The following is a 72,089-nucleotide window of genomic DNA, read 5'->3' as shown; positions in this document are numbered from 1 at the left end:
AGACTTCTGGGAGTAGGACAGAAGTCCGTTGCTTCAAAGCGTCTTTATCCTGAAAGGAAATCTGTGAGGGGTCAGTATATTGGGATATACTGAGTGAGTTCATACATTTACTGATAAGTATTCAAATAAAACATAAAATCGTAATCAATCATATGCAGCCAAGTACAGGATCCGATGGAAACCTTAATCCTCAAACATACTAATAATCAATCGATCAACCCAATCATAAATATCAATTGCGAGTCCAACTCGCTGGTGGCCCAGCCACTAGATACGGGGACTTTCAGGCTACACCGTAGCCGAGTTCACTCTCGTATCGAAATCATAACCCAATCATAAGTTTCATATTCATCATCAGCTCCCAGCTGAGTTATATCAAAAACTGGTGATCACACAGTCCTATTGTCGCCCAATAGGTAGCACGTTCCATCAGATCAATACTGGTTTCAAATCAAGCATATGCAATTCGTATAAAAGTTTCACATATAAAACATGCGGTTCAATTAATAAGCAATATAAAATAATTGCTTAAATAAATACTTTAAAAGCAAATCATATAAACTCACTGAAAACGCTTATCCAAAAATACGTCGGGCTTTAGAAACGTCAAGCTTCCCGAACTCCTGGTCCAGCTCCTTCTTGCCTCGCTGGATCTAAAACAATTTTAAAACATTTGACTCATATCAGAATCCTATTCTATGATTGACTCTAGACTCTAGATTCGACACATTTCACTTTCATTAGTCGTCGTGCTTCTCACGCATATTCCGATAGACGATATCAAACTTGTTTACGGATCGTAAATTACTTCTAATTCAATCTTCTTATAACCTCATTAGGTTAACTACTATTCGATTTCCGATTCAATACGTGAATTCCATTAATTCAACCGAGGTACGAAGATTCGGGGTGGTGCACGTTCGTGCAGGGAGGTACACGTTCGTGTACCTTGGTACACGGTCGTGTACCACATATTGGTACACGTTCGTGTACCACATATTGGTACACGTTCGTGTACCTTGGTACACGTTCGTGTACCTTGGTACACGTTCGTGTACCATTGATGGTACACGTTCGTGTACCACAAGTACACGATCGTGTACTGTCGTGCACGATCCCCCGGAATCGATTTCCGGGGTTTCCGACCTGCTATATATGTAAAAACGCTACAAACTCAACCAAAACGCGTATTCTAAGCTCAAAACGTTATATATCAATCTTAAACTCGATAAAACGATAAAATCGTTTCGTGGCCTAAAACTTTGAATCGATATAACTTAAAATATATTCGACGAAATGGTAAAACGTCAAGCTTACCGTGATTCGCCTCGAGAATACGATCAATTGGAGTTATAAAACGTCGAAAACGGACGAGAAACGGAATCGAGCGACGGAAACGGCGATGAAACGAAGCGAGAGAGAAAGAATGAACTGAGGAAGAAGATTTGGATCCTTCTCTCTTTCAAATCTTATATATATATATATATTGGTTAATTTGCTATTTGATCCTTGAAACTTTTCAAAAGTTTCAATTTAGTCCAAAACCTATTCAATTAATCTTTCTATTAATTCAAATACGTATTATTTATCTCCGAATAAATAATACTAACTTAAAATATAGATTTTCATTGAAAATCCTCCAATTTCTATTTTCGGGGCTTAATTGGCTAATTTTCACTTTAGCCCCTAAACTTTTCAAAATTTACAATTTAGCCCCAAAATGTCTCCACATCCAAATTTTCAAAATTAATTCCTTAAATCCCGTTAATTGACTCATTAAATTTTTATCCTAAATTTCCGATATAATTAAGTTGAATTCTCCTTAATTTAATTTATCGGAAATCACGACACGTGGCACGACTTAATTACCTTAAAATATTTTGGGGTATTACATTCACCCCCCCTTAAAATAAATTCGTCCTCGAATTTAAAATTTAGCCACGTACCTTGAGTAAATAGATATGGATACTTCTGCCGCATATCCTCTTCTGTCTCCCACGTGCACTCTTCTACGGATTGACTTCTCCAAAGAACTTTCACCATTGGAATCCTCTTCGTTCGTAATTGTCGTATCTGCGTGTCGACAATCAGCACTGGCCGTTCTTCGTAAGTTAGTTCCTCGCTCACGTCCACCACTTGTGGTTGAATTATTCGAGAAGGGTCTGGTACATACTTTCGAAGCATGGAAATATGGAAGACCGAATGAACTTGCGACATCTCCTGTGGCAAGTCTAGCTTATAGGCAACTGAGCCTATACGCTCCACGATCTGATATGGTCCGACATATCTCGGAGCCAATTTACCCTTCTTTCCGAAACGAATCACTCCCTTCATCGGTGATACTTTGAGAAACACGTAGTCTCCGAGCTGAAATTCGATATCCTTCCTCTTGGGGTCCGCGTAACTCTTCTGTCGACTGGAAGCAGTATTCAGACGTTGCTTTATCAACGGTACTTTTTCTGACGTAATCTGGATGATCTCTGCTCCAGTGAGCTTTCGTTCACCGACTTCATCCCAACAGATAGGGGATCGACACTTGCGACCGTATAATGCTTCGTAAGGAGCCATCTCGATGCTTGAATGATAGCTGTTGTTGTAGGCAAACTCGACTAGAGGTAGGTACGTATCCCAACTACCTCAAAAGTCTAATACGCAAAGTCGAAGCATATCTTCTAATGTTCGAATCGTTCGCTCAGACTGTCCATCCGTCTGAGGGTGAAACGCAGTGCTAAAATTCAATCGTGTTCCTAACGCGTCTTGTAAGCTCTTCCAGAAATGAGAGGTGAATACGGAACCTCTATCTGAAACGATTGACACGGGAACTCCGTGTAGGCTCACGATCTTATCGATGTAGATCTCTGCTAACTTTGCTGCAGAATACGTCGTCTTGATAGGTATGAAGTGTGCTGACTTCGTCAAACGATCCACGATTACCCAAATAGAGTCAAACCCTTTCTGCGTCTTAGGTAATCCGATTACGAAATCCATCGTGATCTGCTCCCACTTCCACTCCGGGATGGGTAACGGCTGAAGAAATCCGTAAGGTCGCTGATGCTCCAATTTGACTTGCTGACAAGTTGGGCATTTCGCCACGAACTCTGCGATATCTTTCTTCATTCCGCTCCACCAATACGTTGATTTGATGTCGTGGTACATCTTCGTGGAACCAGGATGAACGCTATAGATCGTTCCATGAGTCTCCTCCATGATCTTTTGTCTCAAGTCTTCCACATCTGGAACGCACATTCGATTACCATACTTCAAGATTCTGTTGACGATATTGAAATCTTGACTCTTTCTTTGTTGAACTTCCTCAATTAGATGCTTCAATTGAGGGTCGTCTGCTTGCAACTCTTTGATCTGATCTATCAACGTCGATCATATCGTTAACTGCGCCATTAGGTTTCCGAGAGATGAGATCTCAAACTCAACCCCTTGGCTAAACATCGTATGAATCTCGTTGATTAATGGTCTCCGCCACGTCGTTGTAACGTGCGCGAGACTTCCTGCTGACTTCCTGCTTAAGGCATCTGCCACTACGTTGGCCTTGCCTGGATGGTATTGTATCGTGCAGTCGTAATCTTTTAGTAGCTCCATCCATCTCCGCTGTCTGAGGTTTAACTCTCGTTGGTCAAAAATGTACTTCAAGCTTTTATGATCTGTAAAGATCTCACACGTAGCGCCGTATAAATAATGTCTCCAAATCTTTAGCGCAAAAATTACCGCTGCTAACTCTAGATCATGCGTTGGATAATTTGTTTCGTGCTTCTTGAGCTGTCGCGAAGCGTACGCTATTACTCTACCGTGTTGCATAAGAACACATCCTAATCCGATTCTTGATGCATCACAGTAAACTGTTAATCCTTCCGTTCCTTCTGGTAGTGCTAAGACTGGTGCCGTCGTTAGGCACTCTTTCAGTTTCAGAAAACTGAGTTCACATTGGTCCGTCCAGTTGAATTTCGCGTTCTTTTGAGTTAGCTTTGTCAAAGGTACAGCGATCTTTGAAAAATCCTGTACAAATCGTCTGTAGTACCCTGCTAAACCAAGGAAACTTCTAACTTCCGTAACCGATTCAGGCCGCTTCCATTCTATTACAGATTCGATCTTCTTTGGGTCAACCTTAATGCCACTTTGTGAAACCACATGACCTAAGAAAGCCACTTCCGTTAGCCAAAATTCACATTTAGAGAATTTGGCGTAAAGTTGATGCTCTCTTAGTGTCTGTAGTACTATTCGCAAATGTTGAGCGTGCTCTTCTTCTGTACTCGAATAGATTAAAATATCGTCGATAAATACGATCACGAACTGATCCAAGTACGGTTTGAATATCCTATTCATCAAATCCATAAAGGCTGCTGGGGCATTCGTCAATCCGAATGACATAACGAGGAACTCATAATGTCCGTATCGAGTTCGGAAAGCAGTCTTTTGTATGTCATCGTTACGAATCTTCAATTGATGATAGCCTGATCTCAGGTCAATTTTGGAGAAAAACTTTGCTCCTTGTAACTGATCGAACAAATCGTCGATTCTGGGTAACAGATACTTATTCTTAATTGTCACCTTATTCAGCTGTCGATAATCGATACATAGTCGAAGCGATCCATCTTTCTTTTTCATGAACAACACTGGTGCACCCCACGGGGATACACTCGGTCTGATAAAACCACGATCAAACAATTCTTCTAACTGATCCTTAAGTTCTTTGAGCTCTGCTGGCGCCATTCAATAAGGAGGTATCGATATCGGCTTCGTGCCAGGAGCCAATTCGATACAAAATTCAATCTCGCGATCTGGGGGTAATCCAGGTAATTCCTCTGGAAAAACGTCTGGATATTCTGACACAACTGGCACGTCACTTAAATTCACGCTTTTCTTCTCCACGTCTCGTACTATCGCTAAGAATCCTTGACATCCCTTCTTCAACATATTACAAGCTTTAATAGCTGAAATGATACTCGTAGAAGATTCCATCTTATCGCCTTGAATTGAAACCGCTTCAATTCCCGGCGTGTTAAACGTCACCGTCTTCTTCCGGCAATCCATATTAGCGTAGTGCTGAGCTAGCCAATCCATTCCTAGTATAACGTCAAAAGCTAATACTTCGAGTAAAATCAAGTCAACTAACAAATCTCGTCCTTGAACTTTCACAGGACAAGACGGGTAAACGATACTAACTTCCACACTTTCTCCAACTGGAGTAGCTACGGAGAAGGGATTCCTAAGATACGCTGGTTGCACTTCTAACTTACTAGCAAAACTAGGCGAAACAAACGAATGCGTAGCGCCCGGATCAAATAAAATTAATGCGTCTTGAGAAGCGATAGGAAAGGTACCTTGCACCACTGCGTTGGAAGCCTGAGCCTCCTGAGGATTCAGTGCAAAGACCCTAGCCTGACTTCCGCCAGCCTGCGAAGTCTGACCAGTTCCACGTCCTCCGCCATTTCTTCCTCCACGATTTCCATAGCCACGGCCTCTCTGGCCAGTAAAGGTACTTCATGTCTGATCATATCCTGACGCTATCTGCTGCGCAGTCCTCTGCTGCTGATAAGAAGGCTGTACAACGGTAGTCATTGAGCCTTGGGGCATCTTCCTCGGACAGTCTCTAGCGAAATGGCCCCGTTGACCACAATTAAAACATGCTCCATTAGCAGTGTAACACGCGCCGTAGTGCCTCCTATTACAGTTCAGACATAAAGGAACTCCGCATCCCATGTCACTCATCGATCTGGCACTAAATCCGGTGCCTGAAGTACTGACTCTAGTTCCATACCGAGCTCTCTTATTTCTCTGTGTTGATGTGATGGAGGTCGAGAATAACTCCCATCATATGATCGGGTAGGTGCGCTCTGTACGCTGCGAAACGTATTATCTCTCACAGGTGCAACATTGGAAGGGTCTGGAATTCTTCCAAAACGGATCAGAGAAACTTCCATTTGCCTAGCACTATCAATCAGTTGCACTAAGGTTCTTCCGATATCGGACGTCAGACTCACAAATTCAGCTCCTAGACCCTCTACAAACCTCGAGTTCACTCTAACAGGGTCTGTAGTCAGGTCTGGTGCAAACCTACTCACTCTGGTAAACTCCGTTACATACTCTTGCACAGATCGATTGCCTCTACTCAGGGTCAACCACTGACTACGATAACTCTCCGTCACCGCATATGGTAAAAAGTATTCCCTAAAGTGGTTTGCAAATTCAGCCCAGGTCATAGTATCCATGGTTGGCTGAATATGCTGCTGAAACCAATCTTTCGCAGGTCCTTTCAACGACATTTCCACCATAATGATGGTCTGTCTCTCATTAGCTTGCAGGCGTCGAGCATTACGTTCTACTTCTTCGAGGAAATCGAGAGCATCGCCTGTACTGTCAAACTTAGTTGGCTTGAGGCGCATGTAAGCCAGAACGATATCTCGATCAGTGAAAGAAACATTGCGTAGCTGTTGCTGTTGAAGTTGTTCACGATGCATATTCTGCACCTCTGCCTGATTAGCTTGCATAGCCGCAATTCCCGTAAGGAACTGATTCAGATCAAAACCCACAACATTAGGTTGCTGGGCTTGCGCTTGCACTCCAGGTGCCTGCGCCTGAGCCTCTTGGACACCTCCTCCTCCTTGAACAGAAGACTCATCTTGAGCTTCTGGATGGACGTCATGCGCCCCTTCTATAACATTTCGTGCTGCAGCGGCAGCTCGCTCTACTTCTTGTCGTTGGTCAGACATCCTGACCAAGACAAACATCACATAATCATATATTATCGCAAACGCATACCGCATTAAACGCGCATCTCATCACAAACGAACAAACACGTATGACAGACTCACATCCTAAAGGGAAAGCTGAAAGTTTGAAAATCAAATGAATACGTAACAAAGACAAGACAAGACTCGAGTCCTATGCGCTGCAGTAGAATCCTATGAAAATCAATCACTCTTCTGACATAAGCAATGGTAACTGGACCATGCTCTGATACCAACATTGTCACGACCCAATCTCAGGGCCGAGACCGGCGCTAGGGAATGGAAGTGGTTGCTCCGAAACCCGTAGCAAGCCTAAAAACGTAAAATAATTTTTCGCGAAACGTAAACGTCATGCATGACATAAGCAAACACGTGTCCGCCTCCCATGTCACTCATCGATCTGGCACTAAATCTGGTGCCTGAAGTACTGACTCTAGTTCCATACCGAGCTCTCTTATTTCTCTCTTGACGTGATGGAGGTCGAGAATAACTCCCAGCATATGATCGGGTAGGTGCGCTCTGTACGCTGCGAAACGTATTATCTCTCACAGGTGCAACATTGGAAGGGTCTGGAATTCTTCCAAAACGGATCAGAGAAACTTCCATTTGCCTAGCACTATCAATCAGTTGCACTAAGGTTCTTCCGATATCGGACGTCAGACTCACAAATTCAGCTCCTAGACCCTCTACAAACCTCGAGTTCACTCTAACAGGGTCTGTAGTCAGGTCTGGTGCAAACCTACTCACTCTGGTAAACTCCGTTACATACTCTTGCACATATCGATTGCCTCTACTCAGGGTCAACCACTGACTACGATAACTCTCCGTCACCGCATATGGTAAAAAGTATTCCCTAAAGTGGTTTGCAAATTCAGCCCAGGTCATAGTATCCATGGTTGGCTGAATATGCTGCTGAAACCAATCTTTCGCAGGTCCTTTCAACGACATTTCCACCATAATGATGGTCTGTCTCTCATTAGCTTGCAGGCGTCGAGCATTACGTTCTACTTCTTCGAGGAAATCGAGAGCATCGCCTGTACTGTCAAACTTAGTTGGCTTGAGGCGCATGTAAGCCAGAACGATATCTCGATCAGTGAAAGAAATATTGCGTAGCTGTTGCTGTTGAAGTTGTTCATGATGCATATTCTGCACCTCTGCCTGATTAGCTTGCATAGCCGCAATTCCCGTAAGGAACTGATTCAGATCAAAACCCACAACATTAGGTTGCTGGGCTTGCGCTTGCACTCCAGGTGCCTGCGCCTGGGCCTCTTGGCCACCTCCTCCTCCTTGAACAGAAGACTCATCTTGAGCTTCTAGATGGACGTCATGCGCCCCTTCTATAACATTTCGTGCTGCAGCGGCAGCTCGCTCTACTTCTTGTCGTTGGTCAGACATCCTGACCAAGACAAACATCGTTACTTAGCCACATAATCACATATTATCGCAAACGCATACCGCATTAAACGCACATCTCATCACAAACGAACAAACACGTATGACAGACTCACATCCTAAAGGGAAAGCTGAAAGTTTGAAAATCAAATGAATACGTAACAAAGACAAGACAAGACTCGAGTCCTATGCGCTGCAGTAGAATCCTATGAAAATCAATCACTCTTCTGACATAAGCAATGGTAACTGGACCATGCTCTGATACCGACATTGTCACGACCCAATCTCAGGGCCGAGACCGGCGCTAGGGAATGGAAGTGGTTGCTCCGAAACCCGTAGCAAGCCTAAAAACGGAAAATAATTTTTCGCGAAACGTAAACGTCATGCATGACATAAGCAAACACGTGTCCGCCTCCCATGTCACTCATCGATCTGGCACTAAATCCGGTGCCTGAAGTACTGACTCTAGTTCCATACCGAGCTCTCTTATTTCTCTGTTGACGTGATGGAGGTCGAGAATAACTCCCAGCATATGATCGGGTAGGTGCGCTCTGTACGCTGCGAAACGTATTATCTCTCACAGGTGCAACATTGGAAGGGTCTGGAATTCTTCCAAAACGGATCAGAGAAACTTCCATTTGCCTAGCACTATCAATCAGTTGCACTAAGGTTCTTCCGATATCGGACGTCAGACTCACAAATTCAGCTCCTAGACCCTCTACAAACCTCGAGTTCACTCTAACAGGGTCTGTAGTCAGGTCTGGTGCAAACCTACTCACTCTGGTAAACTCCGTTACATACTCTTGCACATATCGATTGCCTCTACTCAGGGTCAACCACTGACTACGATAACTCTCCGTCACCGCATATGGTAAAAAGTATTCCCTAAAGTGGTTTGCAAATTCAGCCCAGGTCATAGTATCCATGGTTGGCTGAATATGCTGCTGAAACCAATCTTTCGCAGGTCCTTTCAACGACATTTCCACCATAATGATGGTCTGTCTCTCATTAGCTTGCAGGCGTCGAGCATTACGTTCTACTTCTTCGAGGAAATCGAGAGCATCGCCTGTACTGTCAAACTTAGTTGGCTTGAGGCGCATGTAAGCCAGAACGATATCTCGATCAGTGAAAGAAATATTGCGTAGCTGTTGCTGTTGAAGTTGTTCATGATGCATATTCTGCACCTCTGCCTGATTAGCTTGCATAGCCGCAATTCCCGTAAGGAACTGATTCAGATCAAAACCCACAACATTAGGTTGCTGGGCTTGCGCTTGCACTCCAGGTGCCTGCGCCTGGGCCTCTTGGCCACCTCCTCCTCCTTGAACAGAAGACTCATCTTGAGCTTCTAGATGGACGTCATGCGCCCCTTCTATAACATTTCGTGCTGCAGCGGCAGCTCGCTCTACTTCTTGTCGTTGGTCAGACATCCTGACCAAGACAAACATCGTTACTTAGCCACATAATCACATATTATCGCAAACGCATACCGCATTAAACGCACATCTCATCACAAACGAACAAACACGTATGACAGACTCACATCCTAAAGGGAAAGCTGAAAGTTTGAAAATCAAATGAATACGTAACAAAGACAAGACAAGACTCGAGTCCTATGCGCTGCAGTAGAATCCTATGAAAATCAATCACTCTTCTGACATAAGCAATGGTAACTGGACCATGCTCTGATACCGACATTGTCACGACCCAATCTCAGGGCCGAGACCGGCGCTAGGGAATGGAAGTGGTTGCTCCGAAACCCGTAGCAAGCCTAAAAACGGAAAATAATTTTTCGCGAAACGTAAACGTCATGCATGACATAAGCAAACACGTGTCCGCCTCCCATGTCACTCATCGATCTGGCACTAAATCCGGTGCCTGAAGTACTGACTCTAGTTCCATACCGAGCTCTCTTATTTCTCTGTTGACGTGATGGAGGTCGAGAATAACTCCCAGCATATGATCGGGTAGGTGCGCTCTGTACGCTGCGAAACGTATTATCTCTCACAGGTGCAACATTGGAAGGGTCTGGAATTCTTCCAAAACGGATCAGAGAAACTTCCATTTGCCTAGCACTATCAATCAGTTGCACTAAGGTTCTTCCGATATCAGACGTCAGACTCACAAATTCAGCTCCTAGACCCTCTACAAACCTCGAGTTCACTCTAACAGGGTCTGTAGTCAGGTCTGGTGCAAACCTACTCACTCTGGTAAACTCCGTTACATACTCTTGCACAGATCGATTGCCTCTACTCAGGGTCAACCACTGACTACGATAACTCTCCGTCACCGCATATGGTAAAAAGTATTCCCTAAAGTGGTTTGCAAATTCATCCCAGGTCATAGTATCCATGGTTGGCTGAATATGCTGCTGAAACCAATCTTTCGCAGGTCCTTTCAACGACATTTCCACCATAATGATGGTCTGTCTCTCATTAGCTTGCAGGCGTCGAGCATTACGTTCTACTTCTTCGAGGAAATCGAGAGCATCGCCTGTACTGTCAAACTTAGTTGGCTTGAGGCGCATGTAAGCCAGAACGATATCTCGATCAATGAAAGCAACATTGCGTAGCTGTTGCTGTTGAAGTTGTTCACGATGCATATTCTGCACCTCTGCCTGATTAGCTTGCATAGCCGCAATTCCCGTAAGGAACTGATTCAGATCAAAACCCACAACATTAGGTTGCTGGGCTTGCGCTTGCACTCCAGGTACCTGCGCCTGGGCCTCTTGGCCACCTCCTCCTCCCTGAACAGAAGACTCATCTTGAGCTTCTGGATGGACGTCATGCGCCCCTTCTATAACATTTCGTGCTGCAGCGGCAGCTCGCTCTACTTCTTGTCGTTGGTCAGACATCCTGACCAAGACAAACATCGTTACTTAGCCACATAATCACATATTATCGCAAACGCATACCGCATTAAACGCGCATCTCATCACAAACGAACAAACACGTATGACAGACTCACATCCTAAAGGGAAAGCTGAAAGTTTGAAAATCAAATGAATACGTAACAAAGACAAGACAAGACTCGAGTCCTATGCGCTGCAGTAGAATCCTATGAAAATCAATCACTCTTCTGACATAAGAAATGGTAACTGGACCATGCTCTGATACCAACATTGTCACGACCAAATCTCAGGGCCGAGACCGGCGCTAGGGAATGGAAGTGGTTGCTCCGAAACCCGTAGCAAGCCTAAAAACGTAAAATAATTTTTCGCGAAACGTAAACGTCATGTATGACATAAGCAAACACGTGTCATGCAGAAGCACACATGCCAGGCACACATATCCTCTGGCAGTCACCATATATATAACGCAGCAAGCGTAAAACGTTTAAAACTTTAAAACGTTAAAGTAATATTTACAGAAAACTTTATATACAAGCTGACTGACAAAATACTTATCTACTGCAGCTCTAAGAGTAAAGTAATGTTTCTTTACATACTCAAAAATACAGACTTCTGGGAGTAGGACAGAAGTCCGTTGCTTCAAAGCGTCTTTATCCTGAAAGGAAATCTGTGAGGGGTCAGTATATTGGGATATACTGAGTGAGTTCATACATTTACTGATAAGTATTCAAATAAAACATAAAATCGTAATCAATCATATGCAGCCAAGTACATGATCCGATTGAAACCTTAATCCTCAAACATACTAATAATCAATCGATCAACCCAATCATAAATATCAATTGCGAGTCCAACTCGCTGGTGGCCCAGCCACTAGATACGGGGACTTCCAGGCTACACCGTAGCCGAGTTCACTCTCGTATCGAAATCATAACCCAATCGTAAGTTTCATATTCATCATCAGCTCCCAGCTGAGTTATATCAAAAACTGGTGATCACACAGTCCTATTGTCGCCTAATAGGTAGCACGTTCCATCGGATCAATACTGGTTTCAAATCAAGCATATGCAATTCGTATAAAAGTTTCACATATAAAACATGCGGTTCAATTAATAAGCAATATAAAATAATTGCTTAAATAAATACTTTAAAAGAAAATCATATAAACTCACTGAAAACGCTTATCCAAAAATACGTCGGGCTTTAGAAACGTCAAGCTTCCCGAACTCCTGGTCCAGCTCCTTCTTGCCTCGCTGGATCTAAAACAATTTCAAACCATTTGACTCATATCAGAATCCTATTCTAAGATTGACTCTAGACTCTAGATTCGACACATTTCACTTTCATTAGTCGTCGTGCTTCTCACGCATATTCTGATAAACGATATCAAACTTGTTTACGGATCGTAAATTACTTCTAATTCAATCTTCTTATAACCTCATTAGGTTAACTACTATTCGATTTCCGATTCAATACGTGAATTCCATTAATTCAACCGAGGTACGAAGATTCGGGGTGGTGCACGTTCGTGCAGGGAGGTACACGTTCGTGTACCTTGGTACACAGTCGTGTACCACATATTGGTACACGTTCGTGTACCACAAGTACACGATCATGTACTGTCGTGCACGATCCCCCGGAATCGATTTCCGGGGTTTCCGACCTGCTATATACGTAAAAACGCTCCAAACTCAACCAAAACGCGTATTCTAAGCTCAAAACGTTATATATCAATCTTAAACTCGATAAAACGATAAAATCGTTTCGTGGCCTAAAACTTTGAATCGATATAACTTAAAATATATTCGACGAAATGGTAAAACGTCAAGCTTACCGTGATTCGCCTCGAGAATACGATCAATTGGAGTTATAAAACGTCGAAAACGGACGAGAAACGGAATCGAGCGACGGAAACGGCGATGAAACAAAACGAGAGAGAAAGAATGAACTGAGGAAGAAGATCTGGATCCTTCTCTCTTTCAAATCCTATATATATATATTGGTTAATTTGCTATTTGATCCTTGAAACTTTTCAAAAGTTTCAATTTAGTCCAAAACCTATTCAATTAATCTTTCTATTAATTCAAATACGTATTATTTATCTCCGAATAAATAATACTAACTTCATTGAAAATCCTCCAATTTCTATTTTCGGGGCTTAATTGGCTAATTTGCACTTTAGCCCCTAAACTTTTCAAAATTTACAATTTAGCCCCAAAATGTCTCCACATCCAAATTTTCAAAATTAATTCCTTAAATCCCGTTAATTGACTCATTAAATTTTTATCCTAAATTTCCGATATAATTAAGTTAAATTCTCCTTAATTTAATTTATCGGAAATCACGACACGTGGCACGACTTAATTACCTTAAAATATTTTGGGGTATTACAGAAACAAATCAAAACGTTTCACCATTTTAGCGATTTAAGCCGAACGTTTACAAATGTTACGAAACAAATCCAAACGTTGCGAAACAAAACCAAATGTTTAAAACATTACGAAACATATCCAGACATTTCACCTTTTTAGCGAATTAAGCCAAACGTTTATAAAGGTTATGAAACAAAACCAAACGTTTAAAACGTTACGAAATAAATCCATACGTTTTACCATTTTAGCGATTTAAGCCAAATGTTTACAAACGTTACAAAACAAAATTGAACGTTTCACCTTTTTAGCGATTTAATCCAAACATTTACAAACGTTACGAAAAAAATCCAAACGTTTCCTCATTTTAGCGATTTAGGCCAAACGTTTAAAACGTTATTAAACAAATGCAAACGTTTCCCCATTTTAGCGATATAAGCCAAACATTTAAAAACATTAAGAAGCAAATCAAAACGTAACCTTTTTAGCAATATAATAAAAACGTTTACTAACGCTACGAAAAAAATCCAAATGTTTTCTCTTTTTAGCAATTTAAGCCAAACGTTATCAAACATTACGAAACAAATCCAAGCATTTCACCTTTTTAGCGATTTAAGCCAAACGTTTACAAACACTGCGAAACAAAACCGAACGTTTCACCTTTTTAGCGATTTAATCCAAACATTTACAAATGTTACAAAACAAAACAAAACGTTTCGCCTTTTTAGAAATTTAAGCCAAACGTTTATAAACGTTACGAAACAAAACCAAACGTTCAAAACGTTACTAAACAAAAATCCAAATGTTTCACAGTTTTAGCGATTTAAGCCAAACGTTTACAAACATTATGAAACAAATCCAAACATTTCACCTTTTTAGCGATTTAAGCCAAACATTTACAAAGGTTACTAAATAAATCCAAATGTTTCGAAATGTTTAAATCCCTAAAAAGGTGAAACGTTTGGATTTGTTTCGTTACGTTTGTAAAAGTTTGGCTTATATCGCTAAAAAGGTGAAACATTTGGTTTTATTTCGAAGCATTTGTAAACGTTCGGCTTAAATCGCTAAAAAGGTGAAATGATTGGATTTGTTTCGTAATGTTTTAAACATTTCGATTTGTTTAGAAACGTTTGGATTTATTTCGTAACATTTGTAAACGTTTGGCTTCAATCGCTAAAAAGTTAAAATGTTTGGATTTGTTTCATTACGTTTGTAAACGTTTGGCTTGAATCCCTATAAAGGAGAAACATTTGGATTTGTTTCGTAATGTTTGTAAACGTTTGGTTTAAATTGCTAAAAAGGTGAATCGTTTTGATTTGTTTCGTAACGTTTGGCCTAAATCGCTAAAAAGGTGAAACGTTTGGTTTTGTTTCAAAACATTTGTAAACGTTTGGTTTAAATCGCTGAAAAGGTGAAACGTTTGGATTTGTTTCGTAACGTTCTAAACGTTTGGTTTTGTTTCGTAACGTTTACAAACCTTATGAAACAAATCCAAACGTTTCACCATTTTAGCGATTTAAGCCGAACGTTTACAAATGACACGAAACAAATCCAAACGTTACGAAACAAAACCAAACGTTTAAAACATTACGAAACATATCCAAACATTTCACCTTTTTAGCGAATTAAGCCAAACGTTTACAAAGGTTATGAAACAAAACCAAACGTTTAAAACTTTACGAAACAAATCCATAGGTTTTACCATTTTAGCGATTTAAGCCAAATGTTTACAAACGTTACAAAACAAAATTGAACGTTTCACCTTTTTAGCGATTTAATCCAAACATTTACAAATGTTACGAAACAAATCAAAACGTTTCCCCATTTTAGCGATTTAGGCCAAACGTTTAAAACGTTACCAAATGAATGCAAACGTTTCCCCATTTTAGCGATTTAAGCCAAACATGTACAAACGTTAAGAAGCAAATCAAAACATAACCTTTTTAGCAATATAAGCCAAACGTTTACTAACGTTACGAAAAAATCCAAACGTTTTCTCTTTTTAGCAATTTAAGCCAAACGTTATCAAACATTACGAAACAAATCCAAACATTTCCCTTTTGAAATTTAAGCCAAACGTTTACAAACACTACGAAAGAAAACCGAACGTTTCACCTTTTTAGCGATTTAAGCCAAACGTTTATAAATGTTACAAAACAAAACTACACGTTTCACCTTTTTAGCAATTTAAGCTAAACGTTTATAAATGTTACGAAACAAATCCAAACGTTTCCCAATTTTAGCGATTTAGGCCAAAAGTTTAAAACGTTACCAAACGAATGCAAATGTTTCCCCATTTTAGCGATTTAAGCCAAACATTTAGAAACGTTAAGAAGCAAATCTAAACGTAACCTTTTTAGAAATATAAGCCAAACGTTTACACACGTTACGAAAAAATCCAAACGTTTTCCCTTTTTAGCAATTTAAGCCAAACATTATCAAACATTACGAAACAAATCCAAGCATTTCACCTTTTTAGCCATTTAAGCCAAACGTTTACAAACATTACGAAATAAAACTGAACGTTTCACCTTTTTAGCCATTTAAGCCAAACATTTACAAACGTTACAAAACAAAGCAAACGTTTACAAACGTTACGAAACAAATCCAAGCGTTTCCCCTGTTTAGTGATTAAGCCAAACATTTATAAATGTTACGAAACAAAACCGAATGTTACGAAATAAATCCAAGCGTTTTGAAATTTTTAGCGGTTTAAGCCAAACGTTTACAAACTTTACGAAACAAAACCAATCATTTCACCTATTTAGCGATTTAAGCCAAACGATTACAAACATTACGAAAAAACCAAACGTTTTACCTTTTTAGCGATTTAAGCCAAACGTTTACAAACGTTGCCAAACATAACCAAACATTTCCCCTTTTTTGCGATTTAAGGAAAACGTTTACAAATGCTACGAAACAAAACCAAACGTTTCACCTTTTTAGCGATATAAGCCAAACGTTTACAAACGTTACGAAACAAATCCAAACAATTCACCTTTTTAGCGAATTAAGTCAAACGTTTACAAACATTACGAAACAAATCCAAACGTTTCACCTTTTTAGTGATTTAAGCCAAACGTTTACAAATGTTACGAAATAAATCCAAACGTTTCACCTTTTTAGCAATATAAGCCAAACATTTAAAAATGTAACGAAACAAATCCAAATGTTTCACATTTTTAGCAATTTAAGCCAAATGTTTACAAATGTTACGCAACAAATCCAAACGTTTCCCCTTCTTAGCCATTTAAGCCAAACTTTTACAAATGTTACTAAACAAATCCAAACGTTTCGAAACAAAACCAAACATTTCACCTTTTTAGCGATATAAGCCAAACGTTTACAAACGTTACAAAACAAATCCAAACGTTTCACCTTTTTAGCAATTTAAGTCAAATGTTTACAAACGTTTCGAAAAAAATCCAAACGTTTAACTTTTATAGCAATTTAAGCTAAACGTTTACAAAGATTACGAAACAAATCAAAACGTGTCACCTTTTCAGCGATTTAAGCCAAACGTTTACAAACGTTACGAAACAAATACAAACGTTTCACCTTTTTACCGATTGAAGACAAACGTTTACAACTTTACAGATTAAAACCAAACGCTTGGATGTTTTTAGCGATTAAAGCCTAACGTTTACAAACTTTATGGAAGAAATCCAAAAGTTTCACCTTTTTAGCAATTTAAGCCAAACGTTTACAAATGTTATGAAACAAATCCAAAAGTTTCACCTTTTTAGCAATTTATGTCAAACGTTTACAAACGTAAGCCAAACATTTACAAGCGTTACGAAACAAATCCAAACGTTTCACCTTTTTAGCAATTTAAGCCAAACGTTTACAAATTGTACGAAACAAATCCAAACGTTTACCTTTTAGCAATTTAAGCCAAACGTTTACAAACGTTACAAAACAAATCCAAACATTTCATCTTCTGAGCGATAAGCCAAATGATTGGTTTTGTTTCATAACCTTTGTAAACGTTACGAAACGTTTCGATTTGTTTCGTAACATTTTAAACGTCTGGCTTAAATCGCTTAAATGGGGAAACGTTTGGATTTGTTTTGCAACGTTTGTAAACGTTTGGCTTACATCTCTAAAAAGGTGAAACATTTGGATTTGTTTCGTAACGTTTGTAAATGTTGGTCTTAAATTGCTAAAAAGTTTAAACGTTTGGATTTGTGTCGTAATGTTTGTAAACGTTTGGCTTAAATCGCTAAAATGGTGAAACGTTTGGATTTGTTTCGAAACGTTTGTAAACGTTTGGCTTAAATCGCTAAAATGGGAAAACATTTAAATTGCTAAAAAGGTGAAATGTTTTCTTTTGTTTCGTAATGTTTGTAAACGTTCGGCTTAAATCGCTAAAAAGGTGAAACGTTTGGATTTGTTTCGTAACATTTGTAAACGTTTAGCTAAAATCGCTAAAAAGGAGAAACGTTTGATTTGTTTCGTTACGTTTGTAAATGTTAAGCTTAAATAGCTAAAAAGGTGAAACTCTTGGATTTAATTCGCAACAGTTGTAAACATTTGGCTTAAATTGCTAAAAAGGGGAAACTTTTGGATTTGTTTCGAAACGTTTGTTATCGTTTGGCTTAAATTGCTAAAAAGGGGAAACGTTTGGATTTTTTTCGTAACGTTTGTAAACGTTTAGCTTAAATCGCTAAAAAAGGGGAAACGTGTGGATTTATTTTGTAACGTTTGTAAACATTTGGCTTAAATCGCTAAAAAGGTGAAACGTTTGGTTTTGTTTCGTAACGTTTGTAAGATTAATTAATCGTTCGGATTTGTTTCGTAACGTTTGTACACGTTTGGCTTAAATTGCTAAAAAGGTGAAACGTTTGGATTTCTTTCGAAACGCTTGTAAACGTTTGGCTTAAATCTCTGAAAAGATGAAACTTTTTGATTTGTTTTGTAACTTTTGTAAACGTTCGTCTTAAATCGCTAAAAAGGTGAAATGTTTGGTTTTGTTTCGTAACATTTGTAAACGTTCGGCTAAAAACGCTAAAAATGGGAAACGTTTTTTTGTTCCGTAAAGTTTGTAAACGTTTGGCTTAAATCGCTAAAAAGGTGAAACGTTTAGTTTTGTTTTTTAACGTTTGTAAATGTGGCTCAAATCGCTAAAAAGGTGAAATGTCTGGTTTTGTGTCGTAATGTTTGTAAACGTTTGGCTTAAATCGCTAAAAAGGCAAAACGTTTTGATTTGTTTTGTAATGTTTTAAACGTTTGGCCTAAATCGCCATAAAGGTGAAACGTTTGGATTTGTTTCGTAACAATTTGAGCCGAACGTTAACAAATGTTATGAAACAAATCCAACCGTTTCACCTTTTTAGCAATTTAAGCCAACGTTTTAGCGATTTAAGCCAAACTTTTACAAATTTACGAAACAAATCCAAATGTTTCATCTTTTTAGCAATTTAAGCCAAACGTTTACAAACATTACGAAACTAATCCAAGCGTTTCACCTTTTTAGTAATTTAAGCCAAACGTTTACAAACGTTACGGAACAAAACAAAACGTTTAACATTTTTAGCTATTTAAGCCAAACTTTTACAAACGTTAGGAAACAAACCCAAACGTTTCACTTTTTTAGCGATTTAAGCCAAACGTTTACAAACGTTACGAAACAAAACAAAACGTTTATAAATGTTTGGCTTAAATCGCTAAAAAGGTGAAACGTTTGGATTTGTTTCGTAACGTTTATTAACGTTTGGCTTATATCGCTAAAAAGGTGATACGTTTGGTTTTGTTTCGTAATGATTGTAACATTTGGCTTAAATTGCTAAAAAGGTGAAACGATTGGATTTGTTTTGTAACGTTTGTAAACGTTAGGCTTAAATTGCTAAAAAGGTGAAACGTTTGGATTTGTTTCGTAACGTTTGGCTTAAATCGCTAAAAATATGAAACGTTTGGTTTTGTTCCGTAACATTTTTAAACGTTTGGCTTATATTGCTACAAAGGAGAAACTCTTGGATTTGTTTTGGTAACATTTGTAAACGTTTGGCTTAAATCGCTAAAAAGGGGAAACATTTCCCCTTTTTAGCGATTTTAACCAAACGTTTGTAAACGTTACGAAACAAATCCAAGCGTTTCACCTTTTTAGCAATTTAAGTCAAACGTTTACAAACGATACGAAACAAATCCAACTGTTTCACCTTTTTACCGATTTAATCCAATCGTTAAAAATGTTACGAAACAAATCCAAACGTTTCACTATTTTAGCGATTTAAGCCAAATGTTTAAAACGTTACGAAACAAATCCAAGCATTTAACCTTTTTAATAATTTAAGACAAACGTTTACAAACGTTATGAAACAAAACCAAACGTTTCCCCTTTTTAGCGATTTAAGTCAAACGTTTATAAACGTTATAAAACAAATCCAACAGTTTTCCCACTCTAGCGATTTAAGCCAAACGTTTACAAACGTTACGAAACAAATGCAAGTGTTTCACCTTTTTAGCAATTTAAGCCAAACGTTTACAAACGTTACGAAACAAATCCAAACATTTCACCTTTTTGGCAATTTAACCCAAACGTTTACAAACATTAAGAACAAGTCCAAACGTTTCGCCTTTTTAGCGATTTAAGCCAAACGTTTACAAACGTTACGAAACAAATTCAATCGTTTCCCCATATTAGCAATTTAAGCCAAACGTGTACAAACATTACCAAACAAATCCAAGCGTTTCACCTTTTTAGCAATTTAAGCCAAACGTTTCCAAACGTTACGAAACAAAACCAAACGTTTCACATTTTTAACGATTTATGTCAAACGTTTATAAACGTAATAAAACAAAACCAAACATTTCACCTTTTTAGTGATTTAAGCCAAACGTTTGTAAACGTTACGAAACAAATCCAAACATTTGACCTTTTTAGCGATTTAAGCCAAACGTTTACAAACGTTACAGAACAACACAAAACGTTTCACATTTTTAGCGATTTAAGCCAAACGTTTACATAAATTACGAAACAAATCCAAATGTTTTCCCATTTAAGCGATTTAAGCCAAACGTTTACAAACATTACGAAATAAATCCAAGCGTTTCCCCATTTTAGCGATTGAAGCCAAACGTTTACAAACGATACAAAACAAATCCAAACATTTCACCTATTTAGCTATTTAAGCCAAACGTTTACAAATGTTACGAAATAAATCCAAACTTTTTCCCATTTTAGCTATTTAAGCCAAACGTTTATAAACGTTACAAACAAATCCAAATGTTTCACCTTTTTAGCGATTTAAGCCAAAAGTTTGCAAAGGTTACAAAACAAATCCAAATGGTTCCCCTTTTTAGCGATTAAGCAAAACGTTTGCAAACTTTACGAATTAAATCCAAATGTTTCACATTACAAACTTTACTAAAAAAAATCCAAGTGTTTCACCTTTTTAACAATTTAAGCTGAACGTTTACAAATGTTATGAAACAGATCTACACGTTTCGCATTTTTAGTGATTACAGCCAAACGTTACGAAACAAATCAAAACGTTTCACCTTTTTAGCGATTTAAGCCAAACGTTTTCAAACGTTACAAAACAAATCCAAACGTTTCACCTTTTTAGCGAATTAAGCAAAATGTTTACAAACGTTACGAAACAAATACAAGCATTTCACCTTTTTAGCAATTTAAGCCGAATGTTTACAAATGTTATGAAACAAATCCAAACGTTTAAACATTTTAGAGATTGAAGCCAAACGTTTACAAGCGTTACGAAACAAATCCAAACGTTTCACCTTTTTAGCGATTTAAGCCAAACGTTTACAAGCTTTACGAAACAAATCCAAACGTTTCACCTTTTTAGCGATTTAAGCCAAACGTTTACAAATATTACGAAACAAATCCAAACGTTTCACCTTTTGAGCGAATTAAGCCAAATGTTTACAAACGTTACGAAACAAATCCAAGCATTTCACCTTTTTAACAATTTAAGCCGAACGTTTACAAACGTTATGAAACAAATCCAAATGTTTCACCTTTTTAGCGATTGAAGCCAAACGTTTACAAACATTACGAAAAAAATCCAAGCGTTTCAAACGTTTTAAATCCAAACGTTTGGCTTCCATCGCTTAATAAGGGAAACGTTTGGTTATGTTTCGTAACATTTGTAAATGTTTGGCTTAAATCGCTAAAAATATGAAATGTTTGGATTTGTTTCGTAACGTTTGTAAATGTTTGGTTTTGTTCCGTGACTTTTGTAAACGTTTGGTTAAAATCGCTAAAAATATGAAACGTTGGGATTTGTTTCATAACGTTGGTAAAAGTTTGGCTTAAATCGCTAAAAAGGTGAAACGTTTTAAACGTTTGGCTTAAATCGCTTAAAATGTAAGCCAAAAGTTTTCAAACGTTACGAAACAAAACCAAACGTTTCACCTTTTTAGCTAATTAAGCCAAACGTTTACAAACGTTACGAAACAAAACCAAACGTTTCACCTTTTTAGCTCTTTAAGCCAAACGTTTATAAACATTACGAAACAAATCCAACCGTTTCACCTTTTTAGCGATTAAAGCCAAATGTTTACAAACGATACGAAACAAATCCAAATGTTTCACCTATTTAGCGATTTAAGCCAAGCAATTACAAACGTTACAAAATAAAACCAAACGTTTACAACCGTTTCGAAACAAAACCAAACATTTAACCTTTTTAGCGATTTAAGCCAAACATTTACAAACGTGACAAAACAAATCCAAACATTTCACCTTATTAGCGATTTATGACAAGCGTTTACAAATGCTACGAAACAAAACCAAACGTTTAAAACATTACAAAACAAATCCAAACATTTCATCTTCATAGCAATTTAAGCCAAACGTTTACAAACGTTACGAAACAAATCCACACGTTTTACCTTTTTAGCAATTTAAGTCAAATACAAACGTGACAAAACAAATCCAAACATTTCACCTTATTAGCGATTTATGACAAACGTTTACAAATGCTACGAAACAAAACCAAACGTTTCAAACGTTACAAAACAAATCCAAACGTTTCACCTTTTTAGCGAATTAAGCAAAATGTTTACAAACGTTACGAAACAAATACAAGCATTTCACCTTTTTAGCAATTTAAGCCGAATGTTTACAAATGTTATGAAACAAATCCAAACGTTTAAACATTTTAGAGATTGAAGCCAAACGTTTACAAGCGTTACGAAACAAATCCAAACGTTTCACCTTTTTAGCGATTTAAGCCAAACGTTTACAAGCTTTACGAAACAAATCCAAACGTTTCACCTTTTTAGCGATTTAAGCCAAACGTTTACAAATATTACGAAACAAATCCAAACGTTTCACCTTTTGAGCGAATTAAGCCAAATGTTTACAAACGTTACGAAACAAATCCAAGCATTTCACCTTTTTAACAATTTAAGCCGAACGTTTACAAACGTTATGAAACAAATCCAAATGTTTCACCTTTTTAGCGATTGAAGCCAAACGTTTACAAACATTACGAAAAAAATCCAAGCGTTTCAAACGTTTTAAATCCAAACGTTTGGCTTCCATCGCTTAATAAGGGAAACGTTTGGTTATGTTTCGTAACATTTGTAAATGTTTGGCTTAAATCGCTAAAAATATGAAATGTTTGGATTTGTTTCGTAACGTTTGTAAATGTTTGGTTTTGTTCCGTGACTTTTGTAAACGTTTGGTTAAAATCGCTAAAAATATGAAACGTTGGGATTTGTTTCATAACGTTGGTAAAAGTTTGGCTTAAATCGCTAAAAAGGTGAAACGTTTTAAACGTTTGGCTTAAATCGCTTAAAATGTAAGCCAAAAGTTTTCAAACGTTACGAAACAAAACCAAACATTTCACCTTTTTAGCTAATTAAGCCAAACGTTTACAAACGTTACGAAACAAAACCAAACGTTTCACCTTTTTAGCGCTTTAAGCCAAACGTTTATAAACATTACGAAACAAATCCAACCGTTTCACCTTTTTAGCGATTAAAGCCAAATGTTTACAAACGATACGAAACAAATCCAAATGTTTCACCTATTTAGCGATTTAAGCCAAGCAATTACAAACGTTACAAAATAAAACCAAACGTTTACAACCGTTTCGAAACAAAACCAAACATTTAACCTTTTTAGCGATTTAAGCCAAACATTTACAAACGTGACAAAACAAATCCAAACATTTCACCTTATTAGCGATTTATGACAAACGTTTACAAATGCTACGAAACAAAACCAAACGTTTAAAACATTACAAAACAAATCCAAACATTTCATCTTCATAGCAATTTAAGCCAAACGTTTACAAACGTTACGAAACAAATCCACACGTTTTACCTTTTTAGCAATTTAAGTCAAACACAAACCTTACGAAACAAATCAAAGCATTTTACTTTTTTAGCAATTTCAGCCAAACGTTTAGAAACGTTACGAAACAAAACCTAGCATTTGAAACGTTACGAAACAAATCTAAATGTTTCACTTGTTTTAGCGATTTAAGCCAAACGTTTACAAAGCTTACGAAACAAATACAAGTTTTTCACCTTTTTAGCAATTTAAGCCAAACCTTTACAAACGTTACAAAACGAATCCAAACGTTTCACCTTTCTATCGATTGAACCCAAACATTTACAAACATTATGAAACAAAACTAAACGTTTTACCTTTTTAGCAATTTAAGCCAAACGTTTGCAAACGTAACAGAACAAATCAAAACTATTCACCTTTTTAGAAATTTAAGCCAATCGTTTAAAAACGTTAGGAAACAAAACCAAAACTTTAAAATGTTACTAAACAAATCCAACGTTTCATTTTTTTAGTGATTTAAGCTAAACGTTTACAAACGTTGCCAAACAAATCCAAGCGTTTCACCTTTTTAGCAATTTAAGCCAGATGTTAACAAACATTACGAAACAAATGCAAACATTTCCCTTTTAGCGATTGAAGCCAAACGTTTACGAACGTTACGAAACAAAACAAAACGCTTATAAACATTACGAAACAAATTCAAACGTTTCCCCTTTTTAGCGATTTAAGTCAAACATTTAAAAATATTACGAAACTAAATCAAAAGTTTTCCCTTTATAGCGATTTAAGCCAAACGTTTATAAATATTACAAAATCAATCCAAACATTTCTCAATTTTAGCGATATAAGGCAAACATTTAAAACGTTACGAAACAAATCCAAGCTTTTCACCTTTTTAGCAATTTAAGCCAAACGTTTACAAACATTACGAAACAAAACCAAACGTTTCACCTTTTTAGTGATTTAAGCAAAACGTTTATAAACATTACGAAAAAAATTCAAACGTTTCCCCATTTTAGCGATTTAAGCCAAATGTTTACAAACGTTACGAAACAAATCCAAGTATTTCACCTATTTAGAGATTTAAACCAAACGTTTACAAACGTTACGAAACAAATCCAAACGTTTCACCTTTTTAGCAATTTAAGCCAAACGTTTACGAACATTACGAAACAAATCCAAACGTTTCACCTTTTTGGCGATTTATGCCAAACGTTTATAAACGTTATGAAACGAATCCAAACGTTTCCCCTTTTTCGCGATGTAAGCCAAACGTTTACGAACATTACGAAACAAATCAAAATGTTTCCCCATTTTAGTGATTTAAGAGAAACGTGTACAAACATTATGAAACAAATCCAAGCGTTTCACCTTTTTAGCAATCTAAGCCAAATGTTTACATACGTTATGAAACAAATAAGAACGTTTCCCCTTTTTAGCGCTTTAAACCAAACGTTTACAAATGTTACGAAACAAATCCAAACATTTTACATTTTTAGGTATTTAAGACAAACGTTTACAAACGTTGCGAAACAATTCCAAACGTTACGAAACAAATCCAAGTTTCACCTTTTTAGCAATTTAAGCCACCTTTTTAGCGATTTAAGCCAAACATTTACAAATTTAAGAAAAAAAACCAAACGTTTCCCCGTTTTAGCAATTTAAGTCACACACATTTAAAAACGGGACGAAACAAATCTAAGTGTTTTACCTTTTTAGCAATTTAAGCCAAACATTTACAAACGTCACTGAACAAAACCAAACGTTTCACATTTTTAGCGATTAAAGCCAAACGTTTACAAACCTTACGAAACAAATCCAAACGTTTCACCTTTTAAGCAATTTAAGCCACCTTTTTAGCGATTTAAGCTAAACGTTTACAAATTTACGAAACAAAACCAAACGTTTTACCTTTTTAGCAATTTAAGCCAAACGTTTACAAACGTTACCGAACAAAACCAAATATTTTACATTTTTAGCGATTTAAGCCAAACATTTACAAACGTTTCGAAACAAATCCAAACGTTTCACCTTTTTAGCGATTTAAGCCAAACGTTGCGAAACAAAACCAAACGTTTATAAACATATGGCTTAAATAGCTCAAATGGGGAAACGTTTGGATTGGATTTGTTTCGTAATATTTGTAAACGTTTGGCTTAAATCGCTGAAAAGGTGAAACGTTTGGATTTGTTTCGTAACCTTTGTAAAAGTTTAGCTTAAATCTCTAAAAAGGAGAAATGTTTGGTTTTGTTTCGTAACATTTGTAAACGTTTAGCTTAAATTTCTAGAAAGGTGAAACGCTTGCATTTATTTTGTAACGTTTGTAAACGTTTGGCTTAAATTGCTAAATAGGTGAAACGTTTGGATTTGTTTCGTAACGTTTGTAAACGTTTGGCTAAAATCGCTAAAAATGTGAAACGTTTGGTTTTGTTCCGTAATGTTTCTAAACGTTTAGCTTAAATTGCTAAAAAGGTGAAAAGCTTGGATTTGTTTCATAACGTTTGTAAACGGTTGGCTTAAATTGCTAAAAAGGTTAAACACTTTTTAGTGATTTAAGCCAAACGTGTGTAAACGTTCCAAAACAAATCCAAACGTTTCACCTTTTTAGCAATTTAAGCCAAACGTTTACAAACGTTACGAAACAAACCCAAACGTTGTACCTTTTTCGCGATTTAATCCAAACGTTTAAACCGTTACGAAACAAATCCAAACGTTTCACCTTTTGAGCGATTTAAGCCACCTTTTTAGTGATTTAAGCCAAACGTTTACAAATTTACGAAACAAAACCGAACGTTTCACCTTTTTAGCAATTTAAGCCAAACGTTTACAAACATTACGAAACAAATCCAAGCGTTTCACCTTTTTAGAAATTTAGGCCAAACGTTTACAATCGTTACAGAACAAAACCAAACATTTCATATTTTTAGCGATTCAAGCCAAACGTTTACAAACGTTACGAAACAAATCGAAACGTTTCACCTTTTTAGCGATTTAAGCCAAACGTTTACAAAATTACGAAATAAATCCAAACGTTTATAAACGTTTGGCTTAAATCGCTAAAATGGGGAAACGTTTGTATTTTTTTCGTAACTTTTGTAAACGTTTAGCTTAAATCGCTAAAAAGGTGGAACATTAGGATTTGTTTTGTAATGTTTGTAAACGTGTGGCTTAAATTGCTAAAAAGGTGAAATGTTTGGCTTTGTTTCGTAATGTTAATGAATGTTTGGCTTAAATTGCTAAAATGTTTAAACGCTTGGATTTGCTTCGTAACCTTTGTAAAGGATTTGCTTAAATTGTTAAAATGGGGAAACGTTTGGATTTGTTTCGTAAAGTTTGTAAACATTTGGCTTAAATCGCTAAAAAAGTGAAACATTTGGATTTGTTTCGTAGCGTTTTAAATGTTTGGTTTTACTTCGTAACATTTACAATCGTTACGAAACAAAACAAAACGTTTCACCTTTTTAGCAATTTAAGCCAAACGTTTACAAACGTTACGAAACAAAGCCAAACGTTTCCCCTTTTTAGAGACATAAGCCAAACGTTTATTACGAAACAAATCCAAATGTTTCACCTTTTTAGCGATTTAAGCCAAATGTTTACAAACGTTTCTAAACAAATCTGAATGTTTCACCTTTTTAGCGATTTAAGTCAAATGTTTACAAACGTTACAAAACAAAACCAAACATTTACAAACATTACGAAACAAAACCAAACGTTTCACCTTTTTAGCGATTTATGCCAAACGTTTAGAAACATTACGAAATAAATCCAAACATTTCACCTTTTTAGTGATTTAAGATAAACGTTTACAAACGTTACGAAACAAATCCAAACCTTTCCCTTTTTATTGATTGAAGTCAAACGTTTACAAACGTTACGAAACAAATCCAAACGTTTCCCCATTTTAGCGATTTAAGCCAGACATGTACAAACGTTACGAAACAAAACCAAACTATTTACCTTTTTAGCAATTAAAGCCAAACGTCTACAAACGTTACGAAACAAATCCAAAGGTTTCCCCTCTTTAGTGATTTAAGCCAAGCGTTACTAAACGAATCCAAACGTTTCACCTTTTTAGCGATTTAAGTCGAACATTTAAAAACTTTACGAAACAAATCCAAACGTTTCACCATTTTAGCGATTTAAGCCAAACGTGTACAAACGTTACGAAACAAATCCAAACGTTTCACCATTTTAGCGATTTACGCCAAACGTTTACAAACGTTGCCAAACAAATCCAAACGTTTCACCTTTTTAGCGATTTAATCCAAATGTTTAAAACGTTACAAAACAAATCCAAACGTTTCACATTTTTAGCGATTGAAACCAAACGTTTAAAATGTTACGAAGCAAATCCAAATATTTCACCTTTTTAACGATTTAAGCCACCTTTTTAGCGATTTAAGCCAAACGTTCACAAAATTACGAAACGAAACCGAACGTTTCGCCTTTTTAGCAATTTAAGCCAAACGTTTACAAACGTTACGGTACAAATCCAAGCTTTTCACCTTTTTAGCAATTTAAGCCAAACGTTTACAAACGTTACATAACAAAACCAAACGTTTCCCATTTTTAGCGATTCAAGCCAAACGTTTACAAACGTTACGAAACAAATCCAAACGTTTCCCCTTTTTAGCGATTTAAGCCAAACGTTTACAAAATTACAAAATAAAACCAATAGTTTATACACGTTTTGCTTAAATTGCTAAAATGGAGAAACGTTTGGATTTGTTTCGTAACTTTTGTAAACGTTTGCCATAAATCGCTAAAAAGATGAAACATTTGGATTTGTTTCGTAATGTTTGTAAACATGTGGCTTAAATCGCTAAAAAGGTGAAACGTTTGGTTTTGTTTCGTAATGTTAATAAATGTTTGGCTTAAATTGCTAAAATGTTGAAACGCTTGGATTTGTTTCATAACCTTTGTAAAGGTTTGGCTTAAATTGCTAAAATGGGGAAATGTTTGGATTTGTTTCGTAAAGTTTGTAAACATTTGGCTTAAATCGCTAAAAATGTGAAACATTTGGATTCGTTTCATAATGTTTTAAATGTTTTGTTTTGTTTCGTAACATTTACAAACGTTACGAAACAAAACAAAACATTTCACCTTTTTAGCAATTTAAGCCAAACGTTTACAAACGTTTCGAAACAAAACCAAACGTTTCACCTTTTTAGAGACTTATGCCAAACTTTAATTATGAAACAAATCCAAACGTTTCACCTTTTTAGCGATTTAAGCCAAATGTTTACAAATGTTATGAAACAAATCTGAACGTTTCACCTTTTTAGCGATTTAAGCCAAATAGTTACAAACGTTACAAAACAAAACCAAACATTTAGAAACATTATGAAACAAAACCAAACATTTCACCTTTTTAGCGATTTATGACAAACGTTTAGAAACGTTATGAAATAAATCCAAACGTTTCACCTTTTTAGCGATTTAAGCCAAACATTTACAAACATTACGAAACAAATCCAAACGTTTCACCTTTTTATTGATTGAAGCCAAACGTTTACAAACGTTACGAAACAAATCCAAACGTTTCCTCATTTTAGCCATTTAAGCCAAACGTGTACAAACGTTGCGAGACTAAACCAAACGTTTTACCTTTTTAGAAATTAAAGCCAAACGTCTACAAATGTTACAAAACAAATCCAAATGTTTCACCTCTTTAGCGATTTAAGCCAAACCTTTATAAACGTTACGAAACGAATCCAGACGTTTCACCTTTTTAGCGATTTAAGTCAAACATTTACAAACGTTACGAAACAAATACAAACGTTTCCCCATTTTAGCGATTTAAGCCAAACGTGTACAAACGTTGCTAAACAAATCCTAACATTTCACCATTTTAGCGATTTACGACAAACGTTGCCAAACAAATCCAAACGTTTCACCTTTTTAGCGACTTAAGCCAAATGTTTACAAACGTTATGAAACAAATCCAAACATTTCACATTTTTAGGTATTTAACCCAAACGTTTACAAACATTACGAAATAAATGCAAACGTTTCATATATTTAGCGATTTAAGCCAAACGTTTATAAACGTTAAGATGTTGCGAAATACATCCAAAAGTTTCACGTTTGGCATAAACTGCTAAAAAGGTGAAACGTTTGGACTTGTTTCGTAACGTTTGTACACGTTTGGCTTAAATTGCTCAAATGGGGAAACGTTTGTATTTGTTTCATAACGTTTTGTAAACGTTTGGCATAAAATGCTAAAAAGGGGAAACACTTGGATTTGTTTCGTAAAGTTTGTAAATGTTTGGCTGAAATCGCTAAAATGGGGAAACGTTTGGATTTGTTTGGTAACGTTTGTAAACGTTTGGCTTAAATCGCTAAAAATGTGAAATGTTTGGATTTGTTTTGTAAAATTTTAAACGTTTGGTTTTGTTTCATAACGTTTATAATTTATATGAAACAAAACCAAACGTTTGGCATAAATCGCTAAAAAGGTGAAAACATTACGAAACAAAACCAAACGTTTCACCTTTTTAGCAATTTAAGCCAAACGTTTGAAATGTTTGGATTTGTTTCATAACGTTTGTAAAAGTTCGGCTTAAATCGCTAAAAAGGTTCAACGTTTAGTTTCAATCGCTAAAAAGTGGAAACATTTTGATTGGTTTTGTAACGTTTGTAAACGTTTGGCTTAAATTTCTATAATGTAAAACATTTGGATTTGTTTCGGAATGTTTAAAAACGTTTGGCTTAAATTGCTAAAAAGGTGAAACGTTTGGATTTTTTCTTTAACATTTGTAAACGTTTGGCTTCAATCGCTAAAAATATGAAACGGTTGGATTTGTTTCGTAATGTTTGTAAACGGTTGGCTTGAATTGCTAAAAAGGTGAAACGCTTGAATTTTTTCCGCAACGTTTGTAAACGTTTGGCTTAAATTGCTAAAAAGGTGAAAGGTTTGGATTTATTTCGTAACGTTTGTATCTAAAATTGCTAAAATGGGGAAATGTTTGGAGTTGTTTTGTCACGACCCAAATTTATGGATCGCGACCGACGCTAGGGTATGGGTATGGTTGTACCAAAACTAGTGGCAAGTCTTGCGGAAAACCACCAATCATATAAACCTACAAAATAATTCAATGCTCGGGGGCAACCGAGACTCCAACTTAAGCTAACAGTTTAAATATAAGTACTTCCTATAAATAAAAATATACAGGGTTAAACAATAATAATGCCAAAGCATAAAATAAAGCCAGTCAGAGAAATCCGACAAACAGACTAGAATAATATAGACTTCTAGTTTACTACTGCGGTCTAAGAATAAAGGTAGTTTTACAATTTATTAAATGAAAATAAACCTCCGAGGAATAAAGATTCGGAGATCACCAGACTCGCTCAAAATAATAAACATGGAAAATTTGGGAAAACAAAGGGGTCAGATATACTGATATGAGTTTGCAATACTATTTACATTTATTAAGTTTAAAACCCTTAAATCATAATCTTTTATACTAATATAATATGATTATGAAAAAACAGTATTGAAATGATCCCTGCGTAAGTATAATGTAGCATACTGATAAACTCAGAGTGGACGGGAACAGATCCTCATCATATACCAGCGTAAGCAAGACTTTAGTTTGCCGATCTCAGAGTAATTACCGGTGCACACAATCTCGATACAAGCCTATTGAGTAGCTCGTTTCAATCCAGATCCATAATCGCTTAAAACAATTCAAAAACATTTATAATATTAAAATATGATGCGTTACTTAATAAAGTGGTAAATAGCACTACAAACTCACTTCTTGCTTATCCACGTGAATCTTGGCAAATAGCTAACCTGCGTACACTCCGAAGCACGAGCAGTCGACGGGTCTAAAACAATATATAAGTTAAAATCCATTCAACCCCTAACTCTAAGAATACTAGACACCACATAGGACTAGCACAATACCGAGTCAAGTATAAACGTAGCCAGAATAGAATGAATAGTTAATCACGTAATGACCCGAGTCAAAATGAACCACATCAAGTAATATAATACTCAAATAAATAAATAAGCCAAATTTATTGGGTTTCCGCTTTAAAATCCGTTCCGTAAAATATTACTTTAAATAATAAATAAATAATAACTTAAATTCATTTCCTCAAATATTGGGTTAGCCGAATTACCAATAACTACTAAACTACCTCACATGTCGGGTGACCCAAGTCTAACCCGACCCAAAATATTTTATCAAAATATAAACCAGAGTTTATAATTCCCAAAATCACTTTGATAAAATAAGTATAATCATATCCAATTATAAACCATAGTTTATAATTATAAAATCAACTTTGATAAAATAATAAATCAATATTTAAAACGGAACCCAATAGCTTTAACTTCAAGTAACCCAAGTTACAATCAAAATTTAATCAAATAAGTTTTAAATACGTTCAAGGGATAAATTGTAATTTCGCCAAAATGACATACCAAAAAGATATTCAAAATCAAATATAATTACCCGAGTAATTATATTAATTTAGATTATAAAATAATCATCGTTTTCAATTTGTCAAATTTTATATAACAAAATTCAAAAGTTTAAAAATATAAATTTAATCACATTGGCATGCTAAGCCCAAAATCTCTAATTAATAATTAAATAATAATTAATTTAATTTTTAATAACTCAAATTAAAATGAAATCCCCAATTCCCATTTAATATAGTCAAAATAAATGATTAATTCTAACATCATTTAAATTATAATAGGGTTAATATTAAATATAAATTTAAAATATATACTCCCAATGTAATTCAAATTATAAATAAAAATATTATTTAAATTGTTAATTAATAAGTCGAAACCAATTTCGTAAATTAATAATCAGAATAAATTATAAAAACAGTTTATAAATAACTTACGGAATTAAAAGGTTTTAATCAAAACAATCAATGTTTCACCTTTTTAGCGATATAAGCCAAACGTTTACAAAGGTTTCGAAATAAATCCAAACGTTTCACATTTTTAGCGATTTATGCCAAACGTTTACAAATATTACGAAACAAATTCAAACGTTTCACCTTTTTAGCGATTTAAGCCAAACGTTTACAAACATTACGAAACAAATCCAAGCGTTTCACCTTTTTTGCAATTTAAGTCAAACGTTAATAAAAGTTACGAAACAAATCCAAGCGTTTCACCTTTTTAGAAATTTAAACCAAACGTTTACAAACCTTACGAAACAAATCCAAACATTTCACCTTTTTAGCGATTTAAGCCAAACGTTTACGAACGTATGAAACAAATCCAAATGTTTTACCTTTTTAGCGATATAACCCAAATGTTTACAAAGGTTTCGAAACAAATACAAATTTTTCACCTTTTTAGCGATTTAAGCCAAATGTTTACAAACGTTACGAAACAAAACCAAGCGTTTCACCTTTTTACCAATTTAAGCCAAACGTTTACAAACGTTATGAAACAAATTAAAGCGTTTCACCTTTTTAGTAATTTAAGCCAAATGTTTACAAATATTACGAAACAAATCCAAGGGTTTCACCTTTTTAGTAATTTTTGCCAAACGTTTACAAACGTCAAGAAAAAAATCCAAGCGTTTAACCTTTTTAGCAATTTAATCCAAAACATTAACAAACATTACGAAACAAATCCAAACGTTTCACCTCTTTAGCGATTTAAGCCAAATATTTACAAACACTACGAAACAAATTCAAACGTTTCACCTTTTTAGCAATTTAAGCCAAACCTTTACAAAAATTACGAAATAAATCCAAATGTTTCACCTTTTTAGCGATTTAAGCAAAACGTTTGCAAACATTATGAAAAAAATCCAAGCGTTTCACCTTTTTATCCATTTAAGTCAAACGTTAATAAACGTTACGAAACAAATCCAAGCGTTTCACCTTTTTAGCAATTTAAGCCAAACGTTTACAAACGTTACGAAACAAATCCAAACATTTCACCTTTTTAGCGATTTAAGCCAAACGTTTACAAACGTATGAAACAAATCAATATTTCACCTTTTTAGCGATATAAGCAAAACGTTTATAAAGGTTTCGAAACAAATCCAAATTTTTCACCTTTTTAGCAATTTAAGCCAAACGTTACGAAACAAATCCAAGGGTTTCACCTTTTTAGCAATTTTTGCCAAACGTTTACAAACGTCAAGAAAAAAATCCAAGCGTTTAACTTTTTTAGCAATTTAGACCAAACGTTAACAAACGTTATAAAACAAATCCAAACGTTTCACCTTTCTTATGATTTAAGGACAACGTTTAAAAAGGTTACGAAAAAAATCCAAAGTTTTCACATTTTTAGCAATTTAAGCCAAACGTTTACAAACGTTACGAAATAAATCCAAGAGTTTCTCCTTTTTGGCAATTTAAGCCAAACGTTTACACACGTTACGAAACAAATCCAAGCGTTTCACCTTTTTAGCAATTGAAGCCAAACGTTTACAAACGTTATGAAACAAATCCAAACATTTCACCTTTCTAACAATTTAAGCTAAACGTTTACAAACGTATGAAACAAATCCAAAAGTTTCACCTTTTTAGATTTAAGCCAAACGTTTACAAAAATTACGAAACAAATTCAAATTTTTCACCTTTTTAGCAATTTAAGCCAAACGTTTACAAACGTTACGAAACAAATCCAAGCATTTCACCTTTTTAGCAATTTAAGCCAAATGTTTACAAACGTTACGAAACAAATCCAAATATTTCACCTTTTTAGCGATTTAAGCAAAATGTTTACAAACATTACGAATCAAATCCAAGCGTTTCACCTTTTTAGCAACTTAAGTCAAACGTTAATAAACGTTACGAAACAAATCCAAGCGTTTCACCTTTTAGAAATTTAAGCCAGACGTTTACAAACGTTACGAAGCAAATCCAAGGATTTCACCTTTCTAGCAATTTATGCCAAGCGTTTACAAACGTCAAGAAAAAAATCCAAACGTTTAACCTTTTTAGCAATTTAAACCAAACGTTAACAAACGTTACAAAACAAATCCAAATGTTTCACCTTTTTAGCGATTTAAGCCAAATGTTTACAAACATTACGAAACAAATCCAAACGTTTCACCTATTTAGCAATTTAAGCCAAACTTTTATAAACATTACGAAATAAATCCAAACGTTTCACCTTTTTAGCGATTTAAGCAAAACGTTTGCAAACATTATGAAAAAAAATCCAAGTGTTTCACCTTTTTAGCCATTTAAGTCAAACGTTAAGAAACGTTACGAAAGAAATCCAAGCGTTTCACCTTTTTAGCAAATTAAGCCAGACGTTTACAAACGTTACGAAACAAATCCAAACATTTCACCTTTTTAGTGATTTAAGCCAAACGTATACAAACGTATGAAACAAATCCAAATGTTTCACCTTTTTAGCGATATAAGCCTAACGTTTACAAATGTTTCAAAACAAATCTAAATTTTTCACCTTTTTAGCAATTTATGCCAAACGTTTACAAACGTTACGAAACAAATCCAACGGTTTCATCTTTTTAGCAATTTTTGCCAAACGTTTACAAACGTCAAGAAAAAAATCCAAGTGTTTAACTTTTTTAACAATTTAAACCAAACGTTAACAAACGTTACGAAACAAATCCAAACGTTTCACGTTTTTAGCGATTTAAGCAAAATGTTTACAAACATTAAGAAACAAATCCAAAGTTTTCACATTTTTAGCAATTTAAGCCAAACGTTTACAAACGTTGCGAAATAAATCCAAGCGTTTCTCCTATTTAGCAATTTAAGCCAAACGTTTACACACGTTACGAAACAAATCCAAGCGTTTCACCTTTTTAGAAATTTAAGCCAAACGTTTACAAACGTTATGAAAGAAATCCAAACGTTTAAACTTTTTAGCGATTTAAGCAAAAACGTTTACAAACATTACGAAACAAATCTAAGTGTTTCACCTTTTTAGCCATTTAAGTCAAACGTTAATAAACTTTACGAATAAAATCCAAGCGTTTCACCTTTTTAGCAATTTAAGCCAAACGTTTACAAACGTTACGAAACAAATCCAAACATTTCACCTTTTTAGCGATTTAAGCCAAACGTTTACAAACGTATGAAACAAATCCAAATGTTTTACCCTTTTAACGATATAAGCCAAATGTTTACAAAGGTTTCGAAACAAATCCAATTGTTTCACCTTTTTAGCAATTTAAGCCAAATGTTTACAAACGTTACGAAACAAATCCAAGGGTTTCACCATTTTAGCAATTTTTGCCAAACGTTTACAAACGTCAAGAAAAAAATCCAAGTGTTTAACTTTTTTAGCAATTTAAACCAAACGTTAATAAAAGTTACGAAACAAATCCAAACGTTTCACGTTTTTAGCGATTTAAACCAAATGTTTACAAACATTAAGAAACAAATCCAAAGTTTTCACATTTTTAGCAATTTAAGCCAAACGTTTACAAACGTTGCAAAATAAATCCAAGCGTTTCTCCTATTTAGCAATTTAAGCCAAACGTTTACACACGTTACGAAACAAATCTAAGCGTTTCACCTTTTTAGAAATTTAAGCTAAACGTTTACAAACGTTATGAAACAAATCCAAACGTTTCAACTTTTTAGCGATTTAAGCAAAAACGTTTACAAACATTACGAAACAAATCTAAGTGTTTCACCTTTTTAGCCATTTAAGTCAAACGTTAATAAACATTACGAATAAAATCCAAGCATTTCACCTTTTTAGCAATTTAAGCCAAACATTTACAAACGTTACGAAACAAATCCAAATATTTCACCTTTTTAATGATTTAAGCCAAACGTTTACAAACGTATGAAACAAATCCAAATGTTTTACCTTTTTAACGATATAAGCCAAACGTTCGAAACAAATCCAATTGTTTCACCTTTTTAGCAATTTAAGCCAAACGTTTACAAACGTTACGAAACAAATCAAAGGGTTTCACCTTTTTAGCAATTTTTGCCAAACGTTTACAAACGTCAAGAAAAAAATCCAAGCGTTTAACCTTTTTACTAATTTAAACCAAACGTTAACAAACGTTACGAAACAATTCCAAACGTTTCACCTTTTTAGCGATTTAAGCCAAATATTTACAAACATTACGAAACAAATCCAAACGTTTCACCTTTTTAGCAATTTAAGCTAAACATTTACAAACATTACGAAATAAATCCAAATGTTTCACCTTTTTAGCGATTTAAGCTAAACGTTTACAAACATTACGAAACAATTCCAAGCGTTTCACCTTTTTAGCAATTTAAGTCAAACGTTAAAAAACGTTACGAAACAAATCCAAGCGTTTCACCTTTTTACAATTTAAGCCAAACGTTTACAAACGATAAGAAATAAATCTAAATGTTTCACCTTTTTAGTGATTTAAGCCAAACGTTTACAAACTTTACGAAATAAATCCAAACGTTTCACATTTTTAGCGATTTAAGCCAAACGTTTACAAACATTACGACACAAATTCAAACGTTTCACCTTTTTAGCGATTTAAGCCAAACGTTTACAAACATTACGACACAAATTCAAACGTTTCACCTTTTTAGCGATTTAAGCCAAATGTTTACAAACATTACGTAACAAATCCAAGCGTTTCACCTTTTTAGCAATTTAAGTCAAACTTTAAGAAACGTTACGAAACAAATCCAAGCGTTTCACCTTTTTAGAAATTTAAGCCAAACGTTTACAAACCTTACGAAACAAATCCAAACATTTCACCTTTTTAGCGATTTAAGCCAAACGTTTACAAACGTATAAAACAAATCCAAATGTTTTACCTTTTTAGCGATATAACCCAAATGTTTACAAAGGTTTCGAAACAAATCCAAATTTTTCACCTTTTTAGCGATTTAAGCTAAATGTTTACAAACGTTACGAAACAAAACCAAGCGTTTCACCTTTTTACCAATTTAAGCCAAACGTTTACAAACGCTATGAAACAAATTAAAGCGTTTCACTTTTTTAGTAATTTAAGCCAAATGTTTACAAACGTTACGAAACAAATCCAAAAGTTTCACCTTTTTAGTAATTTTTGCCAAACGTTTACGAACGTCAAGAAAAAAATCCAAGCGTTTAACCTTTTTAGCAATTTAACCCAAAACGTTAACAAAAATTACGAAACAAATCCAAACGTTTCACCTTTTTAGCGATTTAAGCCAAATGTTTACAAACACTACGAAACAAATCCAAACGTTTCACCTTTTTAGCAATTTAAGCCAAACGTTTGCACACATTACGAAATAAATCCAAACGTTTCACCTTTTTAGCGATTTAAGCAAAACGTTTACAAACGTTACAAAATAAATCCAAACATTTCACCTTTTTACCGATTTAAGCTAAGCGTTTTTACAAACATTACGAAACAAATCCAAACGTTTCCCCTTTTTAGCGATTTAAGCCAAACGTTTACAAATGTTACAAAACAAAACCGAACATTTAAAACATTACGAAACAAATTCAAACGTTTCGCATTTTTAGAGATTTAAGCCAAACGTTTACAAACGTTACGAAACAAAACCAAGCGTTTTAACTTTTTATCAATTTAAGCCAAACTACAAACGTTATGTCACGACCCGATTTCCACCCTAAACTCGAGCCGAGACCGGTGCTAGGAAATGGGAGTGATTGCTCCGAAACCCGTAGCAAGCCTAAAAACCTTAATAAATTTTTCTCGTTTTTTAAATATAAAAAGGTTTACAACTTCGTTGCTTAGGCACTTTAAACCCTTTTCTGAAAATGCGTTCATAAACTGTGATTGTTTCTCTAGACATTAGGGTACAATTGTTATTACACATAACATATTACCCTGTTTGCATACAATGCCAACAATATATGAAAACGGGTTCTTAAAACCCGATTGTATTTCAAGAAATCAGAGCACAAATATCAATCTCTTATGACGTACCTACTCTATTTCTAATACAATCCTAAAATGCTAAACACATGAAACCAGTGTATCACTCAAACAACAGGTCCAAGCATTTTAGAAAACACGCAACTTTTCAAAACATATATCTTATACAGTAGTTCAAATCAGAGTTTATCAAAATAGTTTGAACTGCTGTAAACAGAAAGACAGCCTTCCTAGTACCCAACTACTTGCAGATCTAGAGGTATGGCTGACATTGACTTCCGGAATTATTGTGGAAATCAGACCTCGTACATGATAACCTGAAAGGTGAATATTGGGGAGGGTCATAAATATAAATATTTCTGAGTGAGTTCACATATTCACAGTTGAAGCTTTAAATCGCATATACATAAAGCATTTGTATGAATAAAATATAACCAAATAATCGATCCAAATGAAACCCTAGAAGGAACCCCATTTGGTTACCTATGGATATCGCCATAGTTCATGCTCACTTGTTTAACACAGGATGAACTGCGAATTCTCAATGTCACAGTCATCTTAACACTGTGTATAGCTTGCTGGGCCGTAGATTGAATTACTCGCTCCCCAGTACAACCTGTAGGGTCTAGGCCGCTTTGCAAGCATCTAGTCAAAGAACCCAACCAATATGCAATGCAGTGATTTATTAACACCAGTGATCACACAGTCCTATTGTTGCCCAATAGATAGAATTTTCCAATGGATCTATAATTTCTTAATTATAATAGTGCGATTTGTTATTTAAAACAGTTTAAATATAAACATTCAAAAGTAAAAACCACAAAGTAAAACTCACAGTAATGTCGTCCCCATTTTCAAAAAATGTATGCTCCGAACAAGCTTGTGAGTCAAACACGTTGGTGTTTGCCTCGCTAGATCAACTATTCGTCGGATCTAAATAAAATTCGAATGTCAAAATAATATTAGACATTGAATTTCTAACTCTAGTCCTATCGTATAAACGATAGACTCAACAACTAATGTTTATAGACGACTCTATAAACAAACACATAAACTAATCTCAATATTGAACTTCTCGTTCAATATGTAATACCACTCTTGGTATAGACTTATAGTCCTTTTAACATTAATCACATTTATTAATGTAGGGTTTTATTAAAACATCACATCGTTTTAATAACCCAACTATGCTCAAACGTCTAGGTTCTTTTAACCCTGTTAAACGTCCTAGTTCATATTTTGAAATTCAATCAAATCACAATTGATCACACGACTTGAAACTATTGAAAGATCGACTTTTCGCGTCACGTTAGGACGCCGAAAAGCCCACTTAAAATCTGTCAGAAGAAGACGGCACGTTCGTGCAATAGCACACTGTACGGTCGTGCAGTGTGCTGCACGGTCGTGCAGCTTCAGTGCTGCACGTTCGTGCAGCCCACAAGTTGTACGACGTGCAGCATCAGGGTGACTCCTCGGGGCTGATTTCCGACGTGCTCGAATCCATTTTTCTGCTCCTAACACTTAAACTCAATCCATTTTAGCAATTTATGGCAAACGTTTACAAATGTTACGAAACGAATCCAAGCGTTTCACCTTTTTAGCAATTTATGCCAAACGTTTATAAACGTTACGAAAGAAATCCAAATATTTTACCTTTTTAGCGATTTAAGCCAAACGTTTACAAAGGTTGCGAAACAAATCCAAAATTTTCACCTTTTTAGCAATTTAAGCTAAACGTGTACAAACGTTCCGAAGAAAATCCAAGCATTTCACCTTTTTAGTAATTTATGCCAAACGTTTACAAACGTTACGAAATAAATCCAAGTGTTTCACCTTTTTAGCAATTTATGCCAAACGTTAACAAATGTTACGAAACAAATGTAAGCGTTTCACCTTTTTAGCGATTTAAGCCAAATGTTAACAAACGTTACAAAGCAAATCCAAGAATTTCACCTTTTTAGAAATCTAAGCCAAACGTTAGCAAACTTACGAAACAAATCCAAGCGTTTCACCTTTTTAGCAATTTAAGCCAAACGTTTACAAACGTTATGAAACAAATCTAAGCGTTTCACCTTTTTAGCGATTTAAGCAAAACGTTAACAAACGTTACGAAATTAATCCAAACGTTTTACCTTTTTAGCGATTTAAGTCAAACGTTACGAAACAAATCAAAGCGTTTCACCTTTTTAGCAATTTAAGCCAAATGTTTAGAAAGGTTACGAAACAAATCCAAACGTTTCACCTTTTTGCAATTTAAGCCAAAGGTTTACAAACGATAAGAAACAAATGTAAACATTTCTCCTTTTTAGCGATTTAAGCCAAACGTTTACAAACATTACGAAATAAATCCAAACGTTTCACATTTTTAGCGATTTAAGCCAGACGTTTACAAACATTACGAAACAAATTCAAACGTTTCACCTTTTTAGCGATTTATGGCAAACATTTACAAACATTATGAAGCAAATCCAAGCGTTTTACCTTTTTAGCAATTTAAGTCAAACGTTAATAAACGTTACGAAACAAATCCAAGCGTTTTACCTTTTTAGAAATTTAAGCCAAATGTTTACAAACCTTACAAAACAAATCCAAACATTTCACCTTTTTAGCGATTTAAGCCAAACGTTTACAAAGGTTTCGAAACAAATCCAAATTTTTCACCTTTTTAGCGATTTAAGCCAAACGTTTACAAACGTTACGAAACAAAACCAAGTGTTTCACCTTTTTTACAAATTTAAGCCAAACGTTTACAAACGTTATGAAACAAATCAAAGCGTTTCACCTTTTTAGTAATTTAAGCCAAATGTTTACAAACGTTACGAAACAAATCCAAGGGTTTCACCTTTTTAGCAATTTTTGCCAAACGTTTACAAACGTCAAGAAAAAAATCCAAGCGTTTAACCTTTTTAGCAATTTAACCCAAAACGTTAACAAACATTACGAAACAAATCCAAATGTTTCACCTTTTTAGCGATTTAAGCCAAATTTTTACAAACACTACGAAACAAATCCAAACGTTTCACCTTTTTAACAATTTAAGCCAAACGTTTACAAACATTACGAAATAAATCCAAACATTTCGCCTTTTTAGCGATTTAAGCAAAATATTTACAAACGTTACAAAACCAATCCAAACATTTCACCTCTTTTACCGATTTAAGCCAAACGTTTTTACAAATATTACGAAACAAATCCAAACGTTTTCCCTTTTTAGTGATTTAAGCCAAACGTTTACAAACGTTATAAAACAAAACCGAACGTTTAAAACATTACGAAACAAATCCAAATGTTTCGCATTTTAAGCGATTTAAGCCAAACGTTTACAAACGTTACGAAACAAAACCAAACGTTTGACCTTTTTATCAATTTAAGCCAAACGTTTACAAACATTTGACCTTTTTATCAATTTAAGCCAAAACCAAACAAATCGAAATATTACCCTGTTTGCATACAATGCCAACAGTACATGAAAACGGGTTCTTAAAACCCGATTGTATTTCAAGAAACCAGAGCGCAAACATCAATCTCTTATGACGTACCTGCTCTGTTTCTAATGCAATCCTAAAATGGTAAAAACATGAAACCAGTGTATCACTCAAACAATTGGTCCAAGCATTTTAGAAAACATGCAACTTTTCAAAATATATATCTTATACAGTCGTTCAAATCAGAGTTTATCAAAATAGTTTGAACTGCTGTAAACAGAAAGACAGACTTCCTAGTACCCAACTACTTGCAGCTCTAGAGGTATGGCTGACATTGACTTCCGGAATTATTGTGGAAATCAGACCTCGTACATGATAACCTGAACGGTGAATATTGGGGAGGGTCAGTAATATAAATATTTCTGAGTGAGTTCACATATTTACAGTTGAATATTTAAATTGCATATACATAAAGCATTTGTATGTATAAAATATAACCAAATAATCGATCCAAATGAAACCCTAGAAGGAACCCCATTTGGTTAACTATGGATATCGCCATAGTTCATGCTCACTTGTTTAACGCAGGCTGAACTGTAAACTCTCAATGTCACAGTCATCTTAACACTGTGTAAGGTTTGCTGGGCCTTAAATTGAATTACTGGCTCCCCAGTACAACCTGTAGGGTCTAGGCCGCTTTGCAAGTATCTAGTCAAAGAACCCAGTCAATATGCAATGCAGTGATTTATTAACACCGGTGATAACACAGTCCTATTGTTGCCCAATAGATAGCATTTTCTAATGGATCTATAATGGCTTAATTATAATAGTGCGATTTGTTATTTAAAACAGTTTAAATATAAACATTCAAAAGTAAGAACCACAAAGTAAAACTCACAGCACTGTCGTCCCCATTTTCAAAAAACGTAAGCTCCAAACAAGCATGTTAGTCAAACACGTTGGTGTTTGGCTCGCTAGATCGACTATTCATCGGATCTAATTAAAATTCGAATGTCAAAATAATATTAGACATTGAATTTCTAACTCTAGTCCTATCGTATAAAAGATATACTCAACAACTAATGTTTATAGACGACTCTATAAACAAACACATAAACTAATCTTAATATTGAACTTCTTGTTCAATATGTAATACCACTCTTGGTATAGACTTATAGTACTTTTAACATTAATCACATTTATTAATGTAGGGTTTTATTAAAACATCACATCGTTTTAATAACCCGACTATGCTCAAACGTCTAGGTTCTTTTAACCCTGTTAAACGTCCTAGTTCATATTTTAAAATTCAATCAAATCACAATTGATCACACGACATGAAACTATTGAAAGATCGAGTTTTCGCGTCGCGTTAGGGCCCCGAAAAGCCCACTTAAAATCCGTCGGAAGAAGACTGCACGATCGTGCAATAGCATGCTGTACGGTCATGCAGTGTGCTGCACGTTCGTTCAGCCCACTGGCTGTACGACGTGCAGCCTCATGGTGACTCCCCGGGCTGATTTCTGACGTGCTCGAATCCATTTTTGTGCTCCTAACACTTAAACTCAATCCAAAAAATTCAATTCTATAATTAAAATGTCGAATCGATACGTACGCGATCGATTCGATAAGTTTACCGTTTAATATCGAATATATAATTAATATATATCAAAATAAACATCGTATACGAGATTAATACCTCGATTACTAATGGATTCGTTGAAGAATCGGAGTCGGAATCGCCAAATGCATCGCGCCGCCACGGCCCGCTTGCTATAACTTGTATTACCCCGTGTTTTCCAACTTGTTTGGTCGTCCGGTTGTCCGTTTAAAATTTGGTTTATGATGAACTTTGGCTGTATTTTCGCTTCGACATGTTCTCGTTGTGATTCCGACTTGTTTTCGAATTGATATATGTTCGGATTAGCATATATGGTACCTTGGTTGTGTTATGTTGACTGACTTATGTGTACCCCTTGAGCCTCTAAGTATTTAATGTCGAATTGATTTATTTCCGGGTTTATATTGAAACAGTGTTCGCATGTTATCCAAATCTGCCATGCTGTAGTAAAACGTCCATATCTCCCAATTGAATCGTCGGATCAGGCTGAATTTTTGGTATGTTGTACCTAAGAGGATTGTCTTTCATTTGACCGTTCGGATCGTCGATTTGACCTTTGTTCGGGTTAACCGGACCTGTAAACCGGACCTGCTGGGTAGAACAAGCCGTAGGTCCGGTTCATTTCATTTTTTGTTGTGGCAGTGGGTCAACCAGACCTAGAACCGGACCTGCTGGGTAGAACCGCCTGTACGTCCGGTTAGCTTTGATTTTACCTATTTAAACCCCGTTTCTGAGACCTAATCAGCCCCTATTCGATTATTAAAACCATAAACTCATTCCAAACTATTCCTAGGCGATTTTCTTCTGATTAGTGGTGTCCAAAATATTTGGTAAGTGATTTAATTCTCATAATTTTATCTCAATTCTTGGTTTTACATGTGATTCGATTCTTAGCTCAATGTCTCTTTGTTTCTCAATTTATAGGCTGAGATTGATTAAGAAATTCTGGGTTTGGATTCCTTTGGCTTTCAAAAGGTATGTAATCCCTATTCCTTTGATTTTTGTGTAGAGAATCCTAGATTGTTGTGGTGGTTTGGTTATTTGTGTGTTGTGGCTCATATATTCTGGTTTTTGTTGTTATTAAATCTGTAATTTTATTAAGGGTTAAGTTTAGCATGATTGTTGATGATTAAACAAGTTAATTCTAGGGTTTCAATGAATTGTATGCTATACCTTGAATTGGTTACTGTTTTATAAAGGTTTAAGGTGGCTGGAAACGTATGATGTAGGGCTATTTTGGTGCTTGAGATTTATACCTTGGTTATTCGGTTGTTTGGCAAATTGATTGTTGGAGTTATGGCTTGTAAATGTTTAGACACACATGGTTGAATTGATTGTTGTGTTGGGTTATGTCATGGCTGCCTATGGTTGCATCTAGAGGTGTTTTGTTGTTTGTGGTATGTTGACATTGTTTATGTTGATTGACAAAGGTCTTACATGATTGTAGTGAAGTCATGTTATGTTTTTCCATGCTAAATTGATGGTATTGATTAAGTATTTCAGATCTGAATTGAGTATGCTAAATGTGTTTTAAATCATATTTGACTTCGTTGCGATGACTTGTTTAAGTCATAAATACTTTGGGTGAAGTTTGCCAAGTGTTGGCAAACTGTTTAACACGTGTCGCTAGTGTTAAACTTTGGTTTTGTTAAGCTTAAGTTGAGTTCTCGATTTTCAAATAACTTTGGTTTTGATTTCAAACTTGGTTTACACTCTGGCTTAAGGTTGGGTCGGGTTAGACTTGGGTCGCCCGACATGTTGTTGAGCATATAGTTGATATATGGCTAACACACTACTCTGGAATTTCTTTTGAATCAAAAGGCGTTATCTAAATTAATAGAACTCTGGATTGTTTAAAATGAGAACACATATAAGCTTAACTGGTTATTGAATTAGTTGGATGTATCTGTGCTTTGGCTTTGGATTGCTTGTATTCGAATGTTATTCCTTGGCTATAATTTGGTTGTGGTTTGAGATGTTGGTCGTACATTGTGTCTAGCATTCTTAGAGTTAGGGGTTGTATGGTTTTTAACTTGTGCCTTGTTTTGGACCCGTCGACTGCTCGTGCTTTGGAATCTATGCAGGATTAGCTGTTTGCCAAGACTTTCACGTGGATTAGCAAGCAGTCAGTTTGTAGTGTTATTTACCGCTTTATTAAGTACCACAATTATTTTAGTATATAAACTGTTTTCGAACTGTTTTAAACAATTATGGATCTGGATTGGAACGAGCTACTCGATAGACTTGTATCGAGACTGTGTGCACCGGTAAGTACTCTGGGATCGGCAGACAAATGTCTTGCTTACGCTGATATTTGACGAGGATTTGTTCCCATCCACTCTGTGTTCGGTATGATACGTCATACTTACGCTAGGATCATTTCAATACTGCTATTTCCATAATCTTACAAATATTAGTATAAAAGGATTTGTTTTAAGGGTTTCGAACTTAATAAATGTAAATAGCATTATGAACTCATCTCAGTATATCTGACCCCGTTGTTTTCCCAAATTTTCCAGGTTTATGATTTGAAAGCTGGTCCACTCCGATTCTTTTGATTCCTCGGAGGTTTTATGTTATTTAAGTAGTTACTGTTTTCGAACTCTTAGACCGCAGTAGAACTAGTTTATATATCACATTGTTATTGAACTTGTGATTGTTGATATGTTCGATTATTTATTATTGGCATGTTTACTCTGGAATATTTTATTATTATATTTAAGGCATGCTGTTGAGTATTTCAGATATTTAAGTTATTTATATTAGAATTGTAACATAAATTGCTAGACTTAGGTTGGAGTCTCGGTTGCCCCCGAGCAGCTTCTGCAGGTTAATGTGTTTGTTGATTTCCGCGAGGATTGCTACGGGTCTTGGTACGAACATACCCATACCCTAGCGCCGGTCACAATTCATGAAATTGGATCGTGACAAAGTTGGTATCATAGCCTGGTTTCAAACCAAGGCCATTTTGCATGTTATGTGTTTACTATTTTATGGCATGTTTAGTTGTTGTTGTGTCATAGGAGCTACTACGGAATTAGGATTCAAGTCTTGTCTTTTGTAACGTCATCTTTTGTTTTCAAAACTTTCTACCTTCACATATAAGAATGTTGAGTGTCGGTCTTATGTGTTACTGATGCTTTACTTTGGAATGTTTATTGCTTATACATTGGGTGATTTGTTGGCCGTTGTGCCATATGTGAGATATACTTTGGGAGATTTTTTGTTGGCTGTTGTACCTTATATGGTGTTTACTTCGGGTGACGTTTTGGTTGGCTGTTTTGCCTTATATGGTGTTTACTTCGAGTGATGCTTTGTTGGCTGTTGTGCCTTGTATGATGTTTACCTTTGGAGATTAGTTGTTGGCTTTTACGCCTTGGATGGTTTTGATTATAATATGATTGCTTTCACCTTGCTGGTGAGTATAGTTTGGTTTTGGCTGTGTTTGTTAGGTGCTAAATAGGTTGGCATGTACTATGATATGTTCGTCGTTGGCCTTATGTGGTTTTTAAAGGATTTTTGTGTTAAATCTTTAAGCATGTTTTGTGGCTTTATGTTGTTTGACCACACATTGGTTTTATAGTTTTATTAAGGAATTTTTTTTAATTTTGGTTTGTGTTTTGACACGAGAGCCGGATGAGCGGTCTGGTCATAATACTTTAAAAATGTAATTTTTGGTTATTTTGCAAGTAAAACGAAGTTCTCGTATATCAGAATTTTACGTTTGGATTGGATAGACGAACATTGTTTTTTTATTTTTTTTAAATAGTAATATTTATAAGATATGTCACCGTATGGAGGATTTAAGGTTGTTGTTGTTATATTTTTACCGTATAGTGGTTTGTCGACGTTTGAAGCGTCGTTGGTCATATGTCTGGTATTTTATGTTTGGTTGGGTTAGGTGTATACAGAATGGTTGTTGTGAATTATGTTTTTCTCAATTGAGTGATTGAGTTGATTTTTGATACTTGGGTAGCGTTGAGCTCTTATTTTGAAAGGATTGAGATTTTTAATTAAAAGAATTTTTCCTGATTTATTAATATTTTAAATACGTTTTATAAATGGTAGTTTTGGGTTTAACTTGGGTCACCCAAATTTGGGAGTTGAGCTTGGTAGTTGTAATGACTCGGCTAACTCAATGGTTGATTTGGATTGAGATACTTTGGAAACTCTTAAGGAAATTGATTTATAAAGGAGGTTTTCCGAAAAATGAATTTTTTTAAAATTCGTGAGACTCAACTAGAACTTGGAAACTTTTATGATTGACTTATATTTCAAAATGAGTTTTGATGCGTATTTTAATCGATGACTTAATACTTGTTGATTTTGTTACAACAATTTGGAGGATGTTGTAGCACATTTTGATTTTATCTTTTTAGATAGCTTTGAGTTTAATGTGGATAATGGCATGTTTGAGTTATTTTTGGTTTGTGGGAAATATAAATTTTTGATATTGTTTGCGTTTGAATACATGTATGTTCGTTGATTAATTTTTGTTCTGTCTCGTCGTGCAGAGTAACACATGAGGTAATTTCTTTCATGCGGTTCTTTTTGTCATAACCTTGATGTTTTAGTTTTGATTGTGAGTCGAACCTTTGTTAGACCCTGTGTTGCTTTTGATGTCGGTTTTGGGTTACGTTGGGTTTGGTGTATCGATTTATGGATCGAAGTCTTTTGGATTATGATACCGAGAAAGACTAGGAGAGTTACTCTTTGGAACAGTTAGTGGTTTCTGATAATACTAGAAAAGAATGCTAGAATTTTGACCGAGATGATAGATCAGTGTAGTAATAAACTGGTGAGTACATTATGATGAACGGTGCGATGCTGAAACTAATGGTAAGTTTTGTTGAGACGTATGAGATGTATTAGTTTCCTTTAAGTATTGTTTACTTGAGTATAATTTCATTTTGATTTGAGGTTAATCTAGATATTAGCACTGCATAAGAGGATTTAGTTGAATTATCGGTTTGAACTGTTATGATAGTACCGTATAAACTGGTAGATTACAAGTATGGAATCTGAAAATTATTTTGAGACTATCGAGTGCACATCTCACAGAGTGTAACATCTAGCAAATGTTTTTATCGAGAAACTGATTTCAAATGTTGAGTTTTTGAAAATATTTGAAATATTTTTCCTACATAATTGTGCTCAGACATGTATCATGAACATGAATTTTTAATGTCATGAATAGGGAATTTCATTGAGCACTGAGTATGTTCACTGAATAAAAGAGAAATTAACAATTGATTCATGCATAATAGTACATGCATCACGTGCATAGAAATGACTAGAGTTGGATGCAACTCTTTGGGATGAAAGGTGTCATCACATTGGAGCACAATTAAGTAAAATGGATTTTATCGATAAAGTGTTTTTGAGAAATATGTTTTGAAATGAACTCGCGAGTCACTTGTAGATAAATGTATTAATAAAGTTGTTGGATTTCAAATGGTTTGAAGTTTTGTTTTACCGAAAGGTAGTTAAACAAATACTCTGTGACGATAGTGGTGATTTAAGGACAACTACATTGTAAAGGATCAGGTTATATTATTTGAATAACTATGTTTCGTAGTATATAGTATTCGATTTAAGGTTGCACTCAATATTTTGTTTTGATAAGTACGATAAGATGTTGGAATCGGAGTTCAAGGCTTATGTGTTAATTTCCGATTTATGACATGAGTAGTGTTGAATTAAGGAATTTGGTCATGCTCCACGCATGTGTGTGATTTTAATGAATGTTTTGTTTTTCAATGTTTTGATATATTTATATAAAAATATTTTTGTAAACAGAGAGATTTTTTTTTGATAATTTAAACAGAGAGATTTTCTTTGCAAGATTCTATCTTTTGAATATGGCTGGACTTTTTATCAAGTTTGATTTAAAGCAAATGATAAATTTCATCGGTTGAACGATTTTGTAAATTTACAAATTTATTCAAAAGCGAAATTTAATGCGAATTCAGAAATTATGCGAGTTTTAAAACATGATGTGTATAAGAAGCGGGATGTTTTTCAAAGGTTGTTATTTTGGTTTTTTAAAAATAAAATGGAGTTTATGTTGTTGTGTTCTTTAAAGAGAAGTGGATTTTTTTTACTATATAATATATGGTAAAAGGAAATTATTTTACTATAAGATTGGTTTTGAGCCTAACCAATGACCTAACAATTCGTGATCTGGATCTGAGAGATCCTTAGTTATACATGAGGTTATATTTAAGATATAATTTTGAAGAATTGATCTTAATTAAAATATTTGGGTTTGTTTATCGGAGGATAGTGATTGATGGGTTTCGACAACAAGGTTGGTTGCTCGAGACTTTTGATTGAGGTTTTTATAAGTTAAATTTTTGTTATTGATTGATTGGTTGTTTAACCGAGTGTATAGAATTCGACTGATTCATTTATGGTTTTTTGTTTATATAACCTTTTGGTATAGCGAGTATTTTGATAAGGTCTACTTGGTTTTGAGATCAATAGTGAATGAGTGGTAAGTGTTGGTGAATTTATTTTGGTTTGTGAATTTTATCATTTTCAAATTTGAGGCCATAGACTTGGGTATACAATTTGAGACGCGGGCTTGTTATCGCACCTTGTTAGTGTGTTTTTAAAGTCGGTCCGATTGGAGCTGTTTTCGGTTTCACTCTATTATATGGTGTTTTATAGTGTTTAGCTATAGAACTTTTAGGCATTAAATTGTTGTTTGATCGAGTGTATGTTTGCGCGTTTGTGTGTTCGATCTTTTGAGACATAGATGATGCTTGAAATTTAAGTTCGATAATGGAGAGAGTATCTTCGGCTTGTTGCAGTGGAAAACTGTTTAATTTGACATAAGAATTTTGGGATTCAGAATGTAAGATTTTCATTTTTAGTTAGAGGCTTGTGTGTTCCTTCGTGTCCACCTAGTCTTGGTGTTGATGTTTTCTGTTATGCATGAGTTTAGCTTTAAGGCTGATTTAACCATATGAGATTGATAAGAGTAATCGAGCTGTTGTATTTGAGATATCTTTCAGGGGGAAACTTTTAGAGAGGTGTACGATCGTATGTAAGTTGTTGAGTAAAGGAATTCATATGGTTAAACTTGTTACTTAGTCACACAGTTAAGACGTGTGTTAAAGATTAGTAGGCTGATGAGCGAATAAGTTATCTTTTTTTTTCTTGGAGTACATTGGCTTTATTGTTTATATGTATTTATTGATTTTTGTGTGCGTGCTATGTTTCATGTTTTATTGAAATGTTTTATGTTAAATTCGAGGACGAATTTTTATAAGGTGTGGAGAATGTAATACCCCGTGTTCTCCAACTTGTTTTGGTGGTTTGGTTGTCCGTTTAAAGTTTGGCTAATAATGGACTTTGGCTGTGTTTTCGCTTCGACAAGTTCTCGTTGTGATTCCGACTTGTTTTCGAATTGATATATGTTCGGATTAGCATATGTGGTACCTTGGTTGTGTCATGTTTAGTGACTTATGTGTACCCCTTTAGCCTTTAAGTATTTAATGTCGAATTGATTTATTTCCAGGTTTATATTGAATCAGTGTTCGCATGTTATCCAAATCTGCCACTGTCACGATCAAAATTATTGAGCCGCAACCGGCGCTAGGGAACGGGAGTGGTAGCTCTGGAACCCGTAGCATGCCTTAAACCGCTAATAATTTTTCTGAAATAATAACAGATAATAATAAACAACGAAAGTAAGTACGCATTTATAACATCTAATCAAATATTTACACTAATTGTTCAAAAACCTCATGGGCTCTAGTTACCGTACCCTGTACGAACTGGCCTCGCGGTACTGTATACAAAAGTTAGTGTACTAAAACATATCACCGGCATCTGGGGCCATGAACAAACCGTACTACCTGTAGCCTATCGAAAGCGTATAAACAAGACAGCAAGTAATATGTACACTCAAAATGTACTGCTGTCTAGGTTACCACTCTGTCACACGGGACCACTACGGCAGCATTCACAGAAGTCAGATACTATACATACACAGCTGACTTCTAGGCTTTTAAATTGGCCTCTACCTAGGTCCACATACTAAGCACCTGAAAGCATCAAAGGTGAGGGGTCAATAGGGAAAATACTGAGTGAGTTTGCATTTAGTAACGGTATTAATATAAAAACATAGCATCGCATCTCAAGAAAATAATAATATAAAACATATAAACAGGTATCTGATCCATTCGAAACTAATATCCTAGCATGCGACACATCTCTTTAATAATCATATATCGTTCTACCCAATCATAAATCTGAAGTTGTGAGTCCAACTCACTAGTGGGTTCAACCAACTAGATACTGTGACTCCAGGTTACACCGTAATCGAGCGCTCACTCGTATCAAATCATTATCTGATTTCGAAATTCTTATTCGTATCTCGTTATACGTATCAATTTATTTCTCAAATTCAAACACACTAGACCGACTCGATACTGGTGATCACACAGCCTATTGACACCCAATAGGTAGCTAGTTTCTTCGGATTGCATACTAGTTCTCGTATATATACTTAATAGAAATATCAAACATTTAATCAAATCATATAACATGTGATGCGTAAAAACAGTATATGTATCAATATAAAATAACTTTACCATATAATACACGAAAGTGAAGTGCAACTCACAGTGACCGCTATCCAACTAATGCTGTGGTCGATCTGATATATGCCCTCGCTAATCCACGTCTACTGACTCCACTACTCGCTGACACGTCTGACAAATCGTTTAACAGTTAGACGTGAAACTCGTACTTTTACACGTATATTACTTTCAAATTCTAAGGTTTTACGTATTCGAGAAACATATAATATCCTTAGCGTGTAGACCCTAGTTCTTGTATTCGAGAAACATATAATATCCTTACCGTTTTTCATTATCGCTGCTCGCGTAAAACGTCGAGCTAAAACTTTATTTTTCGAATTATCGGGGTCCTTAATCGTTTTTAGGGTCTATTATTCAAAAATACTAAATCCCGTTTAATTAGGGCAAAAAGCCCATTTTGGTCCTCCGGACTAAAATTCCATTTTGGTCCTCCGTGGACCCACTGCGCGCCCGCGCAGGGTGGTGTGCGTTCGCACACCGTGGGTGTGCGATCGCACACCGCGTGCAATTCGCACACAGCTCCCGAAAACATTGTTTCCGGGCATCCAGTTGTGCCACCATTCACCATATACATACAAAACCTCATTTCCTTCAAAACCCGCAACTCGGGTTTCGATAAAACGCTAAAACCGAGCTTAAATCGATAAATTTCCGTTTTATACTAAAACCGCCATTTAATTCGTATTTATCACCAAATATCAAAATATTTACCTCTAAACGAAGCTTAGGATCGATAGAGGATTTGATTATGAAGAAATTGTCGCTTGAATCACTTAAATCGGACGTCGAACGGCGAAACGGCGGCGAAACGATCATAATCGGCGATGGTTTCTAAATTTCTCTCGATCCTTCCTCTGCTTCCCTGATTCATATTCTTTTCTCATATATTGAATGGCTAAAGTGCCACTTTGGTCCTTGTTCTTTTTGTTTACTATCTTTTATCCTTTAAACTTCTCTTTTGTACAATTTAGTCCATAACTAAATCGATTAATTCTTAAATTATAACTTATACGTATTATTTATATCCAATAAATAATACGAAGCTCGATATTAAGACTTTCCCGTCAAAATCCAATGTTTCCATTTTCGACACAAAGTGGCTAAATTACCACTTTAGTCCCTGTACTTTATTTTGGGTTTTTCTTGACATTTTTCCTTTTAAGTCCAATTCTATCTTTAGAATTGAAATATAACCTTAATTTCCTTATAATTAATTTTCCCGAAACCGACCTACTTGAAATTTATTTACTTTATCTTTTCAGAGATTCTTCTGATATCGCCACTCTGGCGAATCAAAACTGGACACGTGGTCCAATTAGCTAATTAAATATTTTTGGGTATTACATTCTTCCCCCCTTATAAAAATTCGTCCTCGAATTTTCATAAAACTTCTTGGGATCTTAAAATTGTCCTTATACTTCTCTTGATGTTCATTGCTACGCGTTAGTCGTAGCTTTTTCTTTTACTGGAACTATTAGTTTTCCATGCACATAGAATAGCCTTTGGACGTATTCTTGATGTCGTGGTCCTTGCGTCATTACTACCTAGTTGTCACTAACCATTGTCTAATGTTTTCTCGTTCCATCATTTCATTCTTAATAACCATGATGTTGCTACTCGTCCCCTTTATACGTGAATAGTCACGACGTGTCGGCTCCATCCTTAATGACGTACTTACTTTATTCATACTTCTATGAGTATTTTCTTTAACTGGTTATCTTCGTTTCTTATTTCTCTCTACCGTTATCTAACACTTCGCTTTTCATCAACCAATCTTTTTCAACTTGTACTTTGTCTAACACATTCATTGTTTCTTAACATAGCTAAGCCTAATATATCCTTTACTGTCTACAATTTCTCTTTTCTTTGTTTCTTTAAGCTATCATGATCTTCACGTCATTCTGTTGGTCGTGATTCTTCATCCTTCACCATTGTCTTAAACATTTCATTTCATGTTACTTTAGATCGTATGGCTTGTATAGTTGCCCTTGTTTACTAGTACTACTCGTATTCTTATCCTCTTCACTTCCTTGTAGTTGCTCCTTTGAGGTTTGTCTCGAATCTCTTATTGACTTCTTAGTCAAGGATGTTCTTCCTTTACGTCACAGTTCCCTACTCATGACGACCTCATAAGAATCTCATATGTTTCTTTAGCATTTAACTGTTTCAAGAATCCTTATCGCTAGTTAGCCTTCGCTTAACTTCATCTTTACCTTAAATCCTTAACGGATTCAGTAGATCCTTAATAACTTATTTACTTCATTTATCGTCATTCCTTCTTACTGTATAAAAATTTTCTCTTTCATCTTCTGTTTCTTACTTTCAAATAGCTTTACGACTTTATTCTTACTCTTTAAGGTATCGTCTTAATACTAGTTACGATTATTTCTTAGTTTGTCCTTATTCTGTCTTTCATCTTCTTCTCGAAGTGTTTCCTTAGCACTTATATCATGATTCTAATTGTCCTTTTAAATAACTTGATTCTCTGTACTAGCATCATCTCTCGTCCTTATGACATCATGGCCTCTTGGATATAGTTTACTCCTATCTGTTCAATAGCAATGAAGTATCATCTTTCTCTTTACTTATTGTATCTTTTACGCCTTTCCTCTGTTTATAACAGTTTTGCTGTTACCGCTCTTTTCTGATAACTCTTCTAACGTACCTCTAGAACTTTTCATTTCTCTAATCCTCTTACTAAATTTCGAGGGTATTCAAGTTTTCCCACTATACTTTATTTTATAATTTCCATCATTTTGATATTTACCGACACGTATGCCTATACGTGTACTTTTCTCCTTATGCTAGAATTTTACAACTTAACTTTTCTCCTTTCTGTTAACGCAACTTATAACTGTTAATGCTGATATTAGTAACTTTACGTAATATCAGTCATATAGCATCATGATCTCTCTTGATCTATCTAACCTTAAACCTTCTCTTTTTTTCAAAATCGTCTGCTTCATCGTTTCGTATCCTTTCTCTTTCTACTTCTGTATCTTCAAACACTGATATTGATAAGGTTCTATATCCTTTAAATATCGCTTCATGTTCATCATTCTGTTGGGTTTTATAGGTTCATAACGCAGCGGAATTTCAAAAATTTATCTAAAAACCCAAACCAAGATCCATGTAATTCGAATTAACAGAATAATTACTTACTTGTATGTCGAATTCAACAGCAATGTAGGAAGGAAGGAGGTGGTTCACTTTGGTGATACCTGGCCTCGGATCAGAAACGCCTCCAAAAGAACGCGTGCTCTACGAGTATCCACACGAACAGACCTTAGCCAAAACTAGTGCTTCTGTGCTAGCACTATTGCTTCACAAGCAATTTCGAATTTTAGTGATTTAGTGAATAATGAATTTCGTGATTCTCAAACCAATTGCTTAATATGTATTTATAGTGATAAACAACACTAGGGTTTGAGACAAATTCGAATTTCAATCTCATTGCAATTCTACAAGTTTATGTTTATCAAAAACTCCTTTATGATAATTATCCATATATATTAATTACTATATTTATTATCTTCCAAAAAAAATAAATTAAGGAAAACACTTATCCTTAAATTTCGAATTAATATATATATATTACGAATTATATATATATATATATATATAATAAATCATTTAATCACATTGGGCTTGTACAACCCATAACTGTTTTGGGCCTGTCCTTAGTGTGCGACCCTGTAGGTTCATATAACGTTGGCAGTAGGCTCGAAATCCCTATTTCAGCCCACAAGTCATAAGTGGTCTCTAGCAAGACATTATGACTACCCAAGTTATATGAATATCGATAATCCGATTTAACCATTTACAATAATATTTTAATCCCTTTGTCTCTCGATATCTAGAATGAATATAAGGCATAGTTATGTCATCCTTATAATATTCAATCATTAGTTTCTTGACTCTAAGTAGACTGAAAATGATAACTTCTTATCAATTAGCATGGCCATGCATTTTCTTCAGTCTATCTTCTTCAAGGGGCCCATAGATATCTTACTCAAATAAATGAGGGACAAATTCCTTCTCAGTCACTCACATTTCTCACATAGTTACTTTCATATCCAATGACAATCTATTCCATTATCCTGTTAAAGATAATGTAAGAATGTATCAAAATATGAAATAGCTATGTAGAAATCCATGATGATTTCAAGGTCAAAGGATTATACTAATAGAACTGTAATGAGAATTACTTATGACAGTGATCTATGTAGTATTCTCACAGTGGGTCATCCAGTGCCTTATTTCTCAAATAGCACCTATGATTTGACTTAATATCTCATATACATGATTAGTAAAACATAATCATCAGTCAACATCATACTAGTCTCAATGTTGTATTAAGACTAGGGATAGATGGTATATAATTCTTTTATTAAACCTAAGGGTTCTACTATCAAGTCACATACTTGATGACCTTAGAAAGAATTAATCATTCAAGTATTTTAATCATTAATATAAAATGATAAAAACTGCCAATCAATAAATAATAAAATGATAAAGTCAAAACATGGTCAAACATGATTGACCTAGTGCATATCACTAACACATTCATAGTATCATCTTCTTGTTCTTCATACTTTTAATCTCTCTCCTCCAATATGTCCCTCGATTGCTACATTACTTATCTTGACATAAGAATAATCATTATACTCTTCATCCTTTCGTATTTGTTACGTTTCTTTCGTCTAACATGACTCTCTGTCATTTCATCCTTTATTCTATCATAAGGTTAATTACTATATCCTTAAATATTGCCAGCGCATCGCAGCTTAACTGCGTATACACTCCGGCGATAATTCCTTATTCGTATTTTACTTCAGCCTTATTGGCTTTGTTGCAATTAATCGTTAACATGGCTTTATTCTGTTATTAGGGTTTGTTTTACAAGTCTTATTCTTATTTATTAGGAATCTTTTATTATCTGTCGCAGAGTTTCACATCTGAGTTCACTTACAACACCAATACGATTTCGAAAACATCTTTTTGGCTAGCTAGCACTTTAAATCACTTTTCATAAACGTTTGAAATCGTTAGTACAATTGTAACTCAGAGTGATGACGCCTCTTATCACTAAAGAGTTGCTCAAAATTGCATTTTCTTTATCATTGTAAAAATATGATGTATGATGTATATTTTGAAAATCATTTTCTTATGCATTCCTATCATGATTATGCAATGTCATATGCGATGTCTGAGCACAATCGTACCTTAAAAAAATTTAAAAATTCTTCATACTTTTCATAAAACATAAGTTTACTCCAGATTGTACACTCTGGGACTATTAACGGCTTTCTTTATTATTATTGGGTACATTTCAAATTTTTGTATTGCTGTCACCGACTGTCGTCTTCCCTGCCTATTCTTCTGTCACATCACTTCTCTTTCCATATCTCCGATAATTCAATTCAATTCAAAGTTCTCTGTTACCGTAATCCCTACATCCACTACTTCGGTACACTATATCATATCATATACAAACGCAGGTACCGATGTTCTACATCGATTACTTTTTAGTAAACCATCTTTTCCTTCACAGGTTCTAGAACGTAATATAGGAATTACGTTCGCGATAGTGTATTATGTATTGTTTATTATATGATTGCTGTTGCAAATTATGTTTATATATTCTTTTATTAGTCGCGTGTTTATTAACATCGCTTTCTCTAGGTTCTAGCTATCGAAGGTATTATCCTATAGGCATATCCTTAAATGTTATGCTCTATTAGGCAATGCAGCATATATATACACAACAATGCAACATATAAACACAAATACTCAAAACATATTAATCATTTATACCTAAGGGTGCCTGATGTGGAACGCTAGATTCCCAAATAACTATTCCAGTGTGTCGACCCTTCTCTTTTCTACTGGTGTTGCCTCTGCCTCTATGCACGGAGTCGGGGTTAGTCTTAATACCATAAGATCGACTAGTATAATCTGGATAGAACGCAAGTCCGAAAAAGTAGGGTCGAATAGGACTGCCATCCCACTCGCGGTCAGCCTCGATCATACGGGCCATCGTAGTGAGCGTTCCAAAGTACTCGTGAACATACTCATATAGCTTATCAAACTCGAGCCCCAAACCCCTAACGTATCTATGGTTAATCGTCCTATTATCTTCATTAAGGTCTGGAACTCTTTCGTCCATGCGCAGAAATTCAGAGGAATACAGTCCCACTGGTAGTATTCCTCTAGAAAAGGAGCGCATTTGCCTCCTAACCTGATTCAAAACCACATGCCCCTGACCTTTAGCTATCTCTGTATCCTCTCTCAAATTGCGGTATCTCCGCACATTGGACTAGAAATGTTCACTCCGATACTCCTCGACATCTGACTCATCTGATAGCTCTTCTTCTTCAAAGTCCTCCTCTTAAGGAACTTCTTCTGATATTTCCTCTAGATCCTCCTCTAGATCTTCCTCGGGATCTTCCTCACTTTCCTCACTATGCTCCATTTCAAGCGAGTGAGTTCTACCTCTAACCCTAGAAGAACTACCAATTTCTGATACTGACGTGAAACCATTCTGATATATCTCAGATGATCTCCCACTATCTATGTGGAATCCATCCTGGTGGATTTCAGATGGTCCGCCTACTTCGTTGTGAAATCCATTTTGATAGATAGGAGGCGCTTCCTCCCGTTCCTCTACAGCATGTGGCTGAGCTCCATTTTGCCCAGACATGCTGAAAAGAAACAATTCCCAACGTCAGCGACCATCTGAGCCCCCCTTTTTCCTTGCTTAACTTCAGTATCATCTCATAAGGCATCACAAACATTAAACTTTCAATTAGTCTATACATAATTCATAAATATAGAATCACCTAATATTCCTTACACGAGCAATACACACTTAATTACCTTAGCCGTTCGTATTTCCAAACATTAATCACTTTATTCGCTTAAGATTTTGGGTTCGCGCGCGTTATATAACATACCACTAATGCATACATCAAATACATGCGAACAACTAAGGTCCGACTCTCTTGCTGCAGTAGTTCATAGGTTTACTTACTGACAGAGTTTCACAAATCAGATAGACATCCAAAACAAACTAGTAGTCGTAACTGGACCAACTGCTCTCAAATAAACACTGAAACTATCTTGCAGTGGTAACTGGACAAACTGCTCTGATACCAACATTGTCACGACCCAAATTATTGAGCCGCAACCGGCGCTAGGGAACAGGAGTGGTAGCTCCGTAACCCGTAGCAAGCCTTAAACCGCTAATAATTTTTTGCAAATAATAACAGATAACAATAAACAACGGAAGCAAGTACGCATTTATAACATCTAATCAAATATTTACACTAACTATTCAAAAACCTAACGTGCTCTAGTTACCGTACCCTGTACGAACTGGCCTCGCGGTACTGTATACAAAAGTTAGTGTAATAAAACATATCACCGGCATCTAGGGCCGTGAACAAAGCGCACTACATGTAGCCTATCAAAAGCGTATAAACAAGACAACAAGTAATATGTACACTCAAAATGTACTGCTGTCTAGGTTACGACTCTATCACACGGGACCACTACTGCAGCATTCACAGAAGTCAAATACTATACATACACAGCTGACTTATAGGCTTCAAAATTAGCCTCTAGCTAGGTCCACATACTAAGCACCTGAAAGCATCAAAGGTAAGGGGTCAGTATTTGGGAAAATACTGAGTGAGTTTGCATTTACTAACGGTATTAATATAAAAACATAGCATCGCATCTCAAGAAAATAATAATATAAAACATATAAATAGGTATCTGATCCATTTCAAAACTAATATCCTAGCATGCGACACATCTCTTGAATAATCATATATCGTTCAACCCAATCATAAATCTCAAGTTATGAGTCCAACTCACTGGTGGGTCCAACCCACTAGATACGGGGACTCCAGGTTACACCGTAACCGAGTGCTCACTTGAATCAAATCATTATCTTATTTCGAAATTCTTATTCGTATCTCGTTATACGTATCAATTTATTTCTCAAATGCAAACACACTAGACCGACTCGATACTGGTGATCACACAGCCTATTAACACCAATAGGTAGCTAGTTTCTTCGGATCGCATACTAGTTCTCGTATATATACTTAATAGAAATATCTAACATTTAATCAAATCATATAACATGCGATGCGTAAAAACAGTATATGTATCAATATAAAATAAATTTAGTATATAATACACGAAAGCAAAGTGCAACTCACAGTAACCGCTATCCAAGTAATGATGTGGTCGATCTGATAGTATGCCCTCGCTAATCCACGTCTACTGACTCCACTACTCGCTGACACGTCTGACAAATCGTTTAACAGTTAGACGTGAAACTCGTACTTTTACACGTATATTACTTTCAAATTCTAAGGATTAGTTTCATTCCTAATGTTATTCGTGAACTCGATATTCCTTTATCATATTCATGATATATCGAACCTTGGTTCTCGTATTCGAGAAACGTATAATATCCTTAGCGTTTTTCACTATCACTGCTCGCGTAAAACGTCGAGCTAAACCTTTATTTTTTTTGAATTATCGGGGTCCTTAACAGTTTTTAGGGTCTAATATTCAAAAATACTAAATCCCATTTAATTAGGGAAAAAAGCCCATTTTGGTCCTCCGGACTATAAGTCCATTTTGGTCCTCCGTGGACTCACTGTTGGCCCGCGCAGGGTGGTGTGCGTTCGCACACCGTGAGTGTGCGTTCGCACACCGCCCCTAGAAACGTTGTTTCCGGGTGGCACGGTGTGCGTTCGCACACCGCCCCTAGAAACGTTGTTTCCGGGCGTCCCGTCGTGCCACCATTCACCATATACATACAAAACCTCTTTTCCTTCAAAACCCGCAACTCGGTTTTCGTTAAAACGCTAAAACCGAGCTTAAATCGATAAATTTCCGTTTTATACTAAAACCACCATTTAATTCGAATTTATCACTAAATATCAAAATATTTACCTCTAAACGAAGCTTAGGATCGATAGAGGATTCGATTCTGAAGAAATTGCCGCTTGAATCACTTGAATCGGACGTCGAACGGCGAAACGGCGGCGAAACGATCGTAATCGGCGATGGTTTCTAAATTTCTCTCGAACCTTCCTCTGCTTCCCTGATTCATATTCTTTTCTTATATAATGAATGGCTAAAGTGCCACTTTGGTCCTTGTTCTTTTTGTTTACTATCGTTTATCCTTTAAACTTCTCTTTTGTACAATTTAGTCCATAACTAAATCGATTAATTCTTAAATTATAACTTATACGTATTATTTATATCCAGTAAATAATACGAAGCTCGATATTAACACTTTCCCGTCAAAATCCAGTGTTTCCATTTTCGACACAAAGTGGATAAATTACCACTTTAGTCCCTGTACTTTATTTTGGGCTTTTCTTGACATTTTTCCTTTTGAGTCCAATTATATCTTTAGAATTGAAATATAACCTTAATGTCCTTATAATTAATTTTCCCGAAACCGACCTACTTGAAATTTATTTACTTTATCTTTTCAGAAATTTTTCTGATATCGCCACTCTGGCGAATCAAAACTACACACGTGGTCCAATTAGCTAATTAAATATTTTGTGGTATTACAGCCATACTGTATTAAAACGTCCATATCTCCCAATTGAACCGTCAGATCGGGATGAATATTTGATATGTTGTACCGAAGAGGACTGTCTTTCATTCGACCGTTCGGATCGTCGATTTGACCTTTTTTCGGGTCAACCAGACCTGTGAACCGGACCTGCTGGGTAGAACAAGCCGTAGGTCTGTTTCACTTCATTTTTTGTTGTGGCAGTGGCTCAACCGGACCTAGAACCGGACATGCTGGGTAGAACCGGCCGTAGGTCCGGTTAGCTTTATTTTTACCTATTTAAACCCCGTTTCTGAGACCTAATCAGCCCCTATTCGATTTTTAAAACCCTAAACTCATTCTAAACTATTCCTAGGCGATTTTGCTCTAATTAGTGGTGTCCAAAAAATTTGGTAAGTGATTTAATTCTCATAGTTCCATCTCAATTCTTGGTTTTACATGTGATTCGATTCTTAGGTCAATGTCCCTTTGTATCTCAATTTATAGGCTGAGATTGATTAAGAAATTTTGGGTTTTGATTCCTTTGGCTTTCAAAAGGTATGCAATCCCTATTCCTTTGATTTTTGTGTAGGGAATCCTAGATTGTTGTGATGGTTTGGTTATTTGTGTGTTGTGGCTCACATATTCTGGTTTTTGTTGTTATTAAATCTGTAATTTTATTAAGGGTTAAGTTTAGCATGATTGTTGATGATTAAACAAGTTAATTCTAGGGTTTCAATGAATTGTATGCTATACCTTGAATTGGAACTGTTTTATAAAGGTTTAAGGTGGCTGGAAACGTATGATGTAGGGCTGTTTTGGTGCTTGAGATTTATACCTTGGTTATTCGGTTGTTTGGCGAATTGATTGTTGGAGTTATGGCTTGTAAATGTTTAGACACACATGGTTGAATTGATTGTTGTGTTGGGTTATGTCATGGCTGCCTATGGTTGCATCTAGAGGTGTTTTGTTGTTTGTGGTATGTTGACATTGTTTATGTTGATTGACAAAGGTCTTACATGATTGTAGTGAAGTCATGTTATGTTTTTCCATGCTAAATTGATGGTATTGATTAAGTATTTCAGATCTGAATTGAGTATGCTAAATGTGTTTTAAATCATATTTGACTTCGTTGCGATGACTTGTTTAAGTCATAAATACTTTGGGTGAAGTTTGCCAAGTGTTGGCAAACTGTTTAACACGTGTCGCTAGTGTTAAACTTTGGTTTTGTTAAGCTTAAGTTGAGTTCTCGATTTTCAAATAACTTTGGTTTTGATTTAAGGAATTGGTTTCAAACTTGGTTTACACTCTGGCTTAAGGTTGAGTCGGGTTAGACTTGGATCGCCCGACATGTTGTTGAGCATGTAGTTGATATATGGCTAACACACTACTCTGGAATTTCTTTTGAATCAAAAGGCGCTATCTAAATTAATAGGACTCTGGATTGTTTAAAATGAGAACTCATCTAAGCTTAACTGGTTATTGAATTGGTTGGATGTATCTGTGCTTTGGCTTTGAATTTCTTGTATTCGAATGTTATTCCTTGGCTATATTTTGGTTGTGGTTTGAGATGTTGGTCTTACATGGTGTCTAGTATTCTTAGAGTTAGAGGTCGTATGGTTTTTGACCTGTGCCTTGTTTTAGACCCGTCGACTGCGCGTGCTTCAGAGTCTATACAGGGTTAGATGTTTGCCAAGACTTTCACGTGGATTAGCAAGCAGTCACTTTGTAGTGTTATTTACCGCTTTATTAAGTACCGCAATTATTTTAGTATATAAACTGTTTTCGAACTGTTTTAAACGATTATGGATCTGGATTGGAACGAGCTACTCGATAGGCTTGTATCAAGACTGTGTGCACTGGTAAGTACTCTGGGATCGGCAGACTAATGTCTTGCTTATGCTGGTATATGACGAGGATTTGTTCCCGTCCACTCTGGGTTCGGTATGATACGTCATATTTAAGCTGGGATCATTTCAATACTGCTATTTCCATAATCTTACGTATATTAGTATAAAAGGATTTGTTTTAAGGGTTTTAAACTTAATAAATGTAAATAGCATTATGAACTCATCTCGGTATATCTGACCCTGTTGTTTTCCCAAATTTTCCAGGTTTATGATTTGAAAGCTGGTCCACTCCGATTCTTTTAATTCCTCAGAGGTTTTATGTTATTTAAGTAGTTACTGTTTTCGAACTCTTATACCACAGTAGAACTAGTTTATATATTACATTGTTATTGCACTTGGGATTGTCGATCTGTTCGATTATTTATTATTGGCATGTTTACTATGTAATATTTTATTATTATATTTAAGGCATGTTGTTGATTATTTCAGATATTTAAGGCATTTATATTAGAACTGTAATATAAATTGCTATACTTAGGTTGGAGTATCGGTTGCCCCCAAGCAGTTTCTGCAGATTAATGTGTTTGTTGATTTCCGCGAGGCTTGCTACGGGTTTTGCTACGACCATACCCATACCCTGGCGCTGGTCACGATTCATGAAATTGGGTAGTGACACTAAACAGAGACTAATTCCAAATTTTACCCAAAATTCTAATGAAATATAAAACGAATAAAAATATAATTTTTATTCGCATCCGACTTATATTTTATTTTCAATAAATTCTAGAATATTTATTTGGTCCAAATTAGTCCCGCTTAATTAAAATTACTATTTCCCAACTCCATAAACATTTGACGGTAGATTCGTCAAATTATTTTGCGAATATTAACACAAAAATTATTAGCTGATAATCAAAACTAATTGAAATAAAAGTTTAGGGACTAAAATGGACAATTGTCCTTACTTGCCGCCCACAACTGCACCGCCTCTCCTTTTTATTCTTTCTTTTTATTTTTTATATAATATATATATATATATATACATAAATATATATTGTCCAAACGTTTACAAAGGTTACGAACCAAATCCAAGCGTTTCATCTTTATAGCGATTTAAGCCAAACGTTTACAAACGTTACGAAAAAAAACCAAACGTTACACCTTTTTAGCGATTTGAGCCAAACGTTTACAAACGTTACGAAACAAATCCAAGTGTTTCACATTTTTAGCAATTTAAGCAAACGTTTACTAGCATTATGGAAGAAATCCAAGCGTTTCACATTTTTAGCGATTTAAGCCAAACGTTTACAAACGTTACGAAACAAAACCAAGAGTTTCACCTTTTAGCAATTAAAGCCAAACGTTTACAAACGTTACAAAACAAATCCAAACATTTCAGCTTTTTAGCGATTAAAGCCAAACGTTTACAAACTTATGAAACAAATCCAAACGTATACAAACTTATGAAACAAATCCAAACGTTTCACCTTTTTAGCGATTTAAGCCAAACGTTTACAAAGGTTACAAAACAAATCCAAATTTTTCACATTTTTAGCAGTTTAAGCCAAATGTTTACAAACGTTACGAAAAAAATCCAAGCGTTTCGCCTTTTTAGCAATTTAAGCCAAACGTTTACAAACGTTACGAAACAAATCCAAGCGTTTCACCTTTTTAGCAATTTAAGCCAAACGTTTACAAACGTTACCAAACAAATCCAAATGTTTCACCTGTTTAGCGATTTAAGCCAATTCACCTTTTTATCAAATTAAGCCAAACATTTACAAACGTTACCAAACCAATCCAAACGTTTCACCTTTTTAGTTATTTAAGCCAAATGTTTACAAACATTACAAAACAAATCTGTTTCACCTATTTAGCGATTTAAGCCAAACGTTTACAAAGGTTACGAAAGAAAACCAAGCGTTTCACCTTTTAGAAATTTAAGCCAAACGTTTACAAACGTTACAAAACAAATCCAAGCATTTCAGCTTTTTAGCGATTAAAGCCAAACATTTACAAACTTATGAAACAAATCCAAATGTTTCGCCTTTTTAGCGATTTAAGCCAAACGTTTACAAAGGTTACAAAACAAATCCAAATTTTTCACATTTTTAGCAATTTAAGCCAAATGTTTACAAACGTTACGAAAAAAATCCAAGCGTTTCACCTTTTTAGCAATTTAAGCCAAACGTTTACAAACGTTACGAAACAAATCCAAGCGTTTCACCTTTTTAGCAATTTAAGCCAAACGTTTACAAACGTTACCAAACAAATCCAAACGTTTCACCTGCTTAGCGATTTAAGCCAATTCACCTTTTTAGCAAATTAAGCCAAACGTTTACAAACGTTACCAAACCAATCCAAACGTTTCACCTTTTTAGTTATTTAAGCCAAATGTTTACAAACATTACGAAACAAATCCAAACGTTTCACCTATTTAGCGATTTAAGCCAAACGTTTATAAAGGTTACGAAACAAAACCAAACGTTTAAAACGTTACAAAACAAATACAAACTTTTCATATTTTTAGCGATTTAAGCCAAACATTTACAAACATTACGAAACAAAATCAAGCGTTTCACCTTTTTAGCAATTTAAGCCAAATGTTTACAAACGTTACGAAAGAAATCCAAGCGTTTCACCTTTTAGCGATTTAAGCAAAACGTTTACAAACGTTACGAAACAAATCCAAGCGTTTCACCTTTTTAGCAATTTAAGCCAAACGTTTACAAACGTTACGAAACAAATCCAATCGTTTCACCTTTTTAGTGATTGAAGCCAAACGTTTACAAATGTTACGAAACAAATTCAAACGTTTCGAAACAAATCAAAACGTTTAAAACGTTACAAAGCAAATTCAAACATTTCACCTTTACAGCAATTTAAGCCAAACGTTTACAAACGTTACGAAACAAACCCAAACGTTACACCTTTTTAGCGATTTGAGCAAAACGTTTAGAAACGTTACGAAAGAAATCCAAGCGTTTCACCTCTTTCACAATTTATGCAAACGTTTACAAACGTTACGGAAGAAATCCAAATGTTTCACCTTTTTAGCGATTTAAGCCAAACATTTACAAACGTTACGAAACAAAACCAAACATTTACAACGTTACGAAATAAATCCAAACGTTTCACATTTTTAGCGATTTAAGCCAAACGTTTACAAACATTACGAAACAAAACCAAGCCTTTCATTCTTTTAGCATATTAAGCCAAACGTTTACAAACGTTACGAAACAAATCCAAGCGTTTCGCCTTTTTAGTAATTCAAGTCAAATGTTTATAAATATTGCGAAACAAAACCAAACATTTCACCTTTTTAGCAATTTAAGCCAAACGTTTACAAACGTTACGAAACAAAGCCAAAAGTTTACAAACAATACGAAACAAATCCAAGCGTTTCACTTTTACAGCAATTTAAGCCAAACGTTTACAAAAGATACGAAACAAACCCAAATGTTACACCTTTTTAGCGATTTGAGCCAAACGTTTATAAAAGTTACGAAAAAAATCCAAGTGTTTCACCTTTTTATATATTTATGCAAACGTTTACAAACGTTACGGAAGAAATCCAAACTTTTCGCATTTTTAGCGAATTAAGCCAAACGTTTACAAACATTATGAAACAAAACCAAGCGTTTCACCTTTTTAGCATATTAAGTCAAACATTTACAAACGTTACAAAACAAATCCAAGCATTTCGCATTTTTAGTAATTCAAGTCAAATATTTATAAATATTGCGAAACAAAACCAAACATTTCACCTTTTTAGCAATTTAAGCCAAACGTTAACAAACGTATGAAACAAATCCAAACATTTTCCCCTTTTAGCGATTTAAGCCAAACGTTTACAAAGGTTACGAAACAAATCCAAATTTTTCACATTTTTAGCAGTTTAAGCCAAACGTTTACAAACGTTACGAAACAAATCCATGCGTTTCACCTTTTTAGAAATATAAGCCAAACGTTTACAAACGTTACCAAACAAATCCAAGCGTTTCACCTTTTTAGCAATTTAAGCCAAACATTTACAAACGTTACAAAACAAATTCAAACGTTTCACCTTTTTAGCAATTTAAGCCAAACGTTTACAAACGTTACGAAACAAATTCAAACGTTTCACTTTTTTAGCGATTTAAGCCAAACGTTTACAAATGTTATAGAACAAATCCAAATGTTTCACGTTTTTAGCGATTTAAGCCAAACGTTCACAAACACTATGAAACAAATCCAACGTTTCACCTTTTTAACGATTTAAGCCAAACGATTACAAATGTTACAAATCAAAACCAAACGTTTAAATTTTACGAAACAAATCCAAACGTTTCACATTTTTAGAGATTTAAGGCAAACGTTTACAAACATTACGAAACAGAACCAAGCGTTTCACCTTTTTAGCAATTTAAGCCAAACGTTTACAAACATTACGAAACAAATCCAAGCGTTTCACGTTTTAGCAATTTAAGCCAAAGGTCTATAAACGTTATGGAACAAATCCAAGCGTCTCACCTTTTAAGCAATTTAAGCCAATCGTTTACAAACGTTACGAAACAAATCCTAACGTTTCACATTTTTAGAGATTGAAGCCAAACATTTACAAATGTGACGAAACAAATCCAAACGTTTCAAAACAAATTTAACCGTTTCACCTTTATAGTGATTGAAGCCAAACACTTACAAACATTACGAAACAAAGCCAAACGTTTACAAACGTTACGAAACAAATCCAAGTGTTTCACCTTTATAGAAATTTAAGCCAAATGTTTACAAACGTTACGAAATAAAACCAAACGTTACACCTTTTTACCGATTTGAGCCAAACATTTACAACGTTACGAAACAAATCCAAGCGTTTCACCTTTTTAGAAATTTAAGCCAAACGTTTACTAACGTTACGGAACAAAACCAAATGTTTAACATTTTTAGCGATTTAAGCCAAACATATACAAACGCTACGAAACAAATCCAAACCTTTAACGTTTTTAGCGATTGAACCCAAACGTTTACAAATGTTACCAAACTAATCCAAACGTTTCACCTTTTTAGCGATTTAAGCCAAACGTTTACAAACGTTACGAAACAAAACCAAACGTTTAAAACAATACGAAACAAACATTACGAAACAAATCGAAACGTTTACGAACATTGCGAAACAAAACCAAACTTTTCACCTTTTTAGCGATTAATGCCAAACGTTTATAGACATTACGAAACAAAACCAAACTTTTCACCTTTTAGTGATTTAAGCCAAACGTTTACAAATGTTACGAAACAAAACCAAACGTTTAAAACGTAACGAAACAAACGTTACGAAAACAAATCCATATGTTTACAAATGTTTCAAAACAACACCAAACGTTTCACCTATTTAGTGATTTAAGCCAAACGTTTACAAACATTACAAAAGAAACCAAACGTCTCACCTTTTTTGCGATATAAGCCATACGTTTACAAAAGTTTCGAAACAAATCCAAACGTTTCACCTTTTTAGCGATTGAAGCCAAACGTTAACAAATGATATGAAACAAAACCAAACATTTAAAACGTTACGAAACAAATCCAAACGTTTCACATTTTTAGTGATTTAAGCAAAACGCTTACAAATGTTACGAAACAAAACCAAACGTTTCACCTTTTTAGCGATTTATGCGAAACGTTTACAAACATTACGAAACAAAACCAAACATTTCAAGCGTTATGAAACAAATCTAAACGTTTACAAACGTTATAAAACAACACCGAACGTTTCCCTATTTTAGCGATTTAAGCCAAACGTTTATAAACGTTACGAAACAAAACCAAATGTTTCTAAACGTTATGAAACAAATCCAAACGTTTCACATTTTTAGGGATTTAAGCCAAACCTTTACAAACGCTACAAAACAAATCCAAATGTTTCATCGATTTAAGCCAAACGTTACAAAACAAATCCAAACATTTCACCTTATTAGCGATTTAAGCCAAACGTTTACAAACTATGTGAAACAAATCCAAACATTTCCCCTTTTTAGCGATTGAACCCAAACGTTTACAAATGTTGCGAAACAAATCCAAACGTTTCACCTTTTTAGCGATTTAAGCCAAACGTTAACAAAAATTACGAAACAAAACCAAATGTTTCACCTTTTTAGTGATTTAAGCCAAACGTTTACAAACGTTACGAAACAAAACCAAACGTTTAAAATATTAGGAAACAAACGTTACAAAACAGATCAAAATGTTTACAAACGTTACGAAACAAAACCAAACGTTTCACCTTTTTACCGATTTAAGCCAAACATTTACAAACGTTACGAAACAAAACCAAACGTTTAAAATACTACGAAATAAACGTTCCAACAAATCCAAACGTTTACAAACGTTTCAAAACAAAACAAAACGCCTCACCTGTTTAGTGATTTAAATAAAACGTTTACAAATGTTATGTAACAAAACCAAATGTTTCCCCTTTTTAGCGATATAAGCCATACGTTTACAAACGTTGCGAAACAAATCCAAACGTTTCACCTTTTTAGCGATTTAAGACAAACGTTCGCAAACGTTATGAAACAAATCTAAATGTTTCACCTTTTTATCGATTTAAGCCAAACGTTTATAAACTTTACAAAACAAATCCAAACGTTTCGCCTTTTTAGCGATTTAAGCCAAACGTATACAAACATTACGAAATAAATCCAAACGTTTCACATTTTTGTCGATTTAAGCCAAACGTTTACAAACGTTACAAAACAAATCCAAACATTTCACCTTTTTAGCGATTTAAGCCAAACGTTTACCAAAATTACGAAACAAAACCAAATGTTTCAACTTATTAGCGATTTAAGCCAATCGTTTATAAACTATGTGAAACAAATCCAGATGTTTCCCCTTTTTAGCGATTGAACCCAAACATTTCACTTTTTTATCGATTTTAGGCAAACATTAACAAAAATTACGAAACAAAACCAAATGTTTCACCTTTTTAGCAATTTAAGCCAAACGTTTACAAACGTTATGAAACAAAACGAAACGTTTAAAACGTTACAAAACAAACGTTATGAAACAAATCAAAACGGTTACTAACGTTACGAAACAAAACCAAACGTTTCACCTTTTTACCGATTTAAGCCAAACGTTTACAAACGCTACGAAACAAAACCAAACGTTTAAAATGTTACGAAATAAACGTTCCAAAACAAATCCAAACGTTTACAAACATTTCAAAACAAAACAAAACGTCTCACCTTTTTAGTGATTTAAATAAAACGTTTACAAATGTTACGTAACAAAACCAAACGTTTCCCCTTTTTAGCAATATAAGCCATATTTTTACAAATATTACGAAACAAATCCAAACGTTTCACCTTTTTAGCGATTTAAGACAAACGTTTACAAACGTTATGAAACAAATCCAAATGTTTCACCTTTTTATCGATATAAGCCATACGTTTACAAACGTTACGAAACAAATCCAAACGTTTCACCCTTTTAGCGATTTAAGACAAACGTTTACAAACGTTATGAAACAAATCCAAATATTTCACCTTTTTATCGATTTAAGCCACACGTTTATAAACGTTACAAAACAAATGCAAACGTTTCGCCTTTTTAGCGATTTAAGCCACACGTTTACAAACCTTAAGAAACAAATCCAAACGTTTCCCCTTTTTAGCGATTTAAGCTAAACGTTTAGAGATGTTACAAAACAAATCCAAATCTTTCATCTTTTTAGCGATTTAAGCCAAACGTTTACAAACTTTACGAAACATATACAAACATTTAGATTTGTTTCGAAGCGTTTGTAACAAACTTTACGAAACAAATCCAAACGTTTAAAACGTTATGTTTTTATTTGTTTCGTAACATTTGTAAATGTTTTGCTTAAATTGTTAAAAAAGTGAAACGCTTGGATTTGTTTCGTACCGTTTGTAAACGTTTGGCTTTAATTACTAAAAGATTGAAACACTTGGATTTGTTTCGCAACGTTTGTAAACGTTTGGCTTAAATTGCTAAAAGGCAAAACGCTTGGATTTGTTTCGTAACGTTTGTAAACGTTTGGCTTAAATCACTAAAAGGTGAAAGTTTTGGATTTGTTTCGTAACATTTGTAAATGTTTGGCTTAAATCGCTAAAAAGGTGAAACGTTTGGATTTGTTTTGTAAACGTTTGGCTTAAATTGCTAAAAAGGGGAAACGTTTGGATTTGTTTCGTAACTTTTGTCAACATTTGGCATAAATCGATAAGAAGATGAAACGTTTGGATATGTTTCACAACGTTTGCAAACGTTTGGCCTAAATTGCTAAAAAGGTGAAACGCTCGGATTTGTTTCGTAACTTTTGTAAACGTTTGGCCTAAATTGCTAAAAAGGTTAAACATTTTGATTTGTTTCATAACCTTTGTAAACTTTTGGCATAAATAGCTAAAAAAGTTAAATGTTTGGATTTGTTTCGTAACGTTTGTTAACGTTTGGCTTGAATCGCTAAAAAGGTGAAACGTTTGGCATAAATTACAAAAAAGGTAAAATGTTTGGAATTGTTTCGTAACGTTTTAAACGTTTGGCTTCAATCGCG

Source organism: Mercurialis annua, linkage group LG3, assembly GCF_937616625.2.
Source record: "Mercurialis annua linkage group LG3, ddMerAnnu1.2, whole genome shotgun sequence".
NCBI lineage: Eukaryota > Viridiplantae > Streptophyta > Magnoliopsida > Malpighiales > Euphorbiaceae > Mercurialis > Mercurialis annua.
Note: the sequence above shows the minus strand (reverse complement) of the source record.